This window comes from Notolepis coatsorum (assembly GCF_963971535.1).
Source record: "Notolepis coatsorum genome assembly, chromosome: 19".
Taxonomy (NCBI): domain Eukaryota; kingdom Metazoa; phylum Chordata; class Actinopteri; order Aulopiformes; family Paralepididae; genus Notolepis; species Notolepis coatsorum.
Window position 1 is genome coordinate 47,008,822 of NC_140183.1, and position 64,497 is coordinate 47,073,318.

Here is a 64,497-nt window from a genome sequence, read left to right on the forward strand (position 1 = left end):
GATCCTGAGAGTGGGAGTGGGAAGGCAGGATTTGGGTGGTGTGTGCCTCAGTTAGGGATCGGTAAGGGACAGAGAATCTCTGATGGCAGCTCTGTATTTTGTAACAGTTACTTGCCATTCTCTGGGCATTGTGGTGGGTGGAGGAAGTGGGACCAAGCCAGGTGATTACATGTTCTGACTCGGCTGCTGCACTGATGGCTGTGAGTGCAGGTAGGTCTAAAGCTCGCCCAGATCTCATTCAGGAAATAATATTAGTTTTATATAGGATTGAGAAGGCAGGCTGTTCAGTGGAGTTTTGTTGGGTTGCGGGTAGGGATGTCCGATATTATCGGCCTACCGATATTATCGGCCGATATCGGCATTAAAATGTGATATCGGAAAATATCTATCGTTTTTTCTTTTACATTTCTATAACCTTTATTTACCCAGGCAAGCAAGTAAGAACAAATTCAGATTTTATTTATTGTCAAAAGTATGCATAATGTTGTGTTAATTCCACAACAAGAGATATGTAATGTTAACACTTTGGTCGCCAGGCTTATATTCTTAATAAACCATCCCACGCCAGCTCTATTTGTCTATGGAGAAGTTCCCCTTCTTTGCAGGGCTATAACTTTTTAAATTGTATTGCTAAATTCAATTGACATTACTATGGCCCATTCAACATCAAGTATCTATTGTTCAGGGTGTAGCAACGTTATACTTTTTCATTCACATATTCATACTAAAATACGGTCTAAAGTATAAGTATGTTTTTATCATTTTCTGCAGCTTTCTCCAGAACGTGATTTATAGCCCCAAATGCATTATATTGATGATTGTATACAGTTTGATAGCAATCGGCGCGAGATAAAAAATTTCAAATGGACGTGCTTCTAGAAGTTACTACTTATCATCTGATGTCGACCGGATGGGGGGGGGGGTCGTTTATAATTCCGTGGCCAACGTTAGATGATTCATCTAGTGTGGGTGATATGATCATTATAGCAGTTAGTATCGAACACGTTAAAAAATAACGCTGAATCTTACCGTAGCTTCCTCGGGCCGTTGGGCGATGACCGTGGAGGAGAAATATTCCTATTATGGGATGTAGAAATATGCGATCCATCTTCATGTTCGCCACCTACTGCCACCTACTGCTTTGGCAGTGTACTATATCACTGTGCTCAGGTGACATAACGAAAGTGTGACTCGCCTACCGGCTACGTTGCGACCTGGAAAAGCGAAACTCATCTGAAAACGAAACTCAGTCTAACCGCAGCCTTAATCACTGTGGGGCTGGTAGTAAGCTGGCCCATGCATGTTCATAAGGTAGGCAATACTGCCACCTGGCGAGATTTGATCGTCATTGCAATTCCAACGTAGGCAGATGTGTCAGGGAGCTCAGGCTGAGTGTTTAGAACAGGGATCAAAGGAAAAATATCAAAGGGTCCAAAAACGAGTATACTAGTTTTTGGCGCTCAAGCGTTGGCGGCGAAACACAAGTATACTCGTTATTGGCGCCCAATGAGTTAAGCTGCACCGCCTTAGCAATGTTATTGCCATTGTCTGTTGTTATAGTGACCTGACGCTCCTCACACGGGTCCCATGCAGCCAATGCCTCTTCCAGGCCTGAGGCTGTTTTCTCTGGTGTGGTCCTGGGGGAATACAAGGTTTGCAAGCAGCAGCTTTTCATCATCGTTTCACTTGCATGCATTCATCATACTTTTCTCTGTGCTGTTTAAGGTGTTGATACAAATCGGTTGTCTTTCCGTGGGATGTAGCGACTTTCACTTGGCATGTTTTGCACAGTACGTCTTTCTGCTCAATGTCATCGAACCTGAATCCAAAATCTCGCCATGTAATGGACGTTGCGTTTTTTCCCCCTGCCACCAGTTCAGAGTCGGCCTGCTCGTCGGGAATCCATGCTGGTCTGATTCTGCGGTCCTGGTGGTCACGTGACCATTCACGCACACCGCACAAGCTTCACCTGAACTGAGACTGATTGCTTATCTTTTTATGGGCGTAACGTTAGCAGATTCCACACAGAGAACAGGTTTTCACGTTCACTTCACACACACAACACACACACACACACACACACACACACACACACACACACACACACACACACACACACACACACACACACACACACACACACACACACTCTTATTTAATTAAATTGCAAACGGCAGCCTTTTTTTTGGTTATATAATTGCACAGGCTTGTAATTGCGATTAGATTAATCATGCAGCACTAGCTCAAACTACCCCAACATTTGGCAATAGCTCTGAACATCGTTGATCCAAAAGGTCATAATTTTATCGGCAGTTCAGCACAACCCTGATATGACACAAACACATATATATATATAAAGCCTTATTTCCCCAGTTTGCTCTCTCTCTCTCTCTCTCTCTCTCTCTCTCTCTCTCTCTCTCTCTCTCTCAATCTGCCAGCCTCTCTCTAGCCTCTCAATGGGATTAGGATTAGCGGTCTGAGGCTGGCTACTTTAATGAGCACTAATTGATTTGTGAGCATGGATGTGTGGGATAGTACGGCAGACAAGCGGGGATTACGCACACCACTTAACCATTCCCCACCAACACATCCTGAGGTCGATGGGGCCAAGAGGGGTTTCTTACACACTGTAGTTCACCTTCATCGGTTCCTTCTTGCATGGATGTCTGTCTTGTCTTCTACTATAAACGACAAGCCCCATGCCTGGGAAGGCATCCATGTTGGAGTCCCGATTAGACCAGGCTCCGAGGCTCCATGTAAACTAACACAACTCGTTTATTGCATCTGTATTGTGGGCTGTTGGTCATTGTTTATGTGGCAATGGAGCCTGCTGTAATTGTAAAAACTGCTTATACCAACAGTTGATTGTTTTAGGGTAACTAGGGATGCACGATATTGATTTTTTGACACCGATACCGATAACTTTATGCTCCTCAAGCCGATAACCAATACCGATAACCGATATTTATTGTATTATAAAAAAATTAAATGTATATATTTTTTTTTGATCACATTTTTTTTTCAACATGAAACAAAATATATCACAATACAATAATAATCATACATACCAGCCAGGCAGCGCCGTTTGCTCCCGAGACGAGTAGCTACGTTAGTTAGCCAGCAACCAGCCAGACAGAGACGTTAGCTCCCGAGACGAGTAGCTACATTAGTTAGCCAGCAACCAGCCAGACAGAGGTGTTAGCTCCCGAGACGAGTAGCTACATTAGTTAGCCAGCAACCAGTCAGACAGAGGCGTTAGCTCCCGAGACGAGTAGCTACATTAGTTAGCCAGCAACCAGCCAGACAGAGGCGTTAGCTCCCGAGACGAGTAGCTACGTTAGTTAGCCAGCAACCAGCCAGACGGAGACGTTAGCTCCCGAGACGAGTAGCTACATTAGTTAGCCAGCAACCAGCCAGACAGAGGCGTTAGCTCCCGAGACAAGTAGCTATGTTAGTTAGCCAGCAACCAGCCAGACAGAGACGTTAGCTCCCGAGACGAGTAGCTACATTAGTTAGCCAGCAACCAGCCAGACAGAGACGTTAGCTCCCGAGACGAGTAGCTACATTAGTTAGCCAGCAACCAGCCAGGCAGTGCCGTTAGCTCCCCCGGGATGAGTAGCTACGTTAGTTAGCCTTAGCCAGCAACCAGCCAGGCAGCGCCGTTAGTTGTTGCCCTTTTCCCTCCTCGTGGAACTTCTGCATTGCATTTGTTACAAATAGCAAGCAAACTTTTTTCCTCAAACTATTCCGAGTACCGACGCCATCTTTGTTGTTTACGTCCACGCTGCTTCAGAAATTTACGTGGCTACGTCACAGCCAAGAAAGGGAGCGCTAGATTTGTGCAAAACGCCCGCTTCCTAAACCACACGCTATCAGTCGTACCACAGTACTGGCAAAACGGGAGGAGCCGATAGTAAAAACAAACGCCCTTCATCCCAATTCACCCACACGACCGCATTTTTTACCAAAAAATATATTATATTATCGGAGCTATTAATAACATTATCGGGTTTATCGGGATGACGTCATAATTGCTGATATCGGCCCGATAATTATCGGCCCGATACTTATCGTGCATCCCTAAGGGTAACGCATGTCAATCAGTCTAACCCCCCCCCTCTCTCTGTTGTATTTGTTTTTCAGTGCCTCACTTGTGTGCGATTGGTCCAAATCCCATCTGTCCAGTCCAGTGGGCCAGCCCTCATCCTGATACCTACAAGTGTCTCGACTCAGGCGTGCGTCAATGATGGGACAATAGCTGTGGGCGTCAAAGCTCTCCCCCTCCTCCTTCTCCTCATCCCCCACCCCGCCTCCCCCTTACACTCTGCTCTCTCTGCCTGAGCCTCGTCCACAGCTCCCCCCTCACACGGCCCCCTCTGACCACTCCCCCCACGCTGGTTATGGTCCACTCCACTCCCTCTAGTCCGTCAGCCGGCCGGCCCTCCCTCCAGTCAGTCAGCCGGTGGTAGCTGTAATCCTCTGTAAAGGATAGGGCCTATAGGGCTGCATATGCCCCCTTTGTTGTGGTGGCTGTTGTTGCACGGAGGCCTCCCCCAGGAGTGAAGGGCGGAGGGAACAGAAGGCAGCATAAAAGCACACAGGGTGAAAAAAGAGAGGGAGAGAGTGAAAGAGAGAGAGAGAGAGAGAGAGAGAGAGAGAGAGAGCCTGACGCAGCCAGAATGAGCCGTGCCGGGGCCACCGATGGAATTCTGAGTGAGGACGCTACATGATGTGGAATTGGAACCACCGTCCGACGCCGAGCGACCAGCGGACCAGCAGTAGACGGTGGAGATCTCCGCCTCCTCTTGATCTGCGGCAGGGCATGCGGTTCAAATAAGAGACGTACAAGATTTAATTTTTTTTTTGTTTTTTTTTTTTTTTTATTATTTAGTATTTCTGAATTATTTGTAGTTTTCTTAAAGTGACAGCTGACCAAAAGTGCCTTTTGAAGAGGTTTTTATTTTCTCCACTTATCTTTCACTTGATATTTTCCCACTCAAACTCGCCCCATATTCAAACACATTCCAGGATATCACCTGAAGATTTTGCACTTAACTTTCCACATAATTTATCCCACATATCTACTGCCTGCTGCACTTGCCATATTGTTACATCATACTATTTTACTTTATGCATGTTGAGTGTTTACAGTAAATACTAGCCTCCTTTGAATAGACCATTGACAATCGAGCCAAGCCACTAGTCACTTGGTAGACCTCACCTAGCGCCCCAAGTTAATCATTTCGGGAAAGGCTGTTTCACACTAAGACCGACTGGACGGATCGGTCGGAACTCCCTGGTCCTCCTGACTCCTGGTTGTTGTGACGACGCGGAGCCATCGCCATGATCAGCATCCAGTCCAAATGGCGCTACCTGTTCATGTTCCTGGGCGTGCAGCTGGTGGTCATGGCGCTGCTGTCCCGAGAGGGCTACCACAAGAGGGTCACCTACTTCATCCGAATCTTCCGCAAACCAGATGCTGCCACTCCGCCTCAGGCCCGCAACCACAGCAACCACACGGCAGGCAGCGGGAGCTCCGGCGGAGGGGACGTTTACGCTAACCTCTCGCTCCTGGCCAAGGCTCAGAACAGGGTGGACGACAGGCCCTTCTGCCCCAAGAAGTCCCCTCTTATAGGTGAGTGGTCTGAACCAGCCCTGCTTCCTCCTGCTCCCCACTTACAACTTGTCTTGTCTTAAAAGGTCCTTTTCAAAGGCTTTGTGTGTAGATATTTTAAGGAAGTGAAGATGTTGACACTTGTTGGTTCTTGCTCAACAACTGTAGTGCCCTTATGTGCATTTCTGTGCTTTCAGGAATCTTCATTTCGGCGTACATACTCACACCTTAGCACTGAATTTAGTGTGAATACATACTCACACCTTAGCACTGCACCTAGTGTGAATACATACTCGCACCTTAGCACTGCACCTAGTGTGAATACATACTCACACCTTAGCACTGCACCTAGTGTGAATACATACTCGCACCTTAGCACTGCACCTAGTGTGACTACATACTCACACCTTAGCACTGCACCTAGTGTGACTACATACTCACACCTTAGCACTGCACCTAGTGTGAATACATACTCACACCTTAGCACTGCACCTAGTGTGAATACATACTCACACCTTAGCACTGCACCTAGTGTGACTACATACTCACACCTTGGCACTGCACCTAGTGTGACTACATACTCACACATTAGCACTGCACCTAGTGTGACTACATACGCACACCTTAGCACTGCACCTAGTGTGAATACATACTCACACCTTAGCACTGCACCTAGTGTGACTACATACTCACACCTTAGCACTGCACCTAGTGTGACTACATACTCACACCTTAGCACTGCACCTAGTGTGAATACATACTCACACCTTAGCACTGCACGGTGCACCTAGTGTGAATACATACTCACACCTTAGCACTGCACCTAGTGTGAATACATACTCACACCTTAGCACTGCACCTAGTGTGAATACATACTCACACCTTAGCACTGCACCTAGTGTGACTACATACTCACACCTTAGCACTGCACCTAGTGTGACTACATACTCACACCTTAGCACTGCACCTAGTGTGACTACATACTCACACCTTAGCACTGCACCTAGTGTGAATAATACATACTCACACCTTAGCACTGCACCTAGTGTGAATACATACTCACACCTTAGCACTGCACCTAGTGTGAATACATACTCACACCTTAGCACTGCACCTAGTGTGAATACAATGCACAACTATCTCAGTACTACAAGCCCTTTGTTTCAGGAATGTTTAAGCTTTGGCAAAATAAGTCTTTACAGCTGTAGTCATCATGCATGCATACATTCATGTATCCTTAAATCAAGCATCCAACCAATCTGGGTAGTGAACAGCAACAGAAAAGCGGCAGTAATGTACAAATCCGAGCTTTGACTTTTTGTTCTGCATCACCCAAGAGTAAAACAATAACATGTGCTGAGAGTTCTGTCTTCCAACAAGAGGAACTCAAGAGAACATTTTGCCAGCTCTGCTATTAATCTTAAACTGGCACAGATTTAAACAACGGATGCCGCCATTTCACTTCTCCATCAGTTACTTACACACATCAGCGTGTCAATGAGAATACATTAAGCGGAATAGATGCCTAACTCGTCTTTTGTTGAAGCGAACACACCAATGCTATTCTCCAGTCACAGAAAGCAAACGATTTTGTCCTCAAGCCTACTGATGGAATCAGTCTTTTAGTTTGGCGAGGGGAGCAATCTGGCGATGTTCATGGACAGTCACAGAGAAAGAAGTAGCCTAACATTTATCTTGAGGATAATAACCTCACGTAACACCATTGTGATTTTCTCTTTTCGCATTCAGAAAGGCAGCCATGTTAGAAGCCACATGCAACAGGAAGTCACACTGAAGGTGTGAGTTACAAAAAGGTGTGAAAATGTTTTCTGGATCTGTGAATCTAGATCTACTTAAAGTAGGGATGCTCGATATTGGCTTTTTTTACCTATACCGATATACCGCTATTGTCCAACTCTTAATTTCCGATACCGATATCAACCGATACCGATATATGCAGGGTTTCCCCCCCCCCCCCAAAAATGGAATAATTTCAGGTAATTAACATTACATATCTCTTGTTGTGGAATTAACACAACATTATGCATACTTTTGACAATAAATAAAATCAGAATTTGTTCTTACTTGCTTGCCTGGGTAAATAAAGGTTATAGAAATGTAAAAAAAAAAAAAATGAAAACCGATACCGATATTTTCCGATATCACATTTTAATGCCGATATCGGCCGATAATATCGGACATCCCTAACTTAAAGTAATAATCTTGAAAATGTTCATATAAATTAATGTCTATTTTGCCACTCTATCTCCAATTGATATAAAACAATAGTGAGTCTACCTATACCCAGTTCATACTTGTTCCTGTTCTTGGCTGTTCTAAACACTGGTGTCTGGTAGAACATTCCCGGGAAAATCATCTGGCTGAATTGTTACGTTTTACATCAGCAGCTGCAACAGCAGTTTGTTTGGAATGAGTAGAAGACTAACTCGGTAGTTATCATGACTTTTCAAGTCAGTACAGTGCAAAAATGCAACAGCATTGATCACTTATCACCAATAGATGTCACAAACAACAATTACGATCTTGCAGATTACCACTTAATTAAAGAAAAAATTTATATAATTCAAGGCTGCTGTTCTATAACTTGAATTGCTTTCTGTGACTAGAATAGTAAATAATAGCACAAAATGTTCAATGATCAAAATTCCAGTCACACCGGTTTGACTGCCCACCATCTTAGATCTACAATCTACACGTTTGGTGACTCCCAATGTCCAGGTCCTGTTCAGTGTTGATTCAGATTATGAGTTGGTATGCAGTCTCACCACAGGCTTAGTGTGCTGTTACCAGCCCCATTGTCCTCACATTGTTACTGGTGATTTCATTCTCAACCACGATAACTGAGCCAGAGGCCATAGTGTGAAACATAATCAAAAGGCACTTTTTTTTTCTTTCCTTTTCTTCCCCCACACATTAATACCAAGTAGTAAAGGTCAGTGGGATACTGAACAATCCTCAAATAGGGCACAGTGTCAACAGAAACCTCCTAGGGTTGCATTAAGGGGAATTACTAATATTCCACACGACAATGTATGATCTCGGCAGGTTCGGGGTTGAAATATTAGAAGGACGTTTCATTCGACCAATTCTTGGAAGTTAGACATTTTCAATTGTTTTAACTAACTAAATTATGGAACTCCTTGCAGAATGATGAAAAGAGTTCTACTAATATATTTCACTTCAAAAGGTTGTACAAAGAAAAGATAAATAGACAGTTTAGCACAGTTTAGTATAATATTGCAGTTTAGCATAACAAGATAATATAGCATAGCATTACAGTATAGGCTAGTAGGAGTATAGTAATATAGTATATAGCAGCGTAACATAGAATAATAATATATTAAAATATTGTATAATACTGTATACCAATATAGTGTAGTATAAATAGTATGATTTAGTTATATTATAATAAAATTAAAATAATACAATTATATAGAAGTGGGGTTCCGGTTCCGGGTCGAGTATGTGAGGTCACATTCTGCTAAGCTGCTGCTCCCTTTTTTTTGTATTTGACTTTAAAAGCCTCTTTTTATACTCTCCCTTTTTTGTATTTGACTTTAACAGCCTCTTTTTATACTCTCAACTCGGTTAAACCTTTATGTATACATCACCTTAGGTTTCCTACTAACTATATTGACTGAAAGAACCACAATGAAGAAAGCGAATCAAACGAGAAGCGAATCAAAGAAAGACGACGCTGCCACTGATATGAGCGACATTGCTAAGCTAATCGAACTCACGCAATCCCAGCGCAAGCCCGAGCGCACCTTAACGGAGGGTTTACAATCTATCGAATCCAAAATCGATAGCCTCTGGGCTACGGTTGGTGATCATACCGGACGTCTAAACGATGTGGAAACCGGCCTGAGTACTTGTGCCGACAAGGTGGAAGTGATAGATTCTAGATGTGAGGATCTAGAAGTAATCAACGATAAGCTAATGGCTAAGCTAACCAAAGTCGAATACCGTCTCCGTCGACCTAATATTCGCATAATAGGACTGGATGAGTCCGTGAATAGCGACCAACCCAATGTCTTCTTTGCAAAGGTACTGGTTGATATTCTGGGGACGGAGATCCTCCCTACGACACCCGAATTGGTTCAGTGTTACACCCAAATTGGTTCAGTGTTATAGAGTCGGGACCAAAGCAGCAAATAGCTCCAGGCCTAGAGTAGTTATCGCTAGCTTACGTCAAATTGGAATAAAAGAAATAATTATTCTGGAGGCACGGAAGAAGAGGGGTAAGCTGGTATACGGGGGGAACCCAGTCCATATCTACGAAGATTACTGTCCTGAAGTCGTGGAGCAGCGTTCCCTCTACAGAACCGGCATGGGCCCGCCCTACAAGCTAGGTTTCAAACCTTCTCTCCACTACCCGGCGAAGCTGTTCATTACCAAAGACGGAGTGAGGAGACAGATTTCATCGCCTAAGGAAGCCGCAACCTTCTTGAAGAACCAGGAGGATGAGACCACGTACTAGGCGACAGTATACTGTTTATGTGCAGTTAGCACTTCGTTATGGCTTAAACGCCGAGCGGCGTCATATAATTTCTATTAACCCTTTATCTGCCGGAGCTTATTCTCATCCTTGTATCCAGTCTGCCAGCTCTATTTGTCTATGGAGATGTTCACCTTCTTTGCAGGGCTATAACTTTTTAAATTGTATTGCTAAATTGACATTACTATGGCCCATTCAACATCAATTATCTATCGTTCAGGATGTAGGAACGTTTTACTTTTTCATTCACACATTCATACAAAAATACGGTCTAGAGTATAAATATGTTATCGTTTTCTGCAGTATTTCATAGAACGTGAGTTATAGCCATAAATGCATATTAGATCATCAAATGCCGTTTGATACCGATTAACGTTATATTAAAAATTTCAACTGTGCATGGTCCTAAACGTCATGACTCATCATCTGCTGGTGACCGGAGGGGGGGGGGGGTCGTTTATAATGCAATGACCGACGTTAAATGATTCATGTTGTATGGGTGATATATAGATCAGAGCAGTTTGTATCGAAAATGGTAAACAAACTGGCACTCACCTGTGCTGAAACTCACCCCAGTCTCCTCTTACCGTTGGGTGATGAGCGTGGAGCAAAAAGATCGCTATTATGGGATGTTGATCTATGCGATCCATTTCCAGGTTGTATAATAATATATACGTCAAAATAATGTTTATTGAGTTATGGCAACGGATCGATTATCCAGTGTGTCAAGATGGAGTCCAGCGAGTGGCGGACGGAATAGGGGGGACACCAAGCACTTCCGGCCCCACTTCCGGTTTGGCAACTCGCCGATCGGCCACCAGGTGGCGGTATTGAAGCGTTGGAGAGTTGAGCGGAGTCCTACAGCACCAGTCAAGGATCCGTGGGTGAAATATGAATACCATGACAGACATTTTAAATATTGATCTCAAAGACGCTGTAAAACGTCATTGGCAGATTACGCATGGCGAGGAATGACGTCTTAACACGTCATCGGCGGAGAAAGGGTTAACTTGGTTTTTATAAATAGGTTAACTATGTGACGCTGGGTATCGCCTAGATACGTTATTTAAATGTTTCGCTACATCTGATATAAGGGGGGTTTGGTCGGTTTTATTTTGTATAACCATTGTACGTACACTAAGGCTGGGGAGATAAACGATAGCTCTGTTTAAATGATGCATGTCACATATGTCGCGCCATGACTTGACTTAATACCTCCGTGGGTCCGTGTAGCGTTTTTTTTAGGGATGCACCGAATGGGAAATTCTTGGCCGAAACCGATACCGAAAATAGCAAACAGTTGGCCGAAAACCGAATGCCGAAAGGCCGAAAATGATTCATAGAATAGAATTTTTTTTTACCAATGGTGTTCAGCTACCTGATTATGGAAAAATATATGATTATGGCAAAACTTAACTTAAATAATAAATAATCACTATTATGGGTCTTTTTGTATCACAAACAGTACTGTATTTGCAAATCTGGTATGTCATATATGTCCTGATGAATTGAAAATGGGGGACCCTGATGTAAACAAGACGAAAGTCTTTCTCTGGTCTGCATCCCCTTAACACTTTCAGTGCCAGGCCGTGTTTTCCTTTTTACCCCGTTGATGCCACGGTCCACGGCACGTTAATATCGCCTAATCTATGTTTTAAATTATGCTATGTATCTAATCTGCCCATCGCTTATCAAAGAATCATTTTCCAGTCAACATTGGCAAAGCAGATTGTGTTTTTATCGCTTCATTTCCTTTTTATAGCATTTTGAAAACCACTCTGTTTCGAAGAAAAAACAACACATTCCCTGATAATCGCCTTTTACTGGAATATTCCAGAACGTTATCATTTGTCGGTCTATTTATGAATCGTTTTCAAATAAACGCTAGATGGTCGATAGTATATGTGTGGCTTTTACAGTGAAACAGCCATATCACATATAGTGGAAACGCTTATATCTTGATGAAAACGAATCTGATTATCCTAACACTGATAACATAGATTCCTTACCCGACATCAGATGGTATCCAAATGGTATATTGCAATTCCTGATCACCATTCGAAAAAATCAATAAGTATATTGATCCAACGTGTGTACAGTATAACCCATGCTCGCCGCGGCTCAGAGGCTCCAGAATGAACTCTGGTAACTCCGGCTGCATCAGTGGACTGGAATATTTTTTTTCCCCCATCCATTTTCATTGAGTCCATTCCAAAAGGGTGATTTACCATCTGGGAGACGATAGGGGGCGCTTTTTTCACATCTGATCGCCGGCGGCCCCTGGATCTCCAACGGTAGGCTCGGGTGATGCAATATGATTTCAGATCGCTAATAATAATAAAAAAAAATTATCCGAGAAAAGCCGTGACGTGGCTTTCAACGTCACAATCGTAAACCCGAGATTAGCCGTGAGTGGCGCTCATGACATGTCCTCGAGACATGTGGACATCTGTGCTCTACTGAGCGCACCTTTCTAGTCCCCAGATGAATGTGCTCTCTTGACTTTGGCACAGTAGACGCGCGATGTGTATGCTCGAGAATGATAATAATAATAATGCTCTTCAGATTATATTATCAACGACAGACAGCGTCAATGTGAGAAACACAACCCCCCCCCCCCCCTCTCGCTCTGAAGAATATGCATATTAGATCACTCAGTGATTAACCGCGACGGGCATATAGTAAATAAGGATATAAAGCATGTTAAAGACTCATTTATTGGACGCGTTGCGCGCGGAGTTTACATAGAAACAGCGCGACTCCCCCGAGTCCCAAGAGGAGTTATCACAGGCTGCAGAACGCAGGACTGAAGAGCTCACGTTGAGCATGTAATGACTGAAGCCGCGTTTTGATGACATCATCACAACAACACGCGTTAGGTTACAGGTTGTTTCTGTTTCGGTGATATATTTTCGGTGAAAAAACTCTTTCGGCCGATAGCCGGAAGGGCATTTTTCGGTGGCCGAAATTTCGGTGCATCCCTAGTTTTTTTATGTATTCTGTGTGGGTGTACATATTTCTATTGGACTTCAAAGATCCATTAACGAGTCAGACACGTTCTGCCAGCCACTCACTCGACATATAGTGGTGTTCACCGGCAGCTTCAGCATCTACTATTACTTGTTGTTGATATTCTAGAAGCTCCGGCGGCTAGACATATACTAAAATTGGAACAATACAGAGAAGATGCTAGAATGTCAGATGAACTGTTGCACAGCGCCCTCTCCTGACACGATGGACTAAATGCACTTTTACTAAGATGGAATGCTCTGTGACCTCTACCTACGATCTGCTAACCACACACACGGCATAGGCCATCATCGGAGGAAACAACAGTCTTCACAGCGGAACATCGCCCTACCCTGGCCTGGTGGACGCACTGCACACGTATTATAACCCCTCCTTCTTTTCTTTTGCAATAATTCCAATGCTAGGCCTTTTTTTCTCTTTCTTTTGCGTGTTTAAACTTAGCCATGTTCTTATAAGGTTTAAGTGAATGTACTCTACTTTTTGAGGAATTTATCTCTTTTTTTATTTTAAAGGGAGAGTGGCTAGCAGCCACTGAGAGAATAATCTGTTTATGGTAGATTTGAGAGTTTTAGACCCTATGGTAATATGCATAGGGTCGTTATGGTTGATATGCTCGATATGGGGATACTGGTTACGTTTTTTAAAGGGGGGGAGGGGGGTAGGAATGGGGGGTTATGTGTTTTTTTGTTTGTTTGTTTGTTTTTACGCTCATGCTCGGATCTCAACAGGAACTTAACAGTTGGATATATATGTATTATGAAGTGCTACTCCAGACGATGTACACTCAGGCATACTGCAACCTGTATAGACTATGGCTAATTTAAATATCTTGATTTGGTATACAGGGGGTCTTAATATTCATCATAAACGCACAAGGGTTTTAACATGGATGAAAAGACAACAGGTTGATGTGGCTCTTTTAAGTGAAACGCATCTTTTATTGGCTGACAATGTAAAGCTGGCGGATAAAGTATATCAAAACATAAGCTCCTCCTCCTTTGGCACCAAGTCCTGTGGGGTAGCTATAGCAGGGTTCCCACACTTGCCTTGACATTTTTTTCCATGCTACCTCCTGATTTTCCAGGTACCATATTGAGTGATGATCTATAGGCCCCTGAAGCTTTCCGTGCCCCCCTCCCCTCACACACACAACTCCCTAGGACACCTGACTACTTACTTGATTTAAAAGATGTGCCAGTCAAGGCTACATTGTAAATGCTTAGAGATTATGTCTTATTGATAATATCAATGCATGAAATAATGCAACAAGCTGTAGATGAAAAACTATTTATTGAACTGGAACTTTGAAACACATGAGCACTGGGATTGATATATGTTCTCTCTTCCACTCCTCTCCTATCTCATCCTGTCCTCTTCTCTCCACACCTCCCCTCTTGTGTCTGCTCCTGTCTTCTCTTCCTACTCTTCTCAACTCCTCTCCACTCCCTTTTCCTGTCATCCTCTACTCTCTTCTCCTCCTCTTTCATCTTCGCCCCTCTTCTCTTCCTCCTCCCTCTTTCCTTTATTTATTAGTCTTATTAGATTATGAGTCTTACGTAGAAGGGGTAGTGCCTACTCTTCTTTTGTAAATCAAACTAATGAACCTAAAATGGAAAACATAAGGCTGGTTCCCCTGTGGTTCCTCAGTACAGCAACCCCACTAGTAAGCTTAGCTTAACAGTATAGATGTATAGAATCAGTCTAGGCATGATCAATGATTTTTCAAAAATGTCTCACCCCAAATGTTCATATTTAGTAGTATAATCTTTTTTAAGAAGAAAAATGAAAAATCACAAAATAGCTAAAAGTAGATATAAGAATGAATGTTACAAAATGTATCAAGACTAGACTATTCATGTCAACTAGTATAGAAGTAATGTCACAGCCTAATGTGAAAATGTATTGGTAGTTAGCTAGCAATGCAAGCTAGCCAACACTAGCTAGTAGCTAGTTAGTTAGCAAACTGAATGTTGGCTAGCAAGATTGCGCTCCATGTCATACCTGTGTCAACCGTCCCGTTTTTCTGGGATTCTCCCGTATTTCAAACTTCTCTCCAGCCGCCGTCCTGTTAAAATATTTTCCCGTATTTCCCCCCATTTCTTTTTATTTATACAAAGTGGCTGCAATTACCCTCTGTGACGATAGGTGGCAGCAGTGTAGATTAGACCGTTGGCAGAGGATGTCAGACCGGAAGACAGTTGCCAAGAAAATGTCGGGCAAAGTGGGGTTGTTCCCGGAGAGCTCACTCTCGGCCGTGGTTTCTCAGTGTATAATGAATGGTGCTCTTCCTCAACATGCGAGTAGGGTGAGACAACACCATTCTTTAGTCCAAATAATACCCTACTTTATACTATATTATTGTCATTCGTTTAATGTAAAGTCAGTCTTACATTGGCACTGCTTTAACGTTGCATTTACCCATAATCCATTGCTGTATTAGACCCATGTGCCAGTATAACTTTTGTAAAGTAATGAAGCGCAGATGTAAAGTGAATCAATACACAATGAAACAATATCTTTATCTATATCACATGTCAAAACTACTTTAATAAAACAAGATTTCCGTTTTTCATTTCTACTCATTCATCCAAAACAAGACGGACTGTAGATGTCAAGGCTCCTGTGTTGGCTGGGAAATGCATGTATTTGAGCCTTCTATTGAGATCGCGAGTAACGTTATTATTCCTGAAGTCCACCAATCTGAAACTATACTTTTAAAGTCCATATCACCAAGTTGCCTGCATCAAATTCCAACATACCATATAGGATGCCAAGAGGGTTTTTATAAACTCATCTTAATTTTGTGCTCAATAGTTTCATTTTATTACTATTTTACACATCATACAATACAATTGTCCAGGACAACTGTTTCTATTTCCATGTAAGTGTTCACTTTTGCTCAGTTTCCATGACTTTTCCATACCTGGAAAATGAAAAAATTAATTCCATGTTTTCCAGGTACCGTGGGAACCCTGTATAGTAACTAAACGGAAGTTGAATATTAAATTAATAGACATATGGTCTGATGCAGATGGTCGAGTAACTATTGCTAAGATAGATTACTTTAACAGGAAAATTGCTTTGGTAGCGGCTTATGCCCCTAATGTTTATGACGCTAACTTCTATGCTTCACTTACTAGAGCGATGCTAGATCTCCCTGAGTATTCATTTATAATTGGTGCAGATTTTAATGCCATCTGGGATCCCTTGATTGATAAATCTAGTCTCACCACAACCTATGACCAGAGACGGTCCTCTACTACGCTACGGCACTACAGGCCTGGTCCAAGGACACAGGAGTAACTGATTTGTGGCGATCGCTCAATCCAACGGCGCGAGATTTCTCCTTTCTCTCACAAGACACGGGACCTTTTCTAGAATAGATTATGTTTTTGCATCCCCTAGACCAGGGGTCGCCAATTAGATTTGCCCACGGGCCAGATTTTCCCCAAGCCGTTGCTTCGCGGGCCAGGATCAAAAACAATGGCTAATTTAATATACTGATATTGAAAAAAGACAAACGTTTTTCTCTGGTCTGCATCCCCCCAACAACCGTGTGCACTGCGCCGCACTGCACTGCACCCACTCTGCAATCCGCCAAACAAAGTTCTCACTCATCCATTCATTCATGAACAGCTCTCAGCTGTTGCAGATCAGCTTAACAATTGTGTGTATTGCGCCGTACTGTATTGTACCCATTCTGCAATCTGTTAAATAAAGTTTTCATTCATTCATTCATGAACAGCAGATCAGCTGTTGCAGATCACCGCGGCGGGTGATGAACAGATCAGAAGACAGAATGCATGAAAACACGACTCACCATACCTTGTTTGTTGTTCAGTCCTCCAAAATCCCTGCTAATGTTTGAAACATGTCACATATCCACTCGCCGCCCTCCAATTCCAGATTGGCGTTGAATGCAGCTACTTTATCTGCCAACTTGAACACAGTTGTAATAACAACCATTTCCTCGTTGTTGTTGTCGCCACATATTATGCAGAGAGGACGTCGGCTCGGCACGCAAGAATCACCGACCTGTTGCAATAAACCCGTATTTTAAGTATGGCTCCTGTTTATTAAAAGAAGCGTTATATTTCCCTGTTGCATTTCCCTATCCAAAGATGTTTGTTTTGTTTTTTAACACATTTTGTTACTCGCTCCATCTCGAACGCGGAAGTGAAAGTTCGTTAGGGACTATTCCATTGGTTCTCCCAGTCCATGTGACCATTTCTAGCATTTCAATTGGCTATAGTGCTATTGATGACTACCGGTAGATAGATACAGCTTCACAATAAAAGACACCCTGGCGTCCCGAGTGAATATTTCCTGCGCGTAAAATAAATATCATATTCTCAAAATAATCTGACGGGCCAGAAATTATTGCTGGCGGGCCAATGTCGGCCCGCGGGCCGCCTATTGCCGATCCCTGCCCTAGACTATTTGATAGCTTTAACATTGAAATGGGGCCCATTGCACTGTCAGACCACAAGTATTTACTCCTAAAGGGCTCAATCAGTAGAATGACATCCCAAGCCCCAAGATGGCGCTTTAACTCAACACTGTTGAAAAACAATGAATTCAACCTGCAATTTAAAGATAAACTCATTGAATACCTGCAGTTTAATGCGGGATCGGTACAAGACCCCAGAACTTTATGGATCTCGGTTAAGGGTTTTATCAGGAGTAACACTACTATCTTTGCCTCCAACCTCCGCAAGAAACGCCTCTCCAAATTGGTAGAACTGGAAGCGCTTTACTCTTCGTTGTTCTCCTCTTTACAACGCAACTACTCGAGTCGACTGGAGTTTCAAATTAAAATGTTGAAAATGGAGATTAACTCCATCTTAAGCCAACAATCTGAATTTCAAATACACAGAACAAGACAACATTATTACTTGCATGGCTCTAAACCTAGTCACCTACTAGCTATGAAGATACGGTCCAGTGAACAATTTGCGGATATCCCTGCCATTAACACTTTGAGTGCCACTCACGGCTTATCTCGGGTTTACGATAGTTAGGTTGAAAGCCACTCACGAGATTTCTCTGAATTTTTTTATTTATTTTTTTTAGCGATCTGAAATCATATTGCATCACGCGAGCCTACCCTAGCCCAGGGGTTCCCAAACTTTTCAGGCCGGGGCCCAGAAAATAAGGCATCAGAGAGCCGCGGCCCAATGCACATCGTCTGGCTTCTTTTTTTTTTTTTTTTTGCCAGGTGACCGATTTTTTAAGCCAAATATCACTTCAATCCTATTAAGTTAGTTCAAGTTAGTTATTCATTTATATGTGCTATTTATGAGAGGGCTAACTTGTTGCAAAATAATAATGATAATAATAATAGCCTCATTAAAATACTATTGTTGCTTCGGTTGTTTTCAGCGTTTTATGTGCATAATCTGTTATTTGGTTTGAAATGTTCGTTGAAATAAGTAGATTTTTCGTTTTTGTTTATTTATTAAGTTAATATAAAACCATATAGTCACATTTTAGAATACAATAGAAAATAATTTTAGAATACAACTAGAAACACTGTCCTGGCCTGCTTCTAAGTTCAGTGGCCTGACAAAAAAAATAAAAATAAAAAAATAAAAAGGTAAAAAAATAAAAAATAAAAAAAAATGTTTTTTTTTATTTTTTATTTTTTATTTTATTTTTTTTAATCATCTCACGGCCCATCCGTGGCTGCTCGCGGCCCACCTTTGGGTCGCGACCCCGACTTTGGGAACCACTGCCCTAGCCTACCCAAGGGCCGCCGGCGATCAGATGTGAAAAAAGCGCCCCCTATCGTCTCCCAGATGACATCAGGGATTTTGGAATGGACTCAATGAAAATGGATGGGGGGGAAAAAATATTCCAGTCCACATTTTCCAGTCCACTGATGCAGCCGGGGTTACCAGAGTTCATTCTGGATCCTCTGAGCGCCGCGGATCATGAGTTCTACTGTATACACGTTAGATCTATACTGTTGTGAAGGATCAGATTAAACCGAATATATATATTTATTTATATATATATATTTAATTGTATTTGTATATCGTTTGATATCCCCTGTATATTCTTTGTACAATATGCACTGAATATCCCTTTAGTCTACTAAACAGCCCATAATAGTTTCATTCTACCATTGGACGAGAACCTGGCGCCAGGTTGCCATACCCCTAGGTTCAAGTTCAATCGTGCCGCCCAACATGTCGTGGCAAGCCCCGGTTCCGCGCAGGAATACGTCGGGCGAAATACGAATGGTACTATTTGTTCATAGCGCATATATATATGGCGCAAGTAAAGTAGAACTTTCTTTTAGTCCAGTTCTTTACCCTCCAACAGAGTGACAGACGCGAAGCCTCACCCACGACGCACGTGTGGTGTAGTAAGGCCTACTTGGCCTCAGAATAGGCATTGAGATATCGTGTAGATTAATAGTTGAATAGTCATAGTTTGGCACGATACCGTCGAGTTGGACGTATTCTATTAAGCTAATAATAGTCTATTTATGTATGGTGCATCGTTCGGTTAGAGTTATAAAGTTATCAGTACCCCCATCGTTCCTGACGTTATCTGGACGCTTAACCAGGCTGGGCAGACCCCTAGTGGTGCTTGCATCCGAGGAGCTCCGGGCCAGGGCGACTGGACCTGTATATTGGATTACTCTACCCGGACGACGGCGAGCCTTCCGCGGCTTGGATTATGCTTTGGGTGCTTTGATTATTCCATGGATAACGGCCAACACTGCGGAGTGTTGGAACTACCCCCCGGAGAGGACTCCAGGTGAGACGGCGCTCTACACCAGTGAGGTCGCCTCACGTCTCTCCGTTGTGGACCGGCAGCTACCGTCCACCAGAGGGTCCAGCTGTATTCGTCTGCGGACCGAGGTTCTGTGGGCACCGTGTTCAAGACTTTGAATTCTCCCAAGAAACCGTCGGCCAGATGGGATACCGCCAGCGGCTTCTCTAACCCCCCCCTCCTACTGTCTTACAACCAGCGGGGACCCCCCCCCCCCCCCTTTAGTGTATCCAGCTATAATCATTTAAGTACCATCGCTATAGTTTCCTAAATATCCAGGTTGTATACTTACTCCCTGCGTAACCAGAGATTGGACACTCAATGTTGATTTACCTACGAATACTCATTTGCCATACAAGTGCATATTTCAAATCATAAGTGTAAACAAGTGAACGTTGTATATACCTTTTGCTATATTAAATATTCGATTTGTACATTTGTGTGGATTCGTTTCATCAGGTGGGAAAGTGTTCATCATACTTATATCATGTACTGGATGGCCAGAAGTTAAAGTACAAGAGGTAGTGGTATTAAATACCATATCTAACAATACAGTCAGGGAATTGTACCCCTCAGTTACATATACACTTATCGATTTTTTCTAATGGTGATCAGGAATTGGAATATACCAGTTGGATACCATCTGATGTCAGGTAAGGAATCTATGTTATCAGTGTTAGGATAATCAGACTCGTTTTGATGAAGATATAAGCTTTTTCTTCTGATATGTGCTCCAGCGGTTTCACTGTAAAATCCATGAGGAAATGAAAACGGCTATTATCAGCGCGCGCCTCGAATGTGCGTGTGCGCGTATACTATTGATCATCTAGCGTTTATTTGAAAACTATTCATAAATAGGCCGACAAATATCAACGTTCTGTAATATTCCAGTAAAAGCGATTATCACAGAATGGGCTGTTTTTTTACCTCAAAACGGGTGCTTTTCAAAATGCTCTCAAACGGAAATGAAGCGATAAAAAACCAATCTTCCTTGACAGCACTGACTGGAAAATGATTCTTTGATAAGCGACGGGCAGATTAGACACATAGCCATAATTTAAAACATAGATTAGGCGATATTAACGTTAACATTGGCGCCGATGGTGGCATTCAAGCACTAAGTCGTGCGCCCCCTGGTGGCACTGAAAGTGTTAAGGACAGGGGATGGTTACCACCGACCCCAAAAAAATCAACGAGACCTTTCGTACGTTTTATTCTAACCTGTACGAGTCCGAAGTGATCTTCGATCATAATAAACTGGAGGAATTCCTTGATCAAATTAACTTACCACAACTCTCGGAGGAAGACGCTAAATGGTTAGATGCACCTATTACACTAGAAGAACTTAGGGAGGCTATTTCTGACTTGCAAAGGGGTAAGGCCCCTGGCTGGGACGGCATTCCACCTGAACTGTACCTCTCATGCTGGGATATAATTGGACCCCTATTACTTGATATGATTTTATACTCAGTCAAAGAGGGAAACTTTTCCAGGGATGTCAATATTTTTTATTTTACCTTTATTTTACCAGGTAGTCACTTGAGATCAAAGATCTCTTTTTCACTCATATCTGTCCTACTTAAGAAAGATAAGGACCCCACTAGGGCTGTCTTAAATGCTTCGAAGCTTCGAACGTTCGATTCGATGGCACAAGCTTCGAACATTAAAAAAAAATCGAAGTTTAAAAAAAATATATATATATATATATATATATATATATATATATATATATATATATATATATATATATATAAAAAAATCAAAAAAGATTTAAAAAAAAAAAAAAAAAAATTACTTCGATGTGTGTGTGTGTGTGAACTACCCATCCCAGTTAGGACAGCCGAATCCCGTCCAATCTTTCGCCGTCGACTAAAGACTCACTTCTTCAACCATTATCTGAAATGATAAAAAAAAAAAAAAAAAAATCTAACCGTGACTAACCTTACTGTCATGCACTTGTCCTAATAAACTAACCTACACTGTAACACGCAACACTTTGATGAACATTGTTACTCAGCTGATAGAGTTGTACCCTTCTTGCTGTCTTGTCGTACAGAACTTGTAAGTCGCTTTGGATAAAAGCGTCAGCTAAATGACTAAATGTAAGTGTGTGTGTGTGTGTGTGTGTGTGTGTGTGTGTGTGTGTAGGTGTGTGTGTGTGTGTGTGTGCGCGCACCTTGTAGAATTCCACACATAAGAAAGAAAGATACTGGGATGAATAAACAAAATAGGAAATAAAATGTAGAAATGCATGCAATACATAAATAAATATGAATCTCCATATATGAAATATAACATTTAGATAAGGTGCTACTGAGATGTTTTGGTGAGTTCTTTGTTTTTTTGTGGAAGTTGCCCTTCTTAAAAATGCATGAACATTCACTGATAATTGGTCTGTAGTGGAGTCTACAAGGTCTACATTGCCGGACCATGTAGAATCCGGACCTTGTAGACTGACATAATTCTGTGCATAGTTTAGTCTACACAAAAAGCGAGCTGGCTGCTGATATATTTACGTGAAGCATGGAGCAGGCAGAGCAGAGCAGCGGTGTCAGCAGCGCCCCCACCCAACAGCTGAATTGCCAATGGCTGAATTGGAGTACTGCACCCTGCCAAGCCATGCTTCTCGCAAATATATCAGCAGCCAGCTCGCGCTGACTGATTGATTGATTGATTGAAAACTTTATTAACAGATTGCAGAATGGGTACAATACAGTACAGCTCAATACACACAATTGTTAAGGGGATGCAGACCAGAGAAAGACTTTCGTCTTGTTTACACCAGGGTCCCCCATTTTCAATTCATCAGGACATATATGACATACATGACATACAGATAGTCAGTACTGCTACATCTATACATTTATGACATACCAGATTTGCAAATACAGTACTGTTTGTGATACAGAAGGAGTCAAGAAAAGGGATTATATACATTTGACGTAGAAACTGTACATTGGAGGAGGTTGGGTGGGGGGGTTGGGTACACTGGGATATTGACAACCATACTGGGTAATTTACATTGGAGGTGGGTGGGGGGGGGGGGGGGGGCACATTGTATAAACAAGCAAAACTGTACATTGAGGGGGGGGGGGGGGGGGGGGACAACAGGATGTCATTATTAGACCGGCTGCTTGGTGAAGGAACGACAAATGTAATGATTGTTTCGTTCATCGCATAGGCTATTTAATTTTAGCCTATTTTAATACAATTCAAATAATCGAATTGTGTTTAGAGGGAATTATTTTCACCAGACATTATGACCGGAGAGATTAAATATGTCGGACTTCAACAGATTTTGCCGGTCAAATACCGGTAATTACCGGCTAACGGAAACGCTGATGTATGGTGATAATAACGAGTATATTGTTAGCTGCGCCGCCGCCGCCAATTATTTATCGGATTATCGTCTGCGTTTCAGACTAGAATGGAGCTAATCATTACGTAAGTCGAACACTGAATGTATACTAATGTGCAAACATATATTGAAACTTTTAATATTTCTCATATGAAGCACATTTCTCAGGGTGAATGTAATAACAAGAGCCGCCGCGCTCACGCCCCTCGAGGGACTATAGGCAACAGAGGGGCTTGTCTTGCTCCGCCACTTTCTGACAAATGCGTCAAAATTGATTACTAATGTGAAAGATCGGATCGGGAACGATCGGGATCGGTAGATATTTAAAATCACATGATCGGGATCGGATCGGGAGCAAAAAAAGGCGATCGGGACATCCCTAGAGAATATAGTGGCACCACATAGACTGCAGGATATAGTGTACACCAACATATCAATTAAGCAATGCAACTTAAGATTTGGCCCTCTTATTACACATGTGATCCGGATATGGCGTGACACACAGAAAAAGTGTACTAACCAACATAAATGGCACAGGCATTCTCCCCTATTTAATAACAATTGACTCCTTATTGCACAACAACCTATCAGATACCCTGGATGGGAAAAGAAAGGCATACACACATTGGGGGATGTCTTCGATGACCATGGTTTCCGCAGTTATCGAGATATATTCAACAAATTTAACCTCACCAGTTCCACTTATCTCTTCTATCTACAAATAAGAGCAGCTTTGAAGGCTCACTGAGTCCCATTAGATGTTCCACGTCAAGTCAAGTCAAGAGTTTTAATTGTCACGGCATACAGGTATACAATGAAATGCGGGTGGTCTCGCCCGCAACGATGTGCAATACAGTGGTACAACATATAATAGAATAAAAAAAAATAAAAAAAACAACATTGTGCAGTGAACAGGTAACCGGTAACATGGAGTGACATCTCGGTATCTGTACATAGTTATTTACAGAGCATATGGGACATGCTAGTTAGCTTTGGTAGTGCAGTACACTGTTCCTGTTATTCTAATTTAAAGTGTCCTTTCCTTTTGGCCATAAGTGTGCGTGTGTGCGACATGAGTGTGTGCCCGCTCATGTTAAAGTGTTAAGTGGCTGCTCGTGTGTGAGCGTGCACAGCGTGCGTGTCGTGTCACTTGAGCACCACAGATTTCACTAATTCTTTTATGACAAGGAGACGTCGAGAGGCTTCGTCTCTGACTTTTATCGCCACTTACTTACGTCCTCATATAAGGTCCTTCCCCTAGACTCGGTTTGGAGGAAGGATATCCCAAACCTGGAAGCAGATTTTGATTGGGATGCAGTCTGGGAAAATGTTCCGCTTTCATCACGCAACCCAGATCACCAACAGATTAATCTTAACTTTGTTCATAGGACTTACCTGACCCCTAGACGATTGCACCTAATGGGTCTCAGACCGGACTCTCGATGCTCCTTGTGTTCAAGCGATGCTATTGGTACATATATGCATATGTATTGGGAATGCCGTCCTGTCAAGACTTTCTGGGAAAATGTCACAACTCAATTATCAGAATTTTTGTCTCTGACCATACTGACACTGCCTTCTGTATTGTTGTTGAATGATGTTTCTCAGTTATTGACCTCTGTACATGTAAAGAGACTCATTTTGGCGGGTCTTACGGCTGCCAAAAAGTTGATAGCGTCACGCTGGATTCAACCGGATAAAATGTGCCGGAAGGTATGGATTCTCACCCATCTCGATGTGATTTATCTAGAGATATCCACTGCACGAATTTTAGGTATTAACGAAGCCAGCATAGCAATCTGGGTAGCTGTGGTGGATAAGATAAAGGAACGCAGATAAATTAGGAATTTTCTGATGCTGAATGAAGTAGTGGATGTATAGTCCAAGTGGGGGTCCTGAGGGGGGGGGGGGGGAAGAGCGAGCAAGAGCCCATGTATTGTATTTATTATTTTTATGTCTTTTAATCTACTTTCATTCTGATTTAATTACTGGACTGTCATTATTGTTATTATTATTTCTGTTATTGTCCTGTGATTTATCGTTGATTATTACTGTTATTGTATTGTTTGTCTTGTTTTATGTAAAAAAAGGGAAAATAAAAAACATTTGTTAAAAAAAATATATATATATATAGAAGTATAATATAGAATAATACATTATATAAATATATAGATAAATGTGTGTGTATAAATGAATTAACATAAATATGCAATTTAACTGATTTATGTTCATTTAATTGTGTTGAGGTTTCCTTTTCTGCAAAATAAGTATACATTCTGTTTGGTTTGGTAAACATTGCAATTAGTCTATCAGTGTATAGTGTAGGGGCAGGTACAAATAAGAATTTTCTTCTTCCTGTTCCTTTCAGCCATGGAATTTAGTGGAGCATATTAATATATACTGTTGGACTGTAATAATTCCATGTACGAATAAATAAAGAATTATGATGATGATGGTTACCATATTAATGCCCTGCCCATTGACAAGAGAGGTGGGCACGGAGGGCCGGCCGGTCGTAGGGAGGATAGAAGCCCATAACATGTCCCCTCCGATACATGTGGAGGCAGCCAGTCACTTCTTTTCACCTGCCAGCGCGGACTCTCATTGGCGAGGAGTAACGTGTAGGAGGCTCACACTGCCCCCGCCATATCACTTCTATATTTCACAATTGATTTATTAATTGGTGCACAAACTATACCATAGTAATAATTGACAAAGTAAACATGATCATCAACGAATTCAAGGGGATGCAAAGTGGCCTATAGTTTGACTTATGAGTCCAGAGAAGGTCTGACATGATCCATTCCCTACTGAAGCTGGGGAGAGAGCAGCCGTGGATCAACCTTTCAGCACCAGCATGCTGCACACCTTGAACATAACTGTGGTTCAGAAGCTGCTCAGTTCATCAGAGAGTGCTTCGTTTTTTTAGATTTAGTTTTTCTTTCTACAGTGCTACCACTTAAGTAGCATACAGTGGCTCTAAAAGGTTCACTTCCCTTGGACTGTGTCATATTTTATAATTGTATGACTTAATTGATAATTAAGCTTAATTAGGCATTTTTGCCAACAAGTAACACAAAAAGCTACATCACAAGAAAATCTATGAATTGTTCTCAAATAAAATAATTAAATCCATAACCATAAGTATTCACCCCCCCCCCCCCCCCCCCCCTAGTGTTAATATGTAGTATAGGCTCCTTTTGCAGTAATTACAGCCTTGGGTCTATTTTTATAGGCTGATTTTCTTTGAAAAATTGTCTGTCAAATTGGATGGGGACCATGAGGAAATGGCAAAGTCCTTTCCAAGATGCAGAAATTCTCAGTTGGGCCGAGGTCCCGGCTCTGACTTGGCCACTTGAGGACATTGACCTGTTTGTTTTGAAGCCATTCCTGTGTGGCTTTGGCTGCATCTTTGAGGTCATTGTCCTGCTGGAAGTTGAATCTTCTCCTAAGTCACAGTTCTCTTGCACACCGCAGCAGGCTTTTCTTCCAAGATTTCCCTGTACTCTGTTGCATTCATTTGCCCTCCTATCTTCACACCGAAGCTTCCCTGCAGCATGATGCTGCCACCACCATGCTTCACGGTAGAGGCGGTGTGTTCAGGATGATGTGTGGGGTTGGGTTTGTGCCGAACGTCGTGCTAAGGCCAGAAGCTTTGAACATCAGATCACAGAACAATTGGTCTCAGTCTTCCACGTGCCTTCTGGCAAACACGTGTAGAGATTTGATGCATGTTTCTTTCTTTTTCTTTTAGCTTTCTTTTTGCCAGACTCTCATAAAGTTGAAATTGGTAAAGCACCAGGGCCCTCATTCATCAACGTGACGTAGAAAATGTTCTATTTCCATACTTAAGCACAGACTTTAGAATGTGTGCATGCACAAAAAAAACGGGACTTATCACACGTGCGTACACAGGTCCTACGCACACCTGTCTTGATAAATATGACTTTGATCCTACGTTTGAGCTTGTGCACTGTTTTAAGTATTTGCATACCAGAACCGCCCCGATTAACCATATACGGTAATGGAACACCCCATGAAATGTGGAAAAGTGGACTAACCCGAGCGAACTCTGAGAGACTTCACTGAGAGCGAGATAGAGCGAGATTGATCACCTAGGTCCTCCAACCAACAAATTGAACGTATACAGCATTTCCCGTTGTGAACAATCTTATTTGGAAACATGACACACAGAATAATAGTATTTAGCGTTTTTTTTTTTTTTTTTTTTTTTTTTTTTTTGGTCTTTTCCCCCCCTCCATTTTCCTCCGATTTTCTCCCATCCCAATGTTAGTCGTATGCCAATTCCCAGTCCCTTCCTGGTCGCTGCGCACTTACCCCCCACAGTCAGATCATCTGGGAGAGTGGAGGCTACCACGTGCTTCCTCCGACACACGTCCAACCAATCACTGCTTCTTTTCACCTGGCAGCGCGGATTCTCATCGAGAGGGCGTAGCGTGTGGGAGGATCACACTATCCCCCTCAAGTCCTATCCGCGCTTAGCAGGCGCCCCGACCGAACTGTAGGAGTCGCTGTTTACAACGACCCGGACCCACCCCGCCAGCTTCTCCCACCCTCTAATACAGCCAATTGTATTAGTGCAGACGGCCAGCCAAGCTGGTGACAACCCCGGAGCTGTGAGCTGGATTCGAACAGGCGAATCCAGCTCACAGCTCCGGGGTTGGTGACGAACGCAATCTCCGCTCGGCCACCTAACCGCCCTTTAGCGTTTTATTTTAAACAATATTTAATCGTATGATTATAAATATTTTTAGAGAATAAATAAATCCAATGAAGTTGCCAAGTTCACAGACAACTCTGCGCTCTAATGCCTATTATGTGCGCTCGTCATGAGCCCGTTCTGGTCAGAGTCATATGGCTTCAGTGGATATATGATCTGCATTTAAGTGAATATGAATGAGACTCCGGCCACCGGCACATTATCAGCCAAAATGCGCATCGCAGATTATCTGTACATTGACCAAGTGGAATCCCGTTCACATTACTGATTACTGATGGAGCAAACTCTGAGAGATTGTTCACAGAGGCGCTGCCGAACCAAGATATAATATGATGTGTATAATATAATGTGTGTAGAGGCATATGCTACAATCTATTTTGTTGTTGGTATTAGGCAGCCTATATGAAGTACATATAATAGCAGCCAGCCCATAGCCTACATTATGCAACAGTAACTTGCGCATATAATAACACACAGCCCTGCGAAGCCTGCATACAGTAAACTAACTTGATCATTAATCTAGCTGTTGTATCTTTACGCTTATGAAAACATTAAATAATATGTATAGGCTAGGCCGTCGCTTTAGCCTATATTCTCAAATTGCATTTAATGGCTGAATGAATGAAAACTTTATTTAACAGATTGCAGAATGGGTACAATACAGTACGGCTCAATACACACAATTGTTAAGGGGATGCAGACCAGAGAAAGACTTTTGTCTTGTTTACATCAGGGTCCCCCAACTTGAGTCCTCGATATCCTCGCGGACGGACCAGTATACCTTTATATCATATCATATTCATATCATAGTTTACTCTATCAGCCTACCAGCATGCAATACGTTCTTTGTTAGAACTCAACTCGTTATTATTTTGCGCATAGATTGCAGAAATACGGGGATGTTTTGATTTAGGCTTTGACACAGAATACAAGTCATGATATCACCCACACGATATATGCTCTGTGTCCAGAGCATGTATGCTTTTCATTCATTTAAGACACATTTATTGCAAGGGTTTTGTATACACATACACTCAACAAATAACCGCTGTCTGTTCTAATTGCAATGCGTTTATATCGTGGGTGTTCATATGACTTGTATTCTGCTTACAGCTTCGGGGTTCCACTTATTACGTTTAACAATGGCAAAGCCTTTTAAATATAATCAAAACGTTCCCGTATTTCTGCAATATATGCGCAAAATAATAACTAGTTGAGTTACGCAGAGCACAGTCAGTGCTTATTTCCGCGTTGTGAAAATATTCTACCACCGGCGCCACCTACGCATGGTCCGACCTGTGCTTAAATATACGCACAAAGTTAAGCACAAGTTCAAATAGATAAATCCCACACTTTGCTTAGGAATGGTCGTACGCACGGCTTAAGCACATATCTGTGCGTAAGTCAAGTTGATACATGAGGGCCCTGGCCTTTCAAAACAGTTTCTCCCTTCTCAGCTGTGGAAGAGTCCTTCAGAGCTGCTACAGGCCTCTTGGTCTCCTCCCTGACTAGGTCTCTTCTTGCCTAGACAGCTCAGTGACGGCCTCACACAGTCCCAGCTGTAGCATATTTTCCCCATTTCTTTATAATGGACTTTACTTTACTGTGCCAAAGGTGATGTTCAACACCTTGAATTGGTACAAGAACATTATCCTGTAATCATTAGTAATGTTCCCTCATCTAATTGATTGCAGTATTTTGTTACAGAATGTACTAACCGTGGGACTTCCCAGCTAGTGGGAGTGAGTTTTCTTGTGTCAATTAAAATATGAATAAGTCTAAGGGGGGTAAGTACTTTTCATAGCCACTCTGTAGAATAAATCCATGCTACCTTGAAAAAAGAAAAGTCATGAAGACTCAGTCAAACGTATAGCTCACCTGTCCGGCTTTTCAGAACCTCACCTTTTTTTTTAATCATATTTGTCATTTCTATTACCTTGCCTGTATTTCCCCTGCCACTCCCCTGTGCTACCTTGTTGAACATGTTATCTTATCCTAAACCTGGGAGCTGGTAGATCTAGTTTCCTTGAAGGAATAATAACACAAATAACATATTTCCTGAATACTTGAAGGACAACTTCTGTATTTTTAAACCTGGACCCTATTTCACGTGGGGTCTAAATATCAGTGGCAGTGGCAGAGATAAGCCTGTTTAGTGGACGTACTTTGACGTTCATGACCAATACTGGACCAATTACAAAACATTTTGTCCCTATTATACATTTAGACCCCACATGACCAGGTCCAGGTGTAGAAATACCGAAGTTGTCCTTTAAGTCTCAAGTGATAACTGGCTGGCCAAAATAAAGCCTGGGACATTCAAATCACATATTCAACAATAGGAATTAGCAAATGAGAGACATTGGTAAATGTACTAGGTCATGTGTCAAGTAGGAACCCTGCATAGAGCGAGCCCCTCTGTAATTATTACATTCTAACTACTAGCCTCGATGATGGGGGTGTTGTCAGCTAGCTGTCAATATGGCATGGGTGAATCCATTATTCATGGCACATGAATGAATGAATTTATTTGTATAGCGCTTTTCCAAACAAAGTTACAAAGTGCTTTACAGACATGTTAAAAACTGCAAACAGCAAACATCAGCAAAGGCGAAAAAATTAAATAGAAAATAAAACAAGAGAAGAAGAAATAAGAGAAAAAACCCCATTTCAAACAGTATTTGTAGTCAGATTGATAAACAGTTTAAGCAATCAGAGCTGACCTAAACCCATAACCTTAGGAAAAACATTTTATATACAGATGTGTTTTTAAAAGTGACTTAAAAGAGGACACTGACTAGCTGCTAGCCTAAGATCCAAGGGCAAGGTGTTCCAGAGCATGGCAGTGCTTCTGCTTTTTCAAAATATAGATTATTAGAAAACATAATCAAATTAGATTAGATTATACTTTATTGTCATTATATTTGCATACAACAAGATTTGGGACTCAAACGTTAAGGTGCAGTAGTGGAAGCAAATAATATAAAAAATATATAAAAGTAATAATTACTGTAATTTATAATTTAATATAATTTAGTACTTAATTAATAAAAGAGAAACATAAAATACTATACAATAAAACAATGTTACAATACTGTACAATATACAAAATAACAATCACAGTGTCAGACGGTAGTGGGTGAGTATTGCACTTGTGGATATTGTACTTGAAGGGTAGGATGTTGCACAGTGTGGGAGGAGGGGGACAGAGTGAATTATTAGTGCATGTTAGAGTTCAAGGTGGTGATGGCTCTGGGGAAGAAACTGTATCTGAGCCTGTTTGTTCTGGCTCTGATGCACCTGTAATGCCTGCCCGATGGCAACAGGTCGAACAGGTGGAAGCCAGGGTGTGAGCTGTCCTTAATAATGTTTTTTGCTCTGTTGAGGCAGCAGGAGTTGTGCAAGTCCTTCAGGGAGGGGAGGGGGCAGCCGATGATTCTCTGTGCCGTGTTTATGACCCTGTGAATCGCCTTTCTGTCCACTTCAGTGCTGGGGACTTCTATTTTGATCAGTGCCAGAAATACCGGTAATCAATGCACCAGTGTCGTATTGACAGGTGGCTGTATTTACAGCCTTATTTTATAGGTGGGCGAGAATAAAAGTGATCAAATAGATTTTCAAGAATATGTGCACGGGTAAATGAATAATATCACACATCTAGAGACTCGCAGGAAACGTGTATGTCGCGTGGCGGGGTCGATCTCTGGACCTAGAGGTTTGTCAATGGAGTTTTTCATGACTGTATTATTTGTTGTTGTTTTATTTCCATGTCCAGGCTATATAGCCTTGTTTTCCTTAAGCCTTTTGCATGAGGAAGGAAGAGCAGTCAATACAGCATACAGCAATATTTCCCTATGGTACAGAACCAAGCATTTCACTGTAATGTACATGTACTTTATATGTAACAAATAAAAACAAAACTTGAAACTTGGTGTTCATACAAGGCTGCAGGTGGAGAAGCTAGCTGCTTATTATATTGTTGTGTTATTAGTTACAGCTGTGTGCCATTCTGAAATCTGACCTCCCTGATTGTGTCTTCTCCCAGGCGGGCCGATCCATGTGAGCTTTCCATCGGGACTCACTCTAGCCGAAGTCCAGAGGAAAAACCCCCTGGTAGTCCGTGGGGGGCGCTACAGGCCGCCAGACTGTGAGGCGCGACATCGCACCGCCATCATCATTCCCCACAGGAACAGGGAACACCACCTCAAGTTCCTACTCTACTACCTACATCCATTCCTGCAGCGGCAACAGCTCCACTACGGCATTTACGTCATCCACCAGGTGACACACACACACATACACATACACACACACACACACACACACACACACACACACACACACACACACACACACACACACACACACACACACACACACACACACCTAATGGTAGGTAGCATATGAAAAGCAGCTGTAGATGGTTAATGAAGCTTATTAGTATTGTATTCACTTTCAGTATAATCAATGGATTTTGTACTTTTGGTTTCACTCATGGCCTATTTTGCCGCTTTCTGAATATTTTATTGATCATCTGTTGGCCATGTGGAATTCAGGCTGGATCAAGAGCGCCCTCTAGTGCACGTGCATGGCTTTTTGTAAGATGCTGAGTTGAGAGGCTTATTATATAGGGTTTAATCTCCTTAGCTGTTTGTAGCAACCCATTCCTGTATACTCTTAGCTATCTAGTATCTCATATCATTCATGCTGTTTTTGTCATTGCATTGTCTTATTGTTGTTGCTTCTTGCAGCTTGTGCAATGTCTTGCCTCTGCCAAGTCAGCATCTCCAAATAAATCTGGCAGCTCCATGCATTATGCATTGGAATTTGTATCACATTTGTTCTTCGAATAGATCAGCAAATAATGTTCATGCATAAATGCCTGGACATTAGTGTGAGACGTTGGCATTGTGACCTTCCTTTTGACACAGAACAGAATTCTCCCCTCTTCGTAGTGCTGACTGTTTCGAATCATGCATAAACTGTGTCAGATTGCACTTGGTTCAAACAAGCTAATTTAGAGCCGCGACGACAGTGAATTTGGAAGTCATCAGAAGGGATCAGTATCACTGTGTCTCTTACACACTACTTATTATTACTATACTTGTGAGGACTACATTCATCTCCCATGGCCCCTTAATCCTCACAATGATATAGACGACACAGCAGATAAAAACGGACTACATATCTTTCATCTTAATGTAAATAGCCTCAGGCACAAACTGGCAGAAATAAGAAATCATTTCAGTAGCGGAAAGGTAAACATACTATGTTTCTCAGAAACCAAACTGGACCCATCAGTAACAGACCCGGAAATTGAATTAGAGAACTATTCTTTAGTCCGCAATGACAGGAACAGGCATGGAGGAGGTGTCTGTATGTACATCCATCAAGACACCAAATTTATTAACCGTACAGACCTAGATCATGAGGCTATTGAAACTGTTTTTGTAGAAATTCTATTTGAAAGGGCTAAATCTGTTCTAGTCGGCACAATTTACAGACCGCCAGACCAAAATGGCTTTTATGACGTGTTGGATGAGTGCTTAGCTGGAGTTGAGGATACAGAAATGATTCTTATTGGGGATTGGAACACGGATATGCAACAAAAAGATGCACCCGTCTTCAAATCCTACAATAGGTTTTGTGATCTGCACGGCCTCAGCCAACTAATCACACAACCCACACGTGTGTGTGAGTCAACTCAGACTACCATTGACCTCATCCTGACCTCTGACAAGTCCAAGATCGCCAATAAAGGGGTTATAGCATGCGGGTTAAGTGATCATTATATGATATTCTGTACCCGCAAAAAGCTAAAACAAAAGGCTGGCTGTCACAAAACAGTCACATCTAGAGACCTAAAAACCTACTCTAGCGAGGCCTTTAACCTTGAACTGGAGGGTCTGGACTGGTCAGATGAGCTCAATGGTACACTGGTTGAAGAAACATGGCTTGGCTTCAAAACCAAATTTTCAACGATACTAAACAACATGGCCCCCCTAAGAACCACCAGGGTAAAAAATCGCACTGAGCCGTGGATGCACGCTGAAATACTGACCGCTATGAAAACCAGAGACAAAAAATGCTCTGAGTTTCGTAAAAGTCAGTCAAAGCTTAACATAAGCACGAGCAGTGAACTCCAAGCCCACGTGACTGAACTCAAACTGCAAAGAAACAGACTAAGAAATGATGTAAACTCCATGATCAAAACAGCAAAGAAAAAATTCATCAATGACAAAACCGAGGAAAACAAAAACAAACCGCGTGAACTTTGGAAATTACTCAATAACCAACTAGGCTGCAGTAAAAAACTTAAAACCAGATTCTCAAACATAAACATAAAGACGGACAACACGCTCATCACAGAAAAGCTGGATGTAGCCAATTACTTAAATAGTTTCTTCACAAACATAGCCACAACACTGGTAAACAAACTACCCTCCCACTCAGGGCATTATGGGGTAGAACACATAGTAGCTTACTACAAAAACCTAGGGGTCCACAAAGACGACTTCAAACTGGAAATGGTAACAACAGATGAGGTACTCAAAAAACTGAGCGCCCTCCAACCTAACAAGGCCACTGGCCATGACAACATCCCCTCCAAATTCCTCAGAGACTCAGCAGCCGCCATCACCCCAGTCATCACACACATAATAAACCTCTCTATAAAACAGGGACACGTCCCCAAGGACTTCAAAATAGCGAGAGTGACCCCTCTGCACAAAAAAGGCAGTAAATTAGACCCAGGCAACTACCGCCCTGTTTCTATCCTTACCTCCATCTCGAAAGTCATGGAAAAAATTGTATACGAACAGGTCGAAAAATACCTTGCGGAAAAAAATCTAATCTACGAATTCCAATCTGGCTTCAGAACATCCCACTCCACTGACACATGCCTTCTCTATTTAAACGACCACATCAAACAAGAGGTGGACGCGGGCAAATACTGCGGCATGGTCATGCTGGACCTACAAAAGGCCTTCGACACTGTCAATCACACCATTCTGATTGACAAGCTAAAAGCAATTGGTTTTGATAGTCTATCAGTGAGCTGGATGCAATCCTACCTGGAGGGGAGAGAGCAGATGGTGGAGGTAAACGGTACCCTATCCCCCCCCCTCACAGTAAACTGTGGTGTTCCACAAGGAAGCATACTAGGTCCGCTACTGTTCCTAATTTATGCAAATGACATGTCGTCAGCTTGTGACTGCAACTTGTTCCTGTTTGCGGACGACTCAGCCCTGCTGGTCTCTGACAAGAACAAATTACAGGTTGAAAAAACCCTCAGCTCAGAACTAAGCAAAATCTGCATATGGCTCGCTGATAACAAACTATCATTACACATGGGCAAAACAGAGTCCATTCTCTTCGGTTCAAATAACAAACTCAGCAAGACCGACGGCTTCTCAGTTACAGTGGGTGACAATATTGTCACAAGGAAAGAAGATATTACCTACCTGGGTTCCATCCTAGAGGCAAATCTTTCCTGTGACAAAATGGCATCCAATGTAATAAAAAAAGTCAACCAACGAACTCGTTTCTTGTACCGGATCTCCTCACTGGTAAACAAGAATACCCTGAAGACTCTAGCAGGAGCACTCATTCAAGGGTACTACGACTATGCTTGCACCTCATGGTACCAAAGCACCTCAAAGGCGCTAAAAACAAAATTACAAACATCTCAAAACAAACTGGTCAGACTACTGCTTGACCTTACTCCTAGAACCCACCTCACCCCTGCCCACTTTGACAACCTAGGATGGCTTAGAGTAGACGACAGAGTACAGCAACTTGCAATGGGCCTGGTCTACAAGATACACTACACGACCAAGGTACCCATGTACATGACTAAATACTTCCCAAAGGTCAGTGAATACCACGATCACAACACCAGAGGGAGCTCCACAAATCATGTTAAACCCAGATTCGGCTCAAACAAGGGACTAAACACGTTTCGCAATTATGCCACATCAATGTGGAACGCCCTACCCAAAGCTGTAAAGGAATGTGAATCACTACCCACTTTCAAAAACACTCTCAAAAAACACCTAAGGGAGACTGCAACTCGAAACTGGCCCCTGTAAATGTCCGAACACAACCCCCGCCAACACCCCCCCCCCCCCCACTCCTACCCCCCCCCCCCCCCCCCCCCCCCCCCCCCCCAACCACCTCCAATGTACAGTCCCACCCCCACCTACCCAATCCAATGTACAGTTTCTACGCCTAATGTATATACTCTTTTCTTTCTGGACTCTTTTTGTATCACAAATACAGTACTGTAATTGCAAATCTGGTATGTCATAAATGTATAGATGTAGCAGTACTGTCTATCTGTATGTCATGTATGTCATATATGTTACGATGAATTGGAAATGGGGGACCCTGGTGGAAACGAGACGAAAGTCTTTCTCTGGTCTGCATCCCCTTAACAATTGTATGTATTGAGCTGTACTGCACTGTACCCATTCTGCAATCTGTTAATAAAGTTTTCATTCATTCATTCATTCAACATCAACCCTTCCCATGGGCGGCTAGGTGGTGTAGTGGGCAAGGCGCTCGCCATCAACGCTGGAGACGCTGGGTTCGAATCCAGCTCTCGGCGTTGCTATCAGCTTGGCTGGTCGTTCATACTAACACAATTGGCAGTGTTAGGGGTGGGAAAGCTGATGGGTGGGTCCTGGGCGTTGTGGACAGCGACCCCTACAGTTCGGTCGGGGCGCCTGCACAGCGAGGGTAGGATCTGGAGGGAGGTAGTGTGACCTTCCACACGTTACACTCTCCCGGTGAGAATCTGCGCTGCCAGGCTGGCTGCCGGCTGGCTGCACATGCGTCTGAGGAAAGCATGTGACAGTCTCCGGCCTCCCGGACCAACAGTAGGGGGGAGTGCGCAACAACCAGGAAGGGGGTTGGGAATTGGCATAACGACTAAACAGTGGGATGGGAGAAAAATTGGAAAAAGGAGGGGGGAAAAAGATAATAATAAAAAAATAAATAAAAAAAACCTTCCCATGACTATATGCCTGACCTTAAGCCCGCCCGACACCGAGCCGAGATTTATTTCACTTCATAAATAGATCAATACAGTCCGTATTAATTAATGTTGCGTTTCCTTTTCAAATGTAGCCGCCATGAGTAAAGACCCTAACCTAGCCCCTTACGTGACTGCGATCTGCAAGCCAGGGGCTTTTCGTATCCGCAGTCACACTCAGCTATGCTGACACACCAGGCTCATATTAAGTACCAAGCGCTGAATTCTGAGCTGGGGGTGGGTCAAAAATATATCAGATATGAATTTCAAAGATACCCAGCGTACAATATGGGTTTAACACAGCTTTACGGTGGGGTCTGGAAGCTCGGAGTTGCTAATAAACAGTTTAAATCATTGTTACAAAACGAGTGGTACTCACAGAGCGAACGTTGGCAAGATGGCGTCTTCTTCTTCTGCCGCTATTTGGCTGCCTGGTGCGCATGCGCTGTGACACCAACGGCGGAAATGGATGTTCGCTCTGTAAGTACCACTCGTTTTGTAACAATGATTTAAACTGTTTATTAGCAACTCCGAGCTTCCAGACCCCACCGTAAAGCTGTGTTAAACCCATATTGTACGCTACGGCGGAGAGTGACTGCAGATACGAAAAGCCCCTGGCTTGCAGATCGCAGTCACGTAAGGGGCTAACCCTAACCCTGTCGAAACAGCAGTCAAAGTGTATTTTCAGCACTACATTTGTTTACCAATGGATTTAGGTGTTATTAGCGAAATATGAGTTTATAGAAATCTCTGCGCATTGCATCGGAAACCGGAATGACACTGTCTACACAAATCGTTGTAGTCCTAAGAAAGAGGAGACCCAGGGCTTTCGATGGACGTACCCAGCTCACACCAGCCGCTGTTGAAGCTGCTGAAAATATTCTATGCAAGAAATATTGAGGTTATTTTTGTCATTATATCTCACAGTCACGGGTCAAACAAACCTGGCAATCTGGTGAAAAATGGTGGCACTCTGGACATTATACAAAATAACTAACGGGCGCCTGGTGGTACTAAATTTTTACTCTGCCATTGGAAAAAAAATGGAATAATTTCAGGTAATTAACATTACATATCTCTTGTCATGGAATTAACACAACATTATGCATACTTTTGACAATAAATAAAATCAGAATTTGTTCTTACTTGCTTGCCTGGGTAAATAAAGGTTAAATAAATGTAAAGAAAATAAAAATAATAATAAAAAAGCATTTATTTGAAAACCGATACCGATCATTTTACATTTTAATGCCAATATCGGCCGATAATATCGGTAGGCCGATAATATCGGACATCCCTACAATTTACTCAAGCATAGTAACAGACACGATGTTTCTGACACTGGGAATACATTCCCTGAGGTCCATAGATGTCCCTAGATACCAAGAACATGCAAATGAACCTTGTAGAAGTGGAGCAATCTTCCATTTACTTGGGTATGTACTTTTAGGTGACATTTCTTTTTAAAAGGCATATAAGAGGACCGTTTAGCTCATTTGTAATTTTTTGTGGGGGCATTTGGTCCTCCTCACAAGGATAGAAGTGCAAGAGCACACACACATGCGGAATGTTCCATTTGACCCTTGTGTGCCTGCTTTGCCTCACTAGGCGGGGAACTACACATTTAATCGGGCCAAGCTGATGAACGTGGGCTTCAAAGAGGCCATGAGGGAGGAGGACTGGGACTGCCTCTTCTTCCATGATGTGGACCTCATCCCCGAGGACGATCGCAACACATATGCCTGTGACTCCAACCCCAAGCACGCCGCCATCGCCATGGACAAGTTTGGCTACAAGTAAGTACTTCTCGTCACCTTCTCATCACCTTGCATTTATGAACATGCTCATTTGGTATACTCATTTCTGTTTTGTCTGGTCTGTCATTTTCCTCCAGGCTTCCATACAAGATGTATTTCGGAGGAGTGTCTGCTCTAACGCCACTGCACTACCTAAAAATGAACGGATTCCCCAACAACTACTGGGGCTGGGGTGGCGAGGATGACGATATTGGAGTCAGGTGAGAACTGTTCAGCTAATGGTTCTTTGATTTGAGACAGTTTTGGTTAGTTTGGGTCTTGGACTAAGGGGTGATGGTTGAGGCCTTTATTGGGGACATGCTTGCACTGTTTATTAAATAAATGTAAAATAATCTAATTTGTCTTTCTCATCTTCAGAGTGTCCCTAGGGGGGATGTACATCACTCGTCCCTCTCTGAGAGTGGGCCGCTACAAGATGATCAAACACAAGCTTGATAAAGGCAATGACATCAACCCTAAAAGGTAATGTATTAAAAAAGAAATTATGGGAAAATGAGATTCATGTTGCACACTTGCACACTGTAAATATCAGATGCTGTTGAGCATGCGGCCTGTTGAATATTCTGTATTTCTCGGTCTCCTGTCTCAAGGTTCAACATGCTGGCCAAGACACGTCAAACGTGGAAGCTGGACGGCATGAACACAGCTGAGTATGAGATAGTCTCACGGGACTACCAGCCACTCTTCACCAACATCACTGTCAACATCGGCACAGAGACCGGTTTACATGCTGCCCCTCCTCCACCACGAAAATCTGCCACTTCTGCCAAAGTCGAAGACAAGTCCCACAAGCCAGCGGCCAATCCTCCGGCCAAAGCCCCGGCCAAAGTCCCGGCCAAAGTCCCTGTCCAAGTCCCAGCCGACCCCCCTGCCAAAGTCAAAGAGGACCACCCATTGAGTTAATGCCTAAGCTGAGGGACTCGGCCAGGCTGACCGCTGAACCCACCTCCCTTTGCCTTTTACGTCACATGGGATGATCATGTCAATGCTGTAGAGTTTAATGATTTGTCCTTGATGGTCTGGAGTTCCTCACACATGTAAGCCTTTTTCATCCGTTTCCTTCCTCGAATTGGGATTCCCTGAATAAATAAGGGATTAAAATGACTGCTGGCGCTGCCACAGTACAAAGACTTCCCTTCTGCCTGCAAGCTGTTGGGGACTCAAACTCTTGGATGGTTAGGCACACTCTCAGACTGAAATGAAAGAGGTGCCGGAACACAGACGACAAACACTTGAGCCTGTGAATAAATTAGTACTCTCTACTGTTGTTGGTGTGAGTCCTTCCATCCCGATTCCCCACCGACTCTCACTTCCAAGGGACCCACGGTAGACGGGAGGAGAAGCTTAAGAAGATGGACTCTATGAGTTTATATATCTACAGTGACGCGGTCGCTGTTTAAACCTCACAATGCCTTCGAAATCTCGTTTTTTTTGTTTTCTCATTTGTCTTTTCACTCTTACTTTATTATGTTTAGCATTTCAGGTCAATTGGGGAAGAGTGTTATGGTCACACAGCGGGGAAACGTGAAAGTGATTTTGTTCTTTAAGCCACTGTAAACACCATAGAGCAGGCGTTTTTTTTTGTTTTTTTTTTTGACCATCGAGTGTGAAGCTGCTACCGAGAATAGTTAATGCAGGAATGTTACTGGGTGGTATCCAAGTTGTAGCTTAGAAGCTCCTAATATCAAAGAGCAGAGGACATATCCTTCCCATCTCTATATACCTGAAATTGAAGAACTATAGGTAGAGGTCTAGGTACAGCTACTTTGTGTAGGTTTTATCGTAATGGTAATAATCAGTGCATTCAAACAGCCTTTTTTTCTTTATAACCCATGCCCTTATATTTCAACATGTTGAGTATCTACAACATTTCTACTTTTTTGGGGGATTTCTTTCTGTGGTTGTGTTTTTTCCTTTATCAAATAGGTGTGGGTGAAACGGATCAATCCACTGCCTTCAAATTAACTGGCCGTTCACATCAAAATGGAGTTGTCTTTGTCACTGTTGTCTACTCTTTGTTGTGTTAATAATCTCTATCTACAATCTCTATGTAATCTCTATTTACACTGCTTGCTTTTTGTAAATGTGTCATTCATATGTCCCGGCTTGTTTCTTTAAAGGTGCCATTTGTAAGAAGACATCCAAATGTTTAGAATGAGGACCATGATGTAGACTCAACCACATCCAAATGTTGTGAAAGAACCACCTAATGTAATGGTTGAGTCTAACGTTTGTTTTTAACAGCCCGTCAAAACCATTCAATTACATGATTATTTCACAAGACGTCTATGTGGTTGAGTCTACATGGTCCTAATTCCAAACGACCGGAAATCCTACAACTTCTTACAATAACTCTGTTGTGTATAGTGGATGTTTATAATCTGCTATAATTAAAATGTCATAATGCTTTTGCCACACTGGTCTGGAAGTACTGAATAACAAGCCACTTCCCCAGCAACGTCTTCCACTGAAATTGCTTCCACTTTTAACCCTCCTTTCAGCACCCATTTCAAGCTCAACTTACAATCGGGGCACTTTGTCCGACAAGACCCACCAATTCCACTTTGGATGCTACGATAAGGGATTTGGAAGTGTGACCTAGAACCTTAGAAATTTTTTTGGTGTGTTCAATTCCAAACTGTTGTTTATTCTGAGTCTTTGTAAGCCGACTGACTGCCCTGAAGAATTCCTCACCGTGGTCACTACAGTGTCCTTCACAGTAATGCCCCTGTACTGCATGTCGCCCCCCCCCCCCCCACACACACACACACACACACACTTCTACCATACCCCTCTATTCTCTGGTCGGGCCCCTGACAGATATGATTGTTTACATAAGAACACAAGGATCCTTCCCCCTGTGGGCATGACTGTAGTGGCGGGTATATAGGCTGAAACCAAAGATGGCTCTGTACTGAAAGTTGTGTTTATGGTGAATAGAAAGACCGTTTTTAGTTTTGTGTGTGTGTGTGTACATACTCCACATGTTGTAAATATGTTTTCTCTGGCACAGGATATTTCCCTATCTACATGGACTGCTCATCTATTGTATCCAGTAGGCCTATCTACCTTCTACCTATCAAGTGTCAAGCCCACTTCAGTCTGTTTATTTTATAAAAATATTCGTTTCGCAGCCTCCTTCAATGCTATATTTTGATTCCATGTCATTGTCGTAATCCGTCACAGTACAAGAGCAGTGAATTACACATTGATGTTGTTCTGTGAGGGCATGAGTGGGTGACAGTGGTGGTTAGTTCTCGTGTGAATCCTCGTCGCTCTTCTATGGCCTTATAGCAACACACTAGTAGAAGACTAGTATCCGGAGACTCAAGCCGCTGTGTATGCAATAGCATCTCCACTTTGTATCAAGACTAAATATGCATGACACACAACCTTTGTAAGGTGATTGGAATGTACGGAGCACGATATAAAGACACACAACTTCTCATCTAGTTAAGCATGCTAAAAGTGTGTGTAAGTGTGAATTTGTCATTATGGTTTATGCTATCGACGCTATATCGTTTAACTCATGCCGTTTTATTTTTAATTTTTAATTTTATATGGGCTACATGGTGTGTTCTCCTGTTCTGTTCAAGTTGATTTGATTGACTCCATTATGATGTGGATAATGCTGTGTGAGTGTTATTTGCGTAGAAAGCGCTCCTCACAGGGTAGTGTTGAAGTAACTGAGGACAATGTCATTAAGATTTATTTTTGTCTTTCCTCTCATTGAATTCTGCACAGTCCAGAGTGGCCTTATAAGATGATTAATAAACATGATTACTCAAAAAGGTGTTGTCAGTTGAAACGTTCTTATAAGATAAAACGGATATATTTTTATTGCAGCGTTTTCCAGTGGGGACATTATTTGCAGTTGAAAAAAGATAATAAATCACAATATTGTGATGTTATCGTATCATGATAATATTGTATTGTGGGGCCTCTGATGATTCCCACCCCTACTATTCTGTGTATCACAGGAGTCGATGCTAGTTTTCACACCAATATTGTGCACCAAATACATACTGTATCAGCTCTATTGACACACATTGTTAAAACATTTTATAATAATTCCAATTTTATATTTTATTTTGTGAAGGGTGATTTAGGTGCAAATAAGTTCATACTAGGGCGGCTGGGTGGCGCAGCGGTCTAAGCGCTCGTCACAAACGCAAGAGACACCGGTATCGAATCCGGCTGTCAGCATTGCCTCCGGCTTGGCTGGCCGTCATACTGGCTCAATTGGCAGAGTCAGCGGGAGGTAAGCCGGTGGAGTGGTATTCTGGTCGTTGTAAACAGCGACTCCTCGTACAGCGGTGCAACACGGCCGTCCCGGGTTCGACTCCAGGACCCGGCGACCTTTGCCGAATGTCTTCCCCCGTCCATCTATCTACCATTCTTCCTCTCTCTCTCTACCGGACTGCAAAAACCAATATACCGGTAATATCTACCAAAAACAAAAAATAATAATAAGACACCAAAAACAATAATTGAATATAACAATCACTTCCCATTTCCCAAGGTTTGTAAGCTACACTAACACCGTGCACACCACCAGAGGCTAAAATACATCACATATATGTTCTTTTCGTGCATTTATCCCAAGCTTTCTCTAAATATTCTGCAAGTGCAAATACCCTGTGATCAAAAATCTATTTTAATCTATCTGCATCACTAAACCACATTAACTCAAGGTTTTTACACCTGTCAAATAACTTGACGCAACTCATAATATAATAAAACATAAAATGAAACTCATTCTGAGGCGGCTGGGTGGCGCAGCGGACTAAGCGCTTGTCACCAACGCGAGAGACACTGGTATCGAATCCGGCTGTCAGCGTTGCCTCTGGCTTGGCCGGCCGTCATACTGGCTCAATTGGCAGAGTCAGCGGGAGGGAAGCCGGTGGGGTGGTATTCTGGTCGTTGTAAACAGCGACTCCTACAGGTCGGTCAGGGCGCCTGCACAGCGGGGAAGGCAGGAGGTGGTGTGAGCCTCCCACACGTTACACCTCACCAATAAGAGTCCATGCTGGCAGGTGAAAAGAAGTGGCTGGCTGACTCCGCATGTATCGGAGGGGACATGTGATACCCTCCCTAGACCGACCAGTGGGGGGCACATGCGAGCAACGACCAGGAAGGGGAGGGGGGAATTGGCATAACGACTAAAATTGGGATGGGAGAAAAAAAAAAGGAGAAAAGTGGATTAAAAAAAAATTACTCATTCTCAATATCGATATTACAGTAAATACAGATCCGCTCTTCTGTTACAGTAACGGGCAAAATCCCAGAGCGCAGCTGGGCACATAATGACCTTTGTCTTTTTGATAATGGAGCACACACATATTTTTTATCGTACTAAATGTTCTTAGTTTTGGTTTATGTAGTATTTTCCTGTGACTATTATGTTAAACCATTTATTAGTCAGTTAATGTGGAGTGCTTATATAGGAACAATGTAATAAATAAATAATGTTAATTAGTAGGTCTACCTACAAGAGGACAGATATCTTTGTCAACACCAAAAAGAATCCTACCTTATCATAAGTGAAACTGAAATTGTTTCTGCATTGAGGAGAAATGCCAACAGGCGTTCACATAAATTCACATTTTGTTTTAGAAGGATCATGGATGTTTATGTTAAACCAGAGATATATTGGAGAGTAACCCATTCTAAACGTTTTGTGTACCCACCTTCCTAAACTGATATGAATCTTCATTATTGACATTTCAAACCATCCCCTCAATACTGTGATTAGATTCACTGTGAAATTACTTTATTTGTCCATTAGATTTACATAAAATGGAAATTCATCTTTGGCACTGAGACTACTGAACACCATATGCAATAATATACAACAATACACACTAATTATACATTAAGGTAAGATAAAATCTCTGGCATGCAACTCCGTGATAACCATACAGCAATACACAGTAAATACCAGCCCATCAATGAATGCGAGAGCTGGTCTGTTCCCTGGTGGAGAACGAGACACTTTAAAAGGGTAAATGGTGCATTTACTGTATATAGCGCTTTTATCCAATTTATCGAGTTCCTCATCATTAACACACTGACGGCGGAGGCAACTGTGGAGGATTAATATACTGTCTCTCCCTCAGTTGAGGTCTTCATCCTCCCTCCCCCAAATCTACAGCTTCCCCCCCCTCTTCCTAACTATAAAAGAGCCCTCCCCCCTTCATTCTCTCTCACTCCAGGTCTTGATACCTGGTCACCCAGGTTGGGAGCCCTTCAGCCATATCTCTGACTATTTGTAATGTATTGATCTCTCTCGTTAATAAATCGTATTAACCGGATCCAAGTGACTGAGTAAATTATTCCACAATTTGGCGGCAACCATGCAAGGTGCCAACTTGCTCATCGGGAACAATTAGGGGTTAAGTGTCTTGTTCAAGGACACTTCGACACACTGCAGTGGGTGACAATATTGTCACAAGGAAAGATGAAATTACATACCTGGGTTCCATCCTAGAGGCAAATCTTTCCTGTGACAAAATGGCATCCAATGTAATAAAAAAAAGTCAACCAACGAACTAGATTCTTGTACCGGATCTCCTCTCAGGCTCTCATGGTAAACAAGAATACCCTGAAGACTCTGGCAGGAGCACTCATGCAAGGGTACTATGACTATGCTTGAACCTCATGGTACCAAAGCACCTCAAAGGCGCTAAAAACAAGATTACAAACATCACAAAACAAACTGGTCAGACTACTGCTTGACCTGACTCCTAAAACCCACCTCACCCCTGCCCACTTTGACAACCTAGGATGGCTTAGAGTAGACGACAGAGTACAGCAACTTGCAATGGGCCTGGTCTACAAGATACACTACACCACTCAGGTACCCATGTACATGTTGAAATACTTCCCAAAGGTCAGTGAATACCACACCAGAGGGAGTTCCACAAAGCATGTGCAACCCAGATTCGGCACAAACAAGGGACTAAACACATTTCGCAATTATGCCACAACAATGTGGAACGCCCTACCCACAGCCGTAAAAAAAATGTGAATCCCTATACCCACATTCAAAACCGCTCTTGAAGAGCACCTACGGGAGGCTGCAATTCGAATCTGGCCACCGTAAATGTCCAACCCCCACCCCCTCCTAATAGACAGTCTCCTCCCCACCGTATGTATATATTTTCTCCCACCCACCCACCCACCCCCTCCTAATGTACAGTCTCCTCCCCATCATATGTATATAGTTTCTGTTAGGATCTCTGGGTAACAGTACTGTATATTTGCATATCGTATATGTCACAAATGTTACAGTACTATATGGCTGTTTGTCATGTATGTCCCTATGTCATAAATGTCATGATGTCATGTATGTTGTGTATGTCATAAATGTCACTATGAATTGAAAATGGGGGACCCTGATGTAAACAAGACAAACGTCTTTCTCTGGTCTGCATCCCCTTAACAATTGTGTATTGAGCCGTACTGTATTGTACCCACTCTGCAATCTGTTAAATAAAGTTTTCATTAATTCATTCATTTATTAATTCTGCCCGGGAGGAGTGGGAATCAAACCAGGAACCTTCCGATTACCAGACGACCGCTGTCACCCCCAAGGTGACCTTGGAAGGAACTTGTGACGGCAGGAGTGGTGGTGAAGACAACACTAGAAAGGAAAATGTCAACATTGTCACTTTCACTTTGTTTGTTGTGTTGTTATGAAGTAAGGTATTATCCTTTCCCCCGCCTTTATTCTTATAAGGCTGCTCTCTGGGGCCCCACCCCCTCCACACCCACACATGCATACAAACACACTTATTTCATTGTACATTTGTTTATTTATTGTTAAGTACCACCATGTACTGTGTAGATGATACAATAAAAACATTTAAAAACAATATGCAAGCGATTTATGCTACATGTATACACACAATTTATTCAAAAAAACGTATTCACAGTCTCATTCAAGGATATTAAACCTACATGTTATCAATATTATTCAAAAGCTGAAAAGCATTCACAGATCATTGTACTGCATGCCTACAAAAGCCTCTCTTGGCAAGAGAATGTGCTTTGACACTTTGACACACAAAAGTGTGTACACTCTTGTTCATTACTGATTCTCAGAACAAAAGGTCATAGACTAAAACGTGGCTTTGGCTCATATAAAAGTGAAATAGGAAGAATACAGGTGCTGTAATATGACATACAATATTTTATTGTGAAATAATAATTAAATGATGTGAAATATTGCTATGCTATTGTGAGATTACAAAATCTGATGTGATATTACAGAGGATTTTGATTGCAGTATTTTATTGTGAAATAATAATTAAATTATGTGAAATCAAAGGATACTGTCTTTTTTACATGTATTTGTTGGGATATTACAGGGGGCCTTGATTACAATATGTCACTGTAAGATAATACTGTTAAATGTTGTGAAATGCTGGTTAATTTTTACAGTGTAGCATGCCTGGCTGGTTCTTTCAAAGAAAATGTGTTTAGACAGATACATACACTTGGCACACAGTGAAATTCACAATTATGGCCAAAGAATGTGACATGTTGAAGCATGATCAACGTCATTTAAAGATCCTCTCATTCCTTATTGTATCAACCATAGTTCTAACATCGGTGACGTGTTTCCAGCCCTGATTAGTGATTATCAATACTCGGAATATAGCCTAATATTAGCTTACTATTGAGCTACGGAAACTAAACATTTTCACATTTTAGCATGTAACTGTAGAACTGTCTGCCAGTCAGATGGCATATTGTTTTAATTATGAATCTGATGTTCTTATCGTTTGTTGTTGAACATTATGTCATCATACTTCACGATCCTTCCACCCTTCATTACCACCTCCTTCTGTTCCCACACTTCCACCTCCCCGTCCTTCTCCTGATAGCGACGCACTCGCACCACGCCGGTTGTAGGCAGAGCGCAGGGGAGATCCTTAGAGACCTCTTGGAAGAGCATCATCTTCATAAAGTCCTTGTTGAGACCTGCCGAGCCTGCAGGGACCAGTGCCTGGTTCTTCACTGGAGCGAGATGTGCTGCGGCTGTTCTTTTGTTCCGTGGGGGAGGAGTTACATTCCGTGGGGGAGGAGTTACATTCCGTGGGGACCCCTTCAATGGGGATGCAGATCTTGTTCGGAATCGGAAGGGTACATGAACGGGCCCCCTTGGAAGAGCCCCAACAGTGACGCCTCCACCACCAGCCCTTCTGATGTCACTGATGACGCCACCCATGGAAGCCCTCAGGGTCGGGTTGCTCTCCACCATCCTACAGACAACATAGCTGTATGGCTGGTCCTTCAGAGTCTCCTTGATCTTAGAGGGGCCAACGCTCAAGGTGGGGAGCCTAACCCTGGCACAGAGCTCGGCAATGATTTTACCCATGGCCCACACGTCTGAGCGCTGGTCACGTTGGCTGCCCCTCATTAGCACCTCAGGGGCTGAATAGGCTTCGTTGCCCATGTCCACAGCAGAGTTGAGACCATTCCGGAAGAACTTGGCTAGTCCCAGGTCTATGATTACGGCTCTGTTGGTACCATGCTCAACCTGGAAATCAATGGAGGACATTTTGTGTTAATTGAGTAATTTAATTTGTTGTGTGTCATCAACTTTTGCCAGCATTTCAGGGGCCTCAACTCACCATGATATTGTCAGGCTTGAGATCTTGATGGACGATGTCTCTGTTGTGGAGGTGAAGCAGCCCTTCACACATACCAATGATAATAGTCCCCCTGATGGATGGAGTCAACTAGAGGCGAAATAATTCAACCACATGACTATTAGGAAATGTCAGGATATAAAATCTAGAAAAGAAAATGAAATAATAGTGACTAATGACATGAGCGTAAATTATCTCTTAAAGAATTCAAGTGGATTACAAAGGGATATTTGGGGTGTAATATGAGAAGCAGAAAGATCACTACAGAGATCATCAGAGATGAATAAGGATTTACAGAAGTGGAAAGATTAGCTAATAAACATGTCAGGGAGAATCAATATGGTCAGGACGGTGTGTATAAAATCACACATAAGTTGAATTTGTGAATGTGAATTTGATCTGAAAATAAGTATCAGTATAGAAGACTGGCAGGAATGCTGACAATTAACGAACAAATGAAAATCTGCGTCCAATGCAATATACATTTATATGTATTACACTAGAGATAATATAAATACATTAGATAGTCAAACACCTGCTCTAAGTGTAAACCTGATTTTCTTTTTTTAAACCACACAATATCAAAACAGTGTTGTAAATCTATATTCTATGTAGTCTAAAAGAAATATAATCTACTCAGTTGGGAAAACCTGATTCTTTATCAAAACGTCGGTTTAGTTTTTAAAATAAAGTGTGGATTGGCTCCTCCTCCTTTGTCTGGTTTCATTAACCTCAAGTCTGCCTCAACCAGGAATACTAGAGGTGCGGCAAGGGGGGACTGTACAATCCCTTTAAAAAAAAAAGTGCCTTTGGCCAGGCCGTCTTATCATATAGAGCATCCCACCAATGGAACTCAATACCTCAAACAATTAGAGTGTCCACATCATATCACTCATTCAAGTGCAGGGTTAAGGAATGGCTCATTGAAAACCAGAATTGTCAACACTGAGGTGTGTGTGTGTGTGTGTGTGTGTGTGTGTGTGTGTGTGTGTGTGTGTGTGTGTGTGTGTGTGTGTGTGTGTGTGTGTGTGTGTGTGTGTGTGCGTGTGTGTGTGCGTGCGTGTGTGTGTGTGTGTGTGTGTGTGTGTGTGGATATGGTGTGTTTGTCTATGTCTGGGTCTTCTAATATGTCATGATGTGCTCTGTCCTTGTGTCCATGACTGTATTGTGCCCTGTATCCCTATCGTATGTTCTATGTGCTTTTGTTGTGTTTTTATTCTAATGTTATTTATCTTGATTTGATTCTGTTTTTATTGCTAACCCTTTTTCACACAGGATTTTAGCCTGTACCTTCTGGCAGCGGGACTGCCAATGGAAATTAGCCTTTTGGCTCAAATTGGGTGCATTTACATTTGTAAAATGTTTTATTAATGTACGCTGTCCCCCTTGATCAAATAAAGTAAACCTAAACCTAACCTCTAAAGCTCTCTCTTGAATCATGATTTGTCTGGGCAGCAATTCCCCTGATAACAAGCTAATCGTATTAACACTAATCAATGACAGGACCCTACCTGTATTTTTGACTTGGATGCTTTGAAGATGGTGGTCTCCAGATCTTCTCCGAAGATAAACTCCATGGGAATGACCCATTTAGAGTCCTTGAGAGTTATGTTCCCCAGCAGCTTCACTATGTTGGGATGATTTGCCTGGCTGTGGTTCCATGTTCAGACAGGGAGTGAGAGAGAAAAGAAGATGACAGATATTTTGATGTTGCATTATTTATACAATTCATGCAACTTGTGAATCACTATGATCAGCATTGTCTCAGCACCCGCTTTGGAGGGAATTTATCGTAAAACACATTATATTACTGATTGAAACATTTCTACTTACTTGTACACTTTACACTCTCTCTCCAGGTCCTTTTTGGTGATGAGGTTCTGTGGAACCTTCTTAATTGCTGCCCAGGTGTCATTGTACTTCTCTTTATACACTTTCCCAAAACAGCCTGCCGCAAGAGTTGCAGTGGAGTATGCCATCTAGAGATAAGGGATAGTTGGAAGAGGTTCATTAATCGCCTGTTGGGGGATTATCAGTGGCAACTGTCAGTGAGTGAGTATGTGTGTGTGTGTGTGTGTGTGTGTGTGTGTGTGTGTGTGTGTGTGTGTGTGTGTGTGTGTGTGTGTGTGTGTGTGTGTGTGTGTGTGTGTGTGTGTGTGTGTGTGTGTGTGTGTGTGTGTGTGTGTGTGTGTGTGTGTGTGTGTGTGTGTGTGTGTGTGTGTGTGTGTGTGTGTGTGTGTGCAGCATATCTCGCCAACTAAATGGTAGAGGTGGATGAAACATTGCACATAGGCTGACAGCAGGCCAGGGACATGACTCTTGGAATATTTTTTTAAATTAAAGTATTTGATTGGAATTAATTTCCATCATTGTCCATTCAAATAGATGTTCATTATTAGGTTACACCTTTTGAAGACAAGAGCGCGATACTACACAGGTTCGCTGCTCAGAGTCTCAGGGAATCAGCTCTCTGGCTTTACAACATGGAAATGCCATAGTGAACCTATTGTTGTTGCTGTACCTATGCATTAAAAACATCCATTTTCCATTGAAATAAGCCCTGTCCTCCGTGCTTAGAACCTGTTTCTAACATGCTTCCTATCACCCTTCCTATATGCTTCCTAACATCCTCTCTATGCTTCCTAACATGATCCCTATCACCCTTCCTATGCTTCATATCACCCTTCCTACATTTCCTAAATGCTTCCTATGCTTCATAACATGCTTCATAAGCTTTCTAACATCCTTCCTATGCTTCCTATCACCCTTCCTACGTTTCCTAAATGCTTCCTATGCTTCATAACATGCCTTTTTGTGTTTGTCTGTGTGTCCAGCATGCTGCCTGGTGGAGATTTGTGCTCTACTGAGCGTACCTTTCCAGTTATTTTCATAAAATGTTTTTCACAATATTAACTGTAGGCTACATTGGATTATCGACAAAACCTTACTAGGTCCAAGAAGAGGGTCGTGTGTATTACTGGGTTAGGACATTTACTGTACATTGGAGGGGGGGTTGGGTTAGGGTATTTACAGGGGCCAGTTTCGAATTGCAGTCTCCTGTAGGTGTTCCTTGAGAGTGGTTTTAAAAGTGGGTAGTGATTCACACTCCTTTACAGCTGTGGGTAGGGCATTCCACATTGATGTAGCATAATTGCGAAACGTGTTTAGTCCCTTGTTTGAGCCGAATCTGGGTTTAACATGATTTGTGGAGCTCCCTCTAGTGTTGTGGTTGTGGTATTCACTGACCTTTGGGAAGTATTTTGACATGTACATGGGTACCTTAGTCGTGTAGTGTATCTTGTAGACCAGGCCCATTGCAAGTTGCTGTACTCTGTTGTCTACTCTAAGCCATCCTAGGTTGTCAAAGTGGGCAGGGGTGAGGTGGGTTCTAGGAGTAAGGTCAAGCAGTAGGAAAGGTGTGTCATCATCACTAAGGGGCCTTTCAAGAGCAGGTCAGAGGGGGCATTTTACAAGTAGCCTGGCTAGGAAACTAGCTGAGGGAGTCATCCATGAATCATCTCTGGGACTTCCTATGACCTGTTTAAGATAAGATAAGATCAGATAAGATATTCCTTTATTGATCCCCTTGGGGAAATTCAGGCATCATAGCAGCATGGGGGAGGGGGGTACAGGTAGTAGAAGGCTGGTGTAGACATGGTACAGGTCATATAATTAAAGTACAGTGGAAGTAAAAATAGAATAAAAATAGGCAGTGTAAACAATATAACAATATAATTAACTCTGGACATGCGCATTATGGGCAAGTAAGCAGTGTAAATAGGTCAAGGTGCAAGATGAGAGTATGTATGCCATCTCAGTTATATTTGCCCTACAATAAATATAGTTACAATATATATAATCTAATAATCTAATAGCTAATCTAATATATAATCTAAAAATGCTAAATGCTAAAAATGCTAAATACATGCTCTGATGAAGTACGTATACAGTATACACATAAGGTGCAGTATGCATAAGGTATGTATGCCGTGATATACTTCATACGTTATATATTGTTAACCAACCATAACCAAATCTGTTCCCAACAATCTGCTCTAAACGACATTGTATCAGAAAGTCGTGAGTCAGCATTCTTCAGCCCAATTAACATGCTCTTTCAGATCTCTGAGATAAGTGTTGTGTAATAATGAACCATTCAAAATGTTGACAGACTACTAAGTAACAAGTGAACAGAAAGGATTCTCTTTGTATGAGCTACTGCAGAATATTTTTAACAATTGAATGGTGTATATATATATATGTGTGTGTGTGTGTGTGTGTGTGTGTGTGTGTGTGTGTGTGTGTGTGTGTGTGTGTGTGTGTGTGTGTGTGTGTGTGTGTGTGTGTGTGTGTGTGTGTGTGTGTGTGTGTGTGTGTGTGTGTATATATGAATATATATGATGTATACGGTTTATAAAACATAAACATAGTTTGTTTATTTACAATTTGTTTAGACATTCAAGAATATTAAGGTTTTCTGAATTTCAATTGTTATTACAGTATTTATTATTATAAAACCACAGTTTTGTGCAATTAATTCCCATGCGACAAGTGATCCAACCAACACAGCCAACACAGCCAAAACAGATCAAGACTGGTTTTCTTTTTTTAAGCAGAAGAGAAAACTTAAATAAAGGGACCACCATATTGTAGAAATGTTTCACATATTGTACATATATCAAGACATGACAAACCTAAGACATTCTACATTAGAGTATCTCTTTGAAATGAATCTGCACCTACCTCCTCTTGTGTGGATCAGGAATGGCTGCAGTATCAGGTCTAAACAGGTAAGAACATAGCTTGTCCTCAGACCTGTTCTCTGCCCGGCCTGTCATGTAGACACGCCTAGTCCTGGAATTACAAGAAAAACGAGACTGGATGGGAAATAACTACCTACAAAGAATTCTCATCTCACGAGCTGTCATCAGCTCATTGGCCACAGTTGTCACTTAAGGATTTGTTTACAATCACCTGTTTGGCTAACAAGATGTCTGTAATGATGACATAATATGAATATAGTATGAATATAGGTTAAATACAGTACACGAAATGTTTTTTTTGCTGACATTTTCTGCACTCAATTTATACCTACCTACTGCTTTCACTGTCTACAACTGCCCTACACTATAATCATAGTAATTGTTGTGAAGGGCCAGATTAAACCGAATATATATATTTATTTATATATATATATTTAATTGTATTTGTATATTCTCTAATATTCCCTGATATCCCTTGTATATTCCTTGTACAATATGCATTGAATATCCATTCTAGCCTACTGAACATCCCATAATAGTCTCCATTCTACTATTGGTCGAGACCTTGGTGCCAGGCTGCCATACCCCTCAGACCCAGTTCAAACGTACCGCTCGACATGTACGAACAAGTCCTAGTTCCGCGTAGGAATTTGGCTACCGCACCACTAATGGGACTATTTGTTCATAGTGCGTATATATACTGCGCTACTAAAGTAGGACTTTCTTTTTCAGTCCAGTTTCTTACCCTCCAATAGAGTCACAGACGTAAAGCCTCCCCGCGATGCCACGTGTGGGAGTAAGGCCAAGTTCGGCCTACCATCGGTATTGAGACATCGTGTATATTAATATTTGAATAGTCATATTTGGCACTATATCGTCGAGTTGGACGTAGTCTATTAAGCTAATAATAGTCTGTTAATATATAGTGCTTCGTGCGGTGAGAATACTACCGTAGTCAGTACCCCATCGTTTCGGGCAGAGAACTGGCTGCTTACCCAGGGTGGTTGACCCTATGTGAAGCTGCACCCGAGGAGCCCCAGAGCCGACGAGCGAGTGGACCTGTATACCGGATTATTCTACCGACGACAGCCCGCCTTCCCAGGCACGGATTATGCTTTGGATACTTTGATTATTCTATGGATAAAGACCCCCGACACTACCGTGTGTTGGAACCCCCCCCCCCCCTGGAGAGGACGCAAGGTGAGGAGACGCTCTGCAAGACGAGGTCTCTCCACATCTCTCCCCCGTGGACCGGAGAGAGCCGGCCCACAAAGAGTCCACCTGCTTTCATCTGTGGTCCAAGGATCGCCGGCGCATTGAACGGCACTACAGTGGGTTCACCTGGGATACCCTTGGCCGGACGAGGCAGCTGGATTCTACCCCCCCCCCCCTCCTACTCCTGTCGGCTTACAAGCGACCGGATTAACCCCCTCTAGTGTATCCAGCCTATAATCATTAAAGTATCATTGCTGTTATTCCTTAACTATTCCAGGTCGTATATTTACCACCTGCGCCTTCAGAGATTGGACATTATCTATTGATATACCAACGAATACTCCTTGCCATAAAAGTGCATACTATTTCAATTCATAAATGTAATTAAGTGATTAAGTGTTTATTCTACACACCATCGCTGTGTAGGAAATAAAGACCTGTTTCTAATTCGTACATTTGTGTTGGATCCGTTTCATCTACGTGAGAGTGTTCATGATAATATATTTATGCCGTGTACTGGGTGGCCGAATATTAAGTACAAAGGTAGTGGTAGTAAGTATCATATCTAGTAATACAGTCAGGGAATTGTACCCCTCAGTTACAGTAATCATAATAATCACAACTACCTATCTCATACTATAGTCTACCCATATAACCCATATACATGTATGATAACATGTACAATATTGCTGTATATACCGTATACATTTATATATTTATATTTACCATATATATATATATCTGTCTGAATATACCTGCATATAATCCTTTTATATACCTACTTATACACCTATAAGTTAACCCATATAACTCATAGTAGTCATAATAATCATAACTACCAGCCTCTTGATTGATTGATTGATTGAACATTTTATTAACAGATTGCAGAATGGGTACAATACAGTACAGCTCAATACACACAATTGTTAAGGGGATGCAGACCAGAGAAAGACTTTCGTCTTGTTTACATCAGGGTCCCCCATTTTCAATTTATCATAACATATGACATACATATTCCTCTGGTGTTGTGGTCGTGGTATTCACTGACCTTTGGGAAGTATTTTGACATGTACATGGGTACCTTAGTCGTGTAGTGTATCTTGTAGACCAGGTCCATTGCAAGTTGCTGTACTCTGTCGTCTACTCTAAGCCATCCTATAGGTAGTCAAAGTGGGCAGGGGTGAGGTGGGTTCTAGGAGTAAGGTCAAGTAGTTGTAAGAATCTTGTTGTTGGTGGTGTGGACCCAGGCGCAATAACAGGAGCGAGAGAGAGAGGCAGGACACTACGGGGTGTAGTTGGGAAGAGCTTTACTTGGCTTCAACTACAACAACAAAACAATAAACGTACCACAGGCTATGCTGGCAGATAATGATCAAATAACAAAGGGTACAAACGTGGAGAGCACGGAAAGGTGCTGCATGAAACCACAACCACAATGCTATGACAATAATGATAATGATAACAACAACATTCACAAGTAACGTTTACGAACCAACAGGGGAGTAACAGGACAGGACAGCTTATATAGGAAGACTAATGACTAACAAGAAACACCTGGAACAAACACACAAGCTGACATAAACAGTGACACCAATATAAAACAAGACAGGACTGAATTAACAATGATACATACAAATACAACATTAAACCAGACCGGGAAACAGAGTCAGGAATGCAATACACACATTGAACATTGGGGTACATATTAGAGACAACAAGAGAAACATATGGAGACTGATTAACATAGGGAATAACAGAGGGAGTAGTACGCCATTGACTCCGCTAGGGGGAGCTGCAGGACAGGCCTTCTGAGGCGGAGGGATAGTGTGGCCAGCCTGTGCAGGAATCGAACCAGGCTGGAAGGGCAGATTATGACAGTAGTAGTCTGACCAGTTTGTTTATAGTCTACCCATATAACTCTGTATATATACCTGCATATAATCATTTTACATACCTGTAGATACTATATCTATATTTGTACATATCCCTTACCTACTCTTACTAGTTACACTGCTGTGACTTACTGCCATAGTGTCTTTATACCTGTATCACTGTACATATTAATACTACAACTCTGTACATACATCGGATTAGCACTATTACTCAGTAGTAATAATTTTATACCCAGTTTAATCACCTGTACATTGTATATTACTATTACACTTTACTGTTGCATTTGCACTCTGGTTGGACTTATTTTCATTGTACTGTACTTGTGCTGTATAATGACAATACATTGAATCTAATCTAATCTAATCTGTCCTTTTTAACACCCCCTCCTTCCCTTCCCCCTCAATTACCTCTTGCCAGGCCTTCCGCGAGAATTTCCACAGTTGTTTATGACGGTGGTTTATATCCACCCTAAAGCTAATAATATAGGTGAGGCAACATTATCTATTATTGTCAAACTTGTGTATTGTACATGTCAAAATACTTCCCAAAGGTCAGTGAATACCACGACCACAACACCAGAGGGAGCTTCACAAATCATGTTAAACCCAGATTCGGCTCAAACAAGGGACTAAACACGTTTCGCAATTATGCCACATCAATGCCCAAATGCCCAAAGCTGTAAAGGAATGTGAATCACTACCCACTTTCAAAACCACTCTCAAAGAGCAAAGAAGTGGTCCGACCAATCAGAGACGGCGCTACAGGACGCACTCGAGGACGTCGACTGGGGTATGTTTCAGACCAGCTCCAGTGGCGTCAGCAAGTTCGCGGATGTTGTTGTTAGTTTTATAACAACACTAGCTGATAGTATCGTCCCCACGAAAAAGGTGCGGGTCTACCCGAACCAGAAACCATGGGTTGACACTGACAGTACTATCAGAGCAGCTCTGAGAACTCGCACCACTGCTTATAACCTGGGCAGAGTGTCAGGAAACATGGAGGAGTATAAGGCTACAGTACAGTCTACACTCTGTGCAAGGTTGTAAAGCTTGCTAAGAGGTCATACGTGGACAAAATGGAGACACAAATGGCACAGAATGACACAAGAGGCTTATGGCGAGGGCTACGGACGATAACTGACTACAAAGTCAGCGCCCCCTCAATGGGGAGTGCCGACGCCTCTCTCGCGGACCAGCTCATCTCCTTTTACGCACGGTTTGGCGCAGACAGTAGCGACGCTAGTGACGTCACTGACACGCCGGCCTTCGTGGAAGGGGGGGGGGGGCATCTGCGGGGGGGCGGGGGCACTCTCTCATTGACGGAACACAGTGTGAGAAGAGCATTTATGCGGGTGAACACCAGAAAGGCAGCTGGCCCAGATGGGATAACAGGACGGATACTTAAGTCCTGTGCTAAATAGCTAGCCCCAGTGTTCACCACCATATTTAATCTATCCCTGGCGGAATCCGTGGTCCCTGCCTGTTTTAAGGTGTCTACTATTCCCGGTACCAAAGAAATCCTCCCCAACAGGTCTTAATGACTACAGACCGGTGGCACTCACCTCTGTGGCCATGAAATGTTTTGAGAGGCTGGTTAAGGATTACATTTGTGCCTCCCTCCCCAGCGATATGGACCCTATGCAATTTGCATACAGGCCAAACAAGTCCACTGACGATGCGGTCTCCCAAGTACTGCACAGCACCCTCTCTCACCTAGACTGCAAGAAGGGGGGCTATGTGAGACTGTTGTTCATTGACTATAGCTCAGCGTTCAACACCATAGTCCCCACCAGACTGGTGGCCAAGCTGATCGAGCTGGGTCTGAGCTCCGCTCTGAGTGCCTGGATACTGGACTTTCTGAGTGAAAGGCCCCAGGCGGTCAGGGTGGGGGGTCAGACCTCCATCACCATCAATTTCAGCGTTGCCAGTAGGACAACACGTTATCCTGCCAAAACGGCGTTCCTTTTTAACTTGGACAGCAAACGTAATCATTCAGCAACAAAAACGTTGCTGTATTCACCAGTGTAACCATGGCCTGACAAACGGGGCTACCGTGGACAGGGTGAGCAGCTTTAAGTACCTGGGGGTCCACATCTCAGAGGACCTGACATGGACAACACACATAGACTCAGTCGTAAAGAAGGCGAAGCAGCGCCTCTACCACCTGAAACAGTTAAGGAAGTTCAGAGTATCGGGGAAGATACTCCAGTCCTTCTACTCCGGAGCTGTAGAGAGCATCTGACTGGAAACATCACTGCCTGGTATGGAAACAGCACGGCACAGGAAAAGAAGGCCCTACAGAGAGTGGTACGCTCAGCTGAGCGTACTACGGGTATTGCACTACCACCCCTGCAGGTCTTATATAACAAGAGGTGCAAATCCAGAGCCTGCAGAATAATGAAAGACCCTCACCACCCCAACAACAGCCTGTTCAAGCTGCTGCGGTCAGGCAAACACCTGCGAACACCAGCAACTAGGACAGAGAGACTTCGGCTCAGCTTCTTCCCCCAGGCCATCAGAGTCTTGAACACTGAACTCTCCACACACAAGCATACATGAGCACACACACAACACACACAACAGTCGGCCCATGTCACCCCACTTCTTAGGGACCTGCACTGGCTCCCCATTGCTGCACGTATCCGCTTCAAGGCCCTCGACCTAGCATACCGTGCGGCAAAGGGAACCGCTCCTGCCTACCTCCGGTCAATGGTCTCTAACTACACACCCTCAAGACCCCTACGCTCTGCATCTTCTGGCCGCCTCAGATCTACTCCTATCCAAGCTCCCGGAGGGTCATCAAAGAGAAGCCGCCTATTCTCAGTCCTTGCCCCACAATGGTGGAATGAACTACCCATCCCAGTTAGGACAGCCGAATCCCGTCCAATCTTTCGCCATCGACTAAAGACTCACTTCTTCAACCATTATCTGAAATGATGATAAAATAAAAAAAAAAAAAAAACCCGACTAACCTTACTATCATGCACTTGTCCTAATCAAATCAAATCAAATCAAATCAAATTTATTTATAGGGCCCGACAACACACGTTAATGTCCCCATGGGCCATACAGATCTTCTTTAAACAAGTCAAGAAGAAAACATAACAATAAGTCAAGAACAGAACAAGAACACCATAAGGTCCAAACATTTTTAGATGAATACAAATAAATGAAAGAATGCAAGCACTCCCAGACATACCCCACGCGAAGGTAAGGAAAAACTCACTAAAACCTAACAATAGGGAAAAAAGCTCCACAGGCAGTGTGGAGGAGAGAAACCTTAGAAGGGCCATTCAAGGGGGGATCTCCCTTCTTAGATGTTGGTGATAGTAGTGTTGCAGACGGACAGTTGGTAAGCATGCACTCATGTGTGTAGTGGAACACAGATGAGTGCATGCAATAGCAACTGTACATTTTGAAAAATTAAAGATAGAGCTAATAGCGATAGCAACTGAACATTTTGAAAGATTAAAGATAGAGCTGATAGCGAATCTATTTGAGGCACAGGGGCGGCGCAAAGAGGGTCACGTCCTCCCCGTCTTAGTCAAGGGACATTTAACACTCCGGTCGTTGCTCAGGGACAGCCGGAGACAGGGAGATAGGGGCGGCGCAGAGAGGGTCGCGAACTCCCCGACATCATCGCGATTCGCGGGACATCCGGCACTCCGGTCACCACTACGAGACCTCCGGAGACAAGGTTAATAAACTAACCTACACTGTAACACGCAACACTTTGATGAACATTGTTACTCAGCTGATAGAGTTATACCCTTCTTGCTGTCTTGTCGCACAGAACTTGTAAGTCGCTTTGGATAAAAGCGTCAGCTAAATGACTAAATGTAAATGTAAATGTAAATGTACACGCTCACACACTAGCAGTCACTTTAACATGAACACACACACACATATGCTGCACACGCTCACACTATGGTCACTTTACACAATGAAAGGTCACTTTAAAAACAAGAACAGGAGTGGTTCTTGTATAGTAAATAGATGGATAGCAAGCTAGCATAAGGACACATAGTATAACTGTAGATTGTATAGTATTATAGCATTGTGTAGTAGTGTACATAAGACCCAGTGCCCCATCCGTAGCTAACAGTGTATTGCAGGACCTAGCATGTCTTACCATGCTTTTGAAAACTCATGTACATATACCTATGTCTTTACTCTTATGACTTGTATTATTGCACAAATGTCGCATTCTCATCCCTTGGATTCGTATTATTGTATTATTGTATTACTGTACTATGCACAATCGTTGCGGGCAAGACCCCCCCGCATTTCACTGTATACTTGTATGCCGTGACAAATAAAACTCTTGACTTGACTTGACTTGACACCTACGGGAGACCGCAATTCGAAACTAGCCCCTGTAAATGTCCTAACCCAACCCCCTCCAATGTACAGTAAATGTCCCAACCCAATAATACACGAGACCCTCTTCTTGGGACCAAGTAAGGTTTCGTCGATAATCCAATGTACAGTTACCCCCCCCACCCCGCCTACCCAACCCCCCTCCACCCCACCTACCCAACCTCCTCCAATGTACAGTTTCTTCGTCAAATGTATATACTCTCTTTTTTAGACTATTTTTGTATCACAAACAGTACTGTATTTGTAAATCTGGTATGTCATAAATGTATAGATGTAGCAGTACTGCCTATCTGTATGTCATGTATGTCATATATGTTATGATGAATTGAAAATGGGGGACCCTGATGTAAACAAGATGAAAGTCTTTCTCTGGTCTGCATCCCCTTAACAATTGTATGTATTGAGCTGTATTGTATTGTACCCATTCTGCAATCTGTTAATAAAATGTTCAATCAATCAATCAATCAATCAATCAATCAATCAATCAATCAATATTGGTTGCAAGATATTTCCGCAGATGCTCCACATTTTATACTTGGTGATTTTAACATGTGTCGTCTTAAGAAGCCTCTTGGTCACTTTTATCAGTATGTAAACTGTCCAACGAGGCATGGTAAAGTACTGGACTTGTGCTATGGCACCATAAAGGGTGCCTATAAATCATATGCAATGGCACCACTAGGCTTGTCTGATCACAGCTGCATCTTCCTGGCCCCAGTGTATAAACCAGCCCTCAAGAGGGGGAGAGTTGAGTGCAAGGAGGTTGCTGTGTGGACAGAGGCCGCTGTTCTGAACTGAACGGCTGTTTTGACAGTACTGACTGGGATGTTTTAAGGACTCCTATAAGGAGTTAAATTATCTGAGTGACACTGTCATGTTACATTACCTTCTGTGAGCAGATGATTATCCCTAGGAAGATAATCAATCACATTATATCCAAACAATAAGCTGGGTTAGTAATTCTCTTACAAATACTTTAAACCAGAAAAAGCTAGCTTTCTACCAGGGTGATATTCACCAACAAAGAGATGCTCAAAAGCTGGTAAAGAAGGAAATAAAACAGGCCAAAATATAGTATAAAGATAAGGGAGAGGAGGAGCAATTCTCTTTCCGCTTGGAGGGGAATCAAATCTATGGTGAGAATTCAGGACAAGAAAACATTTCTGTCTAACCCTCACAAGTCTGACTCTGTCCTAGCAGAAGAGTTAAACCAGTTTTATTTGCGATTTGATTCCCATGATTTTAGTGATGAACTGGCTGAATTTAGAGTCGCACCTGTGAGCAGTCAGATTCAAATTGACAAAATGGATGTCTGGAGAACTCTTGAACAGACAAATGTGAGGAAAAGTCAGGGGCCCGACACTCTGACTCTGTTCTACAGTCAGGATCACCCCAAGGGTGTGTTTTGTCACCCCTGTTATTTATGCTCTACACTAATGACTGTCAGAGCACGTTTAAGTAAAGGTCTATAATTAAGTTCGCTGATGACTCTGTAATAGTCAGCCTCCTGCAGAACCACGAGGTGGATCATGGTCCTGTTCTGGACAATTTTGTCAAATGGTGTGACGATTCTCACTTAAAATTCAACGTCTCCAAAACAAAAGAGATGCATATTGACTTTTGCCGAAACCCTCGTCACAGCACCCACTCTTATTGACGGTATAGCCGTGGAGACTGTAAGTCAGTATAAGTACCTAGGCACCATTTTAGATGTCAACACTGATGACATCTGTAAAAAGGCCAACCAGAGATGATTTTTTCTAAGAAAGTTGAGGGGCTTCCATGTCGATAGGTCACTGATGAAAATGATCTATTCTTCTTTTATTGAGTCTATTTTAACTTTTGCAATGATTTCTTGGTTTGGCAACCTCAGTGTGGCTACAAATAGGCTGGGAAGTATCGTTAAAGTGTGCCGGAAGACCATTGGTTTATCAAGTGAGAGCCACTCAGAAGGCAGAGGCCATTCTAGTGGACCCTCAGCACCCTCTCTATGCAGAGTTTCGACTCTTGCCTTCAGGACGGAGGTATACTTCCCATAGGAGGGCCAAATCAAATAAATATTTGAGATAATTTGTTCCGTCAGCTGTTGGATTTTTAAATAAGCTTTAGGCTTAGCTGCTCCTGTATATAGACACTTTAGCAAATATGTACTATGTGTTCTTAATTTACACCTGATTGCAGTTTTATGATGATCTTGTATGTTTTAATGTATTTGTTTATATTTGCCATGTGTACTGGTTGTGCTGTGTACTATTACTGTTGCAAACCAAATTGCCCCTTGGGGATAATAAAGACTATCCAATCCAATCCAATCCAATCCAATCCAATCCAATCCAATCCAATCCAATCCAATTATATGTAGACAACAGAAGAATATAACGCATGAAGAATTTTTCCAATTACTCTATTCATTGCAGGCCTTAGGTTGACGTCTTGTATGATCCTATGAATTTAGGTCTACCTAAGAAAAGGAATATGAATTTGATTTTGATTCTTAAGCTGCAAGGGCCCACATGTGGGCCATTTTGAGGACGATTTGCCCACCGGCACTTTGGCGACCTCTAGTGGATCGGGTGTGCATATTTTGCAATACAATATATATATCGAATCGAAGGCTTATTTGTTGCCTGTCGATAGCGACAAAATCCGACAAAATCCGCTCTCGAGTTACATGCCGGTATTTGAGGCTTGTGCAAAGTACACGGTATTGCGCAAAATACCACTCCCGACTCTTGGCGCAGTAGTTCCGTCAATCTAGATCCGATCTCGAAAATTATTGTGGAGGTGGCTTTCCAATGAGTGTGGCTTTCCAATGATACCCCACCTGGGGATGTATGAATCAGGGATCTGGTGAAAAACTAATGAGCGAAAACAGGACGAGAAAAACAGCTGAATGAATTGAAGTCTATGAGAAAACTGAGTACACAGTTTACCAAAATCACTCCTAATCACTCATTTCTGAATGGATCTTTATGAAATTCGGACATGTACTACATAAGGCTTCAGGCTATGGATCTCGGGAGTTTCTTAAGCCATACCACCTTCTGGGGAAATACTACTAACTACTACAGAAAAACTTGAGTAATACGTTTTTCTACAACTCAAGTTCAGACCTATTTTACTCTATTTCATTAGCACTAAAAGTGAATTTTGTTTCTGGAATCAGAAACTTCAGAATGTCATCTTTCAAAAGAGACCAAGCTCATGCGTGTGATTTTTTTTGTAGCCGCAGTTTGCGAAGACGCTCTCTGATTGGCTAGCCTGCGTACAGCGAAGACCCTCTCTGATTGGTTTAGCTCCGAAGGGCTCTTCCGCCTTGTACATATATATTCTCTGCTTCGAATTGGTTATGCTTTGGCCCTCTTTCGAGGGTTATGCTTAGAGTTTATCTTTAGAGCAGGGCGATGGACAACCAGCCCTGATTCCAAACTCTAAGCATAACCCACTTCGAAAGAGGGCCAAAGCATAACTACTTCGAAGCAGAGAATGTACAAGGCGGACATTTCTATCCCAGAGCCCTTCGGAGCTAAACCAATCAGAGAGGGTCTTCGCTGTACGCGGGCTAGCCAATCAGAGAGCGTCTTTGCAAACTGCGGCTACCAAAAAAAATCACGCGGCTCATGCATGTGCTATAAGGATAAAGTATGTTGTTTTGGTTTGCAAAAAAAGTATGCAGTCCTCAAAAACTCAAA

At 42.5% G+C, this 64,497-nt stretch overlaps 2 protein-coding genes across 2 annotated transcripts; one reads left to right on the top strand and one right to left on the bottom strand.

The window, feature by feature from the left end:
* The first annotated feature begins 4,409 nt into the window (after positions 1-4,409).
* On the top strand, positions 4,410-42,676 carry LOC311246244 (beta-1,4-galactosyltransferase 3). The gene is made up of 6 exons (XM_084336370.1): positions 4,410-5,635; positions 32,091-32,326; positions 38,688-38,875; positions 38,974-39,096; positions 39,254-39,358; positions 39,487-42,676. Exons 1-6 carry the CDS (start codon positions 5,344-5,346, stop codon positions 39,797-39,799), a joined length of 1,257 nt encoding a protein of 418 aa, XP_084192496.1. The 5' UTR covers positions 4,410-5,343; the 3' UTR covers positions 39,800-42,676.
* A 4,035-nt stretch (positions 42,677-46,711) lies between these two features.
* Positions 46,712-53,403, bottom strand: LOC311246800 (serine/threonine-protein kinase dyf-5). Its single transcript, XM_084337051.1, has 5 exons — positions 53,299-53,403; positions 50,389-50,534; positions 50,067-50,205; positions 48,538-48,645; positions 46,712-48,443 (listed from the first exon to the last, which is right to left on the bottom strand). The coding sequence occupies exons 2-5, from the start codon at positions 50,532-50,534 to the stop codon at positions 47,679-47,681; spliced, it is 1,158 nt and encodes a 385-aa protein (XP_084193177.1). The 5' UTR covers positions 53,299-53,403; the 3' UTR covers positions 46,712-47,678.
* Between the last annotated feature and the right edge of the window lie 11,094 nt (positions 53,404-64,497).

Bases quoted from the DNA above. Each gene is read 5' to 3' on its own strand.
- LOC311246244 (XM_084336370.1), top strand. From the start codon at position 5,344: ATGATCAGCATCCAGTCCAAATGGCGCTACCTGTTCATGTTCCTGGGC. The intron at 32,327-38,687 runs GTGACACACACA...TTGCCTCACTAG, and splicing joins GCATTTACGTCATCCACCAG to GCGGGGAACTACACATTTAA. The intron at 39,359-39,486 runs GTAATGTATTAA...TCCTGTCTCAAG, and splicing joins AATGACATCAACCCTAAAAG to GTTCAACATGCTGGCCAAGA.
- LOC311246800 (XM_084337051.1), bottom strand. From the start codon at position 50,534: ATGGCATACTCCACTGCAACTCTTGCGGCAGGCTGTTTTGGGAAAGTG. The intron at 48,646-50,066 runs GTAGGGTCCTGT...TTTCGCCTCTAG, and splicing joins CATCCAAGTCAAAAATACAG to TTGACTCCATCCATCAGGGG. The intron at 48,444-48,537 runs GTGAGTTGAGGC...ATTGATTTCCAG, and splicing joins TCAAGCCTGACAATATCATG to GTTGAGCATGGTACCAACAG.